Below are 72,089 nucleotides of genomic sequence, written 5' to 3' on the forward strand. Positions count from 1 at the left end.
GACTGCTAAAGCATCTCTTCTGCCAAGTGGGAGAAACTAGTTTTGAGTCTGCTGCATACAAGAGAGCTGTGCTAGTTGTCAGCATTGCATCCACTCTTGATGTAAGAGTAGGAAGTGCTTGTTTAAAACCCCAAAGCCTTATCATTTTTAACTCTTTGAAATCAAATACACAGTATTAGTCTGTAGGGTAAATCACAGCCCCAGCTAATTGGCTGCTTTGCTGCCCACCTGTTTTATCCATGTGTTCAAGAGATCAGCATATGCTCGTTGAATTTGACCTGAATTAACAGTTTTACAGCAGAAAACTGCCCTAGTCATATAATTTAGCAGGACCTGCATTAGCTGCTTGCAAAAATCAGTACTGATATCTGGGTTAGATTTTTTTACAAATCTCTTACCTCTACTGGAGACCAGCAAAACTGTGACATATATCTATATCTATCAACACCTTCAGTCTGAGAAATGTAATCAGTCAAATGTTTATCAACATGGGATTCCTGTTTTAGCCCACATTTAAAATACTGTTTCTCATGTTGCTTTTCTGTATGTTAACAAGCCCTTGTTCCTGGTAAGCCATCTGCTCCAGCAGTGACAGAACAGCAGGAAGAAGAGCCAAACAACATAATCCATCTGGGCTACTTTGACTCAGTGCTCCCTGTTTAGATAATTTGAGTCAGTCTAGGCTACTAGAGGGAGAGGGATTGTTATTCTGCTTTGCACCCTGGTCCCTTAACTTCGAGCATTGCATTTCATTCTGAGTTCTATTGTGAAGTTTTAAGAGATCAACATCTAGCTTCATCTTGTATTAATACTTTTTTTGCCATGATTTTTCACGGTTCTCATTGTATTTCAGCCTAGATGCAAACAGTGACTGAGAAATGGTCCGATGCATTTAGCTGGATGTAGGCCAGGAGCCCAGAACTGCTGAGGAGCCTGGACTGAAGCAACAACCTCCTGGAACAGGAACATGCAGAAACTTCTAGTCAGGTCACTACTCCGAAAAGAGAGACTGACCCCATATTCTGTCAGGAGCAATTTTTTCATCCCATCTCTTTCCAGGTGGAAGAATCTGATCAATTGAACTGAGGACTGGGAAACAGACTTCGAAACAAATAAGCAGATTTGCCATTACTGAGGGCTCACTTGCAGAGATGAACATTGACTAATGGTAAGGTTTAATAAAGGAAGGTCAGTTTTGCTTTTTCTGTATGAATGAATATCTGTATGTATCATAAATGTTTTTTGATTTTACCTGTTTTGAGTTTACACCAGTTGCCACATTATTAAAAGACAATTTTTTCATGTGAGTTTAATAGGAACAAGTCATGTCAGATCAAGACCATCCTAGGACAACCTTCTAAGAGACTGGTTAGCTCTCAGGGTCAATTACAAAATCAAAAAATAGAAACGGCTTCAGAAAATAGAAAGAGATTGCAGTCTTGAATTGCTGAAACTAACTACAAAATGTATTGGATAAATTAGCGGCCTTTTGCTGTGTCTGTATCTAGATGAGTTTTTGCTACTCTCATGCAGTTAAAAAGCCTGACTTACTGATGGCACTGTAGCAGTGAGGAGCAGGTCTGACATAATACAACTGCCTGGGAAATTAATTACTCTTCCTCTTGCTGGTTTTTCTGGCAGGAGTGATGAAAGGTGACTCTAGTAAAGCCAGAAAACATGGTATTTTTACCACAGGAAACCTAAACCATGAGCACAATCAGTCTTCTCCTGAGAAAATAACCTGAGAAACTAACAAATTATACTAATTTCAACCTTTCAAAGTTTTCCAAATTGTATTTACAAACAGTTCAAATTATCCTAGAAAGTCCCCTTTCCCAAAGTAAAATAAACAAGCAAACAAAGAAGTCCTTTGAATCTCTGTGATCTATTACTATTTCCTCATTTAAATTCTGTCTCATTTCTCCTTCCTCTTGGTGTTTAGTTGTTAGAGCAGAGACAAACAATTTCACAATTAACTGTGTTACATCCTCTTGTGTTCATGTTTTTACTAGATAAACAGATACTTCCTTTCATTAGAAATTGTTAAACCAAAGTGGTGCTGTATAACATAGGCAGCATCTTTGATTTAGCTATAATAAATGCATCTTTTCAATATCAGTTGATGCACAAATGGGTTATTCTCAGCTTCCTGTCTACATTTTACTGATGTTGCAGACTTCAGGGTTGCTGCCATAATGTATCCAGCTAAAGTTATCTCGTGCTATATTCTTTGATTTTGCTATTTTTAGAAAGGAGGAAAAAAGAACCTAGTATTGTGGAAGTAAAATAGTAATGTCTGTATCCGGGTGAATTTATGCTGATACTTATGGTCTGTGTTTGGCCCAGCCACCTGTAAAAGTTTTGTTCTTTCCCTGCCAAGTTATGAGAAAACAAGCACTGATAAAACCCGAAATTTGTCTTTGAAGAGAGGTCTTGTATAAACTATATTTAATTGGTGTTCTGTGATTGGCTAATTGTTCTCCAAGGTCGCTTGAAGGAGAAATTGAAGACTATAGTGATGAAGGAAACCCCTAGACTCATTTGGAAAAGACCCCCTTGAGTGCAGTACGCAGGCGCAGGGAAAACCATGTATGTGCAGAAGAGATGCACTTACATAACCAGGAGGTGGGACTGAAAACCTCTGGTGGGGCGGTGCTGACCACACCTGCTTAGACAGATGTAACCAATATAAAAGCAGTTAGTTCTTCTTTGGAGGGTAGTAAGCTTCACATCAAGGACAACGTTGACTTTTGGTGGGGATGCCTGCCAATTTGTGAACTTACTGACTTTCTAAGGATGCAGCTTCTACTATTGGTAGTTATAGGCATTCTAGGTCGGTAAGATTGTGTGACCAATATATCTGTTTTAGAACAAGCAGCAGCCACTAGCATTGAGGCCATGTTGCTGAGAATTCAGTGGTCAAACAAACCCAGACAAAGTAATTCCTAGTTATATTATGTTCCGAGACCAGACATTTACAGATGCTTTCTACCTTTCAGATCTAAAGTTCTAAGAACAGTAAAATTTCAAAATCTGGATCCTGTTTTTATATTTAGTGACCAAAACAGATCTAACTCCTAGTTAGAATGGAATCATCCTCCTCAAAGAGCTGAAGTTCCCAGGCTGAAAATAGGATAGCCTCATAGTTGAGATATATTTGAGAAAAATCCTGAAAACTGAGACTCACAAAAGACATAGTACTGCATTTTACTAAAACCACATTAAAAATCCAAGTGCCTGTGTACACATACATGAATCTACCTGTGTCAAAATTAACATTTCTGGGAAAAAGGTCTTTAACATCACTAATATTTGTATGTAGATTTAACTATCATGGAGATAAAATTCCTGAAGGTAAATAAGACGCTTGTACAGCTGACCTAAGGGATAGTATGTCACGTTAACATCAGATCTCAGTGACACATGGTAGTAGTTGTTATCAAAACAACAAGTATTATTAGTGATTTTTTATTATATATTGTATTCTGGTAGTAGTACTGGAAACAACTGTACCAATTTTTTATTATTTCTGGTAATACATGGTCTGCTGATAATATCTAGATCAAGCAAAAGATTTTTTTTTTTCTTGAAAAGAGCTTGTTTGCTTTCTCACTACTGTTACATTATAAAATATCCAGTTTCATGACACAACTTGAAAAATTTCACAAGTTGTTACCCATATTTTTTCAATAACTCTGAAGCATTCGATACAGTACTCGATACAATGTGGGACAGTAATGACTATAAATTCACAAACTGGACTAGAGAATCATCTGTTAAAATTGATTGAGGGTTAGGGCAACTCCTTTTTTAAGTGCAACAGTTTTGTTTGGTTGTTCTTTTGTTATAAAGCATGCATCATATTTGAGCAATGCCAGCTACTCTTCTGAAAGCTAATATGAGCTTTCATTCCACTTTCCACATTGAGAGTTCAAAACAATAAAGAGAATTTAATGTAAGAGGCAGAAATACAGCTATGAAGAAAACTATTTGTTTAAAAACATCTTCTTACATCTATTGAAGGATTAACAATAAAAGTATTTATAAGATGGAAATATATTTTAACCTCAGGAACAGACTGAGAAAAAAGCCAGTACCTATCATAGATATAGAATAATAAAAATTCATTTTTAAAAAGTATTCTGAGTCAATTCCAGTGAGGTCAGTGGAATTTTTGCCATTGTTCTAAATGGGACTTAAACAGTCAGCAATAAGCAGTGACACCCTGTAGGGATATGCTTCAGACTCCAGGGACTCTTTTATGTTTAGGGGCCTGGGCATGTTATGGCTTACAACGTGTGTTGTCACACCACCACAGTGCTGAGGGCAGTAGCAATCCTATTGTCCAGAAAACATAAAGCACAAGAGTTTAGGCACTATGTTTTGCCTCCATGTATTTTTTGACTACCGGTACTCTTTTCAAATGACCAATAAGTCATTCTTTCAACAGGTAAATGTTTTCTCATGCTAAGTGATGTACAACATATTCCAAAAATTTCTTCCCTCTTGTCCAAAACTTTGGAAGAGAAGGAAGAAAAATTATGTTTCCTTTTCCACTCATCTATTTCTTCTATTCAGGGAATAGCTAAGGAAATGTAGTAATAAGATGAAGAGAACAAATGTGACTTTCCAGAAGATTTTTAGTATAATTTATATTCTAAATAGCTCTCTGTATATATACGTTTTTGCATTCCCTTTTCATGGCCTGCTGGTCTTCTAGTTGTTCAAGTTAGTGATGATGCCCCATTTTCTGGATATGCTGGAAATAAAGAAGCCTCAGAGAAGAAACTCCTGAGTAATGTATTTGTGAAAGGAGATGTGTATCTTGACACAGGAGACCTCCTAGTGATGGATGAGAATGGTTTCCTCAATTTCACTGACCAGGTGGGTGACCCTTTCAGGTACAGCAGAGTTAGGAGTAAAACCAGTGAGACTTGGAAGAAATCATACATATGCAGGATTGAATGACACAGGTCAAACTCAAACCTGGAGAATGTCAATTTTGTTTAAACAGAAACATTAAGGATAGGAATCAAGTCCACCAAATTTCACACCAACACAATAGAATTTTTCAAATTTGGAACTTCTTTTAATGTTGGAGTCTCAAATGAGATGACACTAAATCAGAAAAGGATTTGTCTCTCTGTATTCTTCAGTTAAGAATAACGGTACTCCATATTAAAAGTAGTACTGCATCACATATAGAATAAAAATGTTTCAGTTAACATCTATGTTAACATAAGAAATATTTTCAACAGGTGGAAAGGAGAAAATGTTGCCACTTCAGAAGTTGCAGTGATCGCTGGTATGATGGACTTCATCCAAGAAGTTAGTATTTATGGTGTAACCATAAAAAGTAAGACATTCCCTATAGTTTGAGAATATAAAATGAAAATAGTAATTTCCTACTATAATTTTTCTGTTCCTGCAAAGAATGCAGATTTTTATGTAAAAGAAACATTCAGCGGTGAAATACAGTTCTAGTATTTAGTGGACATTACTTTTCACAACTTAAGCCAGAACTAATACAGATTAAATTATTTGCAAAAATTCATCCTCTGCTGGCACACAACCTCTTCTTTTACTTATCACTTGTCGTATTCCTGAAGCAGAGTTCTCACGCAAACAGGACAAAATTTACTATACCTTCTAGCTTTTGCTGGAAGCGAACACTTAGAACCTGTTAAAAGGTTCTATAGTTTCAAAGGCAGAATCAGATCAGCGAATAAAATATCAGCCCACCTGTTAGACGTACTTTCCTTGACTATACATATCTGATTACTTTTAAAAGTCAAACAAGTCTGCACTTATGTGAGGGAAAACCTCTCTACTATATAATTCCCTGAGTTCACGTGATCTCTTGACTGGATTAACAAAATAGTTATACTATAAAGCTAATGCTTGTCCCATTTAGAGCCCATTTTACAGACTTGCATGGTTAGCTTTTTCCCAAACACGAGATTTATTTTTCCTTGGTTTTAGTATATGCTATTACTACCATTACTAATACTGCTACTACTGCCATAGTGCATCAAAGCACGCTGACTGACCAAAACGCTGTTACAGTATTGTAGAGCACAGGACAGGAGCGGCCGCATCCCACAAATGCTCATCACCTAACACAAGAAACTGTTTGACTAACAAAGAAACTATATTATGATCATAAAGGTCTATAACCGTTGATGATACCACATATCTCTCAAGACCAGCTGCCATTCCAAGTTATGAGAAGTGTGTGTGACAAGACCAGACACAGCCACTGGAAACAGGCTGCTTGAGATCTAGAAGGTGGTAAATAAGTGTGCAGAAGTAGACAGCACACAACATACTACATACACCTGAGGCACACTGACCACCTCCCACGAGACACAAGGTTTCTAAGCTTGGAGTGAGAGAAGCAGAGCTGCATGGAAAGAAAAAAGACTCTCCCAAGTTCTTACTCATAAGAATTTTCTATTTGTAGACTAGAAAGTATACCAAACATAATATAGATTTGAGGAGGGCCCAAGGAATTCCAACAGTCTGAATACAATATGTGACTGAATAGCTCCCAAAAAATCTTCTTTGACTAAGTCAGTGAACTTCTTATGTCTCACTCAATTTCTGGCCATCCTGGTGTGAAGAAAGGAAGGGATCAGTTACTCATGACTCTTGAATATAATGGTTCCTCCAACTATTTCCACTGTGGTCTTCTAACACACAAAACACTAGTGTTAACTAGAGCTCATTTTATAAGCTGGTAGTTTATTTCCAAAATCTCAACAATTTTCAGGTCATGACATGGTGTTGAGACAGCTCTGAACTGGCTACTGTAAACAAAATATTTGTATTTTTTCTACCATTTCAAAGTTTATATAAATACACACACATATATGCAACCCTTAAACATGTATACCATTAAACTTTTGAGGACTATTTCTATATAACTGCAGTTACCAACACAGTTAATTAAGTTTGCAACATTTATAAAGTTCCCAAAACCTCAGAGAAAAGTCCCATCTCCTATCTTTATTTTTATTAAGGAAATTGACATAGACCCATAGTGTCTATGTGTCTGTTATTTCCTCCTTTCTCCTTCACCCTTTTACTCTCTACATTTAATTCCTTCCCAACATTCATTCTTCAGAAAAGGTTAAAATAGAGCACAAGACAACAATCATGTTTACCAGGATCTAAGTAGAAGATGCTTGAGGAATGAGTCTCTTATACCACAAAATTACTGTGGTTTCAGGATTCAGAAGAAATGTCCCAAACATGTGCAGGGAAGTAAAAGTACCTGTAACTCTTTTCTCCCTTACCTGTTGTTGTAAATTGCTTCTCGGACTCTCAAGAGAGCAATTTTCCCCTCTCCATTTCCATACAAAAAAAAATTAGGTCATGAGGAGAAAACTAAGAAAATGAACAAATGTTTCTGCTCCACAACTTAAGTCAATATGCTAGCATATAGCCCAGTTGTATATATATATATATACCAGATAAAAAAGAGGTGTTCCATATAGAAGACACTTTTGGGGAAATCAATGAAAGGGAAGACGAAGAGCAATAACATTAAGTGAAATTTGTCTTTAATTCTGATCAGGTACTTAAAAGGCTCTCCAAGTCTACAGCTCAGTACTATGAATAGGATAGCTAGTCCTTTATGGAAGGTCAAACTTTTTTATGTAGAAATCCTGATCAAAAGCTCCGTGAAGCAGAATGTGGATTAAGCCTGCTAGACTCCTATGTTATCCCATTCCAAATAAGACATACATATTTTATTTCACTTGAAAAATTAATTGGGATACTATACTCTGCATAGTATTTTAAGAATTATAATATTATATAATTACCATACACTATATACTGTATATATACATGTATAGATGCTATATAATACTAAATTGAAATGCATAGCTGACACTTTAGAATTTATTATTAAATTAAAAATTTGAAATATTTCACTTTGTTGGTGCTTATGCCACTAAAATAGCATTTTAATGCCCTTAGATATATTAGCCAGGTTCAGAGTTAATGCAAATATACATACATATATGTATTGTATTATCTTGACATTAAAAGACATAATATCTCAAAATTACACTACTTTTAAATTTTTTCATATATAGTAAAGAAGTATTTTAGTAATTGGTGTATATTTTCTTGCTACAGTAATATGTTACTTTTCTGTAGGGAAATTTTTTAGTTTTTTCACATTTTTTTTAAAAAAACTTCCCCCATCTTAGTTTCACCAAAAGAAAATTAAACTCCTTTATATTTCATCACACTCTAAGGAATTAAAATGTTTTGAAGGGAAAATAACCATAATAATTACAGCATACTAAATAATTCAGGGCTCAGTGGTTTATCTGTGGTATGAGTTTATGAGTTCTACATATGTCAAGAGTAAAACAGATTCCAGCTCATGACATGTAACAAGAAGCTGATCAATGGATAAGTTTCTTGTTATACTTTTGAGGTGTTATTTACTTAAAAACAAATATCACTACATTTTAAAATATAAGAGCTTTTAGTGGCATTTTAGAGTTAACCTTTAGAATTGCCTTAATCGAGGTTTCTTCAAAATATGTATTTGCCACTTGCAATTATGTGTTATGTTAGTAATTTTAATCTCGTGCTAACATATAATTTTTCCTAGACTTATAGTTTTATTCATTATTCATGAATTTGCTTAACAGTTCAGTAGCCTGTCTTACACTCATTGACCCATATATACAGTTAATTTTATCTTTACTGATGATATTAACTACTTAACACAAAATGAAATTATTAATTTTTTTGTGAGTCTTTCAAATCCTATGCTATTTACTTTAAAAATACTAATAAATGTGCATACATCTCCATTGGCTAAAAAACCTGAAACCATAGAGAGCAAAACCACTGAAGGTGAATTTCACCTAACTGCTAAACCATCTCCTGACTTTAGAGGCTAAACCAGCTACCTAAACTGAGGCATCTAAGTATCACTTGGGATGCATGAGTTGGGCAACTATGACTTGAAAGTCCAGCACCTTCTGCATAGGCACCTAAGGCTGGGGAGGCATTTATGGGTAAGGAATCTAGAGTAGCACTAGATCCCAGTCATGGGCAATTGATTCAAGCCCAAGGTATAGACACTAAGTTTGGTGGATATCCTCCTCTTCCAAGGACTCCAACATTGAGCAGCATGCGAATTTTCTTATATATTTTCCTGATGCATTCTTCAGATTTCTGTTACCATCTGACACATTATCAAGAGACAGTTCTTTAAACAAACTAAATAAAATCCTTAGTAGGTTCAGCCTTCAAGGAAAAACAAACAAAAAAATGCATGACTTTCTATGTGCCACATTTGAAAAGAGTTATAAAATATCCACATAGAGACACCTGTTTTCTTGGGTGCTGAGGTCTGGTTTTATCATACAGGAATTCTAATTCTAACTGCTCAGAGTCATTGTACTGCATTTACAGTGCCAGTGACTCATATGGTGATATAAGGCCACAGGATTTATTTCCGTGTTGTTTTTCTTTGTTTTGTACTTGTGGGTGGGATAAGTCCTACCAACAAGGAAAACAGTGGCATCTATCAAGTGTTTTTATAACCAGAAAATACAGAAAAAAAATCAAACCAAAACTTGCCTTGCTACCCTCATAGGTTGCGTTGTGCTTTTTCATGTGTGGGTGAAGTGTGCTGCTCACATTCATCCACTCATGAACTTAGCCTTTAGGAAGAAGAAATGTTGAGTCCACTGACATTATTCTTCTTTTAACTCCCACTGCACAGTTCAGTTTCACTTATTTCAGTGTGAGCACTTCAAAACAAATGGAGATCAAGGGAAGGACTGTTGTAGGAGCGTCACAGAAGTGGGTACTTTTATTTGCTGGTTATGGGACATGAGTATAGAACTGCCTTTGTGTTTCCTGAAAATTTCAGCCTTGAGACACATATTGAAAGAGATCTATATACAGACAAAAATAGCACTGTTTATGTATAGACACTGAATTTAGATTAAAACATAGTTGTTAGAGAGTTGAGCACCATTAAACACTGGAAATTATCAGTTACGCAAAATTAACTCTTAATCTTGATACTTTATTGAATAGTACGTCAGAAAGAAACAATATTACATCAGAAGTGACAAATGTAGTAAACTACTACTTTCTGACATTTAAAAATGAATTATAAGAGTTCTGCTATGAAATGTTTTGGACTGCCATAACATTGCTATCTAATTATTAATTTATAATTTGGTAAACTACAAGGTATATTGCACTTCAGGCACCTAAATAACCTCACAAATCAGGACGTTTTTATGATTTTCTAAAAATTAGTTCTGAATTTTAAGACTTAGATATTTACTTCAAATAAGGTATTTGAAGCAATAAAAGTATACTTCCTGTATACTTTTATTAACAGTATATTAACTGTAGCAGATATTAACAGTAGCAGATTTTTAAGAATGCTTAGAATGTCAGGATGTGTAGGTTATTGAATATCATTAAAACTATTTGAGTGACCCTCCAAAATATAATAAGTACTTCTATTGTTTCTGCTACATGAAAAGGAAACACATAAAGAAACATCAGCTAAAATGATCACTGAAGTGCTAAAGGTGTGACAGGATATGTGCATGTAGTTGATCATTCATTTCAGCTCTCTTGGTGCACTTACTTTCAAGTCTACTTTGTCCCATTATAATTTGCCACCCTATGTGGAGATGTTCTTCACAGAGTGGAAAATTTTTCTTCCTTTTTTTCATTGGAATTAATGCTATGTGCAAACTGCCTGTTGAAGGCAAATGGGCCTCTCTCAGAGTAATTAGTTTTATTTTCACTACAATTTGGAGAAAGACAAAGCACACTACAAATTGTCATGTCTGTGCATAGAGGTGCGCAGTGATCCTATCTCCTTCCTATACCAAGATGTATACAGGTCAAATGCAACTGAGTTTCTACAGTTTTGAACAAAGCTAAACCTTCTCATTTCAAAATTATGACAAAATGGAATGCTGCTTTGATGATTTTTCTATTCTATAAATCCAAATCACAGTCTTATATTGTATGGCCAGTCTTCACGAATGAAGATTTGGGAAAGGTCTTTACCCTTCGAGCCTGCACAGTGGATTTTTTAGGTGAGACACAGTGTGTGCTGAACTGAGCCCACCCTTTAATCCTAAGGTTCATCTGCCGGGGCCGAGCAAGCTTGGACAGTGGCAGTGAGGTCCTCAGGATGTAGGTTTGTTTAGAGTGACCTTCTCTTAGATGGATGGCCTTACAGGGCTGACGAGCTCCATCTGCCTGGGGGAGTTCCCTGACCGGGAATCGAACCTGGGCCACAGAGGTGAGAGTGCTGCATCCTAACCACTAGACCACCAGGGGTCCCCACAGTCTTATATAACTGCTGTGAAAACTGATGAAATCAACTGGAAGAAGAGTTTTAGTCCTTTAGTTCCACTCTTCATTGTCTTTGTTTCATTCTTTTTCATGCAGTAGGTGGCCAGACAAAGTGAGTGAGTGAGTGAGCGAGTTAGTGAGTTTTGGCTGTAGTTTCTCATACTATTTTTGGCTAACAGTGGATTTTTAGGAGACCTTTCATTTCCAGGAAAATAGACATATGGAAAGCTAACTTCTGGGTTTTTTTGACCTATAGTATTGTAGTCAAGATTATTTTAGAAGCACAACTGATTAACTGTATTAGTCCTCCTAGGGTCCTGTAATAGTCAGGAAGTATTTTCTTACATTTATTATGTCTCTTCATACATCCAGTCATTCACTCATGTCATATAAATCATTCTGAATTCTAGCTCAACATATTGCACACAGAGTCTAAAAAAGAGAATATGTTTCTTATTGATAGAAATAACATTCATTCTTAAAACTGATGGGTAAAACCCATAAAGCAGCAGTACACACCTGAAGCTCCTTTATAAGTGAATTAATAACCATGTGATCCTAGCAGAAAAGGTAAAAAATCTCATAAAATTGGTAAAGGACTGATTGTTGGCTTTTTGCCACAACCCCCCCCAACCTCAGTATTCAGTATATGTAGGGATCCTTCTTTCAGAATACAGGTATTCCATGGATATCTTAACAATTAGCTTCTAATTTCTGTCAAAGTGGATTTTCAGGCAGTAATAGCTACATGTTTTTTGATTCCTGGACATAGATTTGGAACAACTCAAGACTGTACCTCCTGTTGAAACTGACAGTGGTGTCAAGCACATGTGGATTCAATCTGTAAAACAGGGCTAACACCCACCATGAGTGGTACTCCCTAGAATAGAAGAGCGTTGTAAGGCAATCAGCTAAACTGGGTGAAAGCCAAGATTCTGCAGAAGATAACAAATGTGGCAGTCCTAGCTTAAAAGGAGCGCTCCTGTAGGCACATGAAAACATAAATGTTTACCCAAAAACACAGAAACCTGACTATGCTATTCTTTTTCTCCCGGTGTCTCACTCTTCTGTGTTCTGTCTCAAAAGTGCCTGCAGGCAAAATACCTTAGCTGTAACCTCGGCAAATCTGTGCAGCCACTCAAAACTGGCATTCAAGTTGGAGGTTTCAAAGGAAACTGCTGTTGCATAAAGAGGTGGTGATTTCCTCTGCTAGGAATCTATTCTTAGCCTGTGCTGTAACACAGTATCAGGAGGTGCTGCTGGTCTGTCAAGATAAGGCAGACCAGCAGCATCCTTTTCTGATATGAAATTGGAATCATCCTGTAAGACATATTCCTGCACAGAAAGAAAACCCGCAAAAATAAAGCAGCAACGCAAAAAAATTCTACCATTTACAATGCAAGTATCTGAGATCAGACTGTGCTATACCCCAGCAGAGTCCAGAAAAAATTCATAGCTGAGGAAACGGCACTGATTAAAGGTATGTTTCGTCTGATAGGAGATTAGCACAGGAAGTTTGGGCAGAATTTGGGATGGAGAACTTAATTTTTCCAGTTCAGAACAGCATTAAATTACACTATCTGTGTTTCCATGTCATCCATTTTGTGTTTTCACAGAGATGTCTGCAAAAAAAAAGAAGGTAAAAAAAAAAAGTTACAATGCCATCAGACCAAACCACCTAGATTTTGCAGTAATGAAATCTCTGTGACCTTCTGGAAGGGTGCTGCTGTCTTCCCATTAACAAATTCTCTAATAGTTTTCAGGATTTGTACCTAAGGTTTCCAAGGACTATGAAATCTTTTAGTGTTGGAATAGACTCAATGGGCAGAGCACTACAGTAGCTTCAGAAATTAATTAAACTTTAGCTCAAGAAGCGGCACGGTGTGATCAGTTTCTGTTTCCAGAAAGGGATACAGGAGACTGAGCTTCACGTTATGTCAAAGCTCCTGTTGTTCTGATAAAGATGCAAGAATCGATGTGACATTGAAACAGTGTCTGGCCTGAATAGGAGTTTTAAATAGAAAGTGTTTTAGTTCAGGTGAGAGAAAACCAAATAAAAAAGCCCAAAGAAACACCGTCAACCAACAAGAAAGTACATATATTGATAAAGCTCAGTAGGTCTGAAAAGACACATTTTTGTCTTTAAAAATCCAGAAGAGTATAACAACACTAAAATAAAGTGGTTTTTCTGGAGTGAATGCCTCATTTATGCATATGGCTTGTTTACGCTAACCTGTGATCAATGGTTTCATAATTACTTCAGATTCACATATCATAAGTGACTTTTACATTTAAATGTTTCCCTTGCAACAGAAGATCTACAAACTGAACATTTTAAATAGACGCTTATGGATCTCTGCATGGTAGACACTGGCGTAGAAACAAATACAACAAAAACAGTTCAAATAGAAGACACAAACATTTGTCCATATTTGGGATTTCTTTTTACACAACGAACAATGAATAATAGGTTGGAATAGAAGAGATGAAATCTCCAAACTGGCAATCTTCCCATAAAGGCAAGCAACTTTTTTACTAACTAAATAGTTCTCCTGCAGCATTATGCAACATTACCTGTCATACTATCCTGAGTAAAATTTTAACTGAGAAGTTAAAGATCTTTCTAGATCTTTAACCGAGTCATTTGCTGTTTTCATTTAGTATTGGTTCAAAGGCCAAGGACAAATATTTTACCTTTTCATGACTGGTTTTCCTGGCAACTTTGCAAGGCTGTTCTTGAGAAACCTCTGATTACATTACTGGAAGTAATACCCTTCACAGGTTTCAGTAGGAAAATCTTTTTTATCATAACTGTCCATTCTGCGAACTTTCAGACACCAAAAATTAACTTTTTTCTTAATATAAGAAAGTCTTATCCCTCTGCTGCTGGCAAGAGAAGCACACAAGTTAAAGCATTTAAACATTTATATCTGACTGTAAAATTAAAGGCTGCCACTCATGATGAGTATGAACAGAATCTCCAGATTTTGATAAATTTTCCATCAGGAGAAGTTGAGTTAGGTTAAACTGTTGTCAGGTTTCACATTTGTTTTCTTGCTAGTATCTGGTTCTCTTTTCTACTGAGGCCCATGTTTGCTTTTGGTGATGAAGCAGTGGCATTGGGATATTGTTTCAAAGGTGATGGAATATTCTGTGTATTCTTACAGATGACACCAAGGAGACTCTCTAAGGATTTGCTCAATAATAGAATCATGAAAAAGTACAAAGCAAGGGAATAGTCTCTCCAAGTCTGGTGACCATGAATTTCTGCATCTCAGAAGAATGGTCACCATCAGATTAAAGATCACCGTCAAGTTACTTTGAGTGTTACTTGTACAAGCAGGCTAAAAATGTTTGTGTGCTAGCATGGTTAGGTACATGTAAACTTTGAGTAAGACTTGGACTGCCCTCTACTCCTAGGGGCATTTAGACAGACTGTATGTTATAACCTGACCTGTAGAAAAATTAATCTTTTTCTGTAAGAATAAAAAGCAAGTGTAGACAATATGTCAGTGACAGAATGAACTCTATCTAAACTCTTATGGCCTTGCCACTGCAGGAAGCCTTGCAAAAGCCTTACACTGGAAAGTACTAAGGAAAGCAGAACAAAATGCTCATTCTCCCCAAGAAAGACAACATTTACAGGAAAACGAATTTTAAAAAATCTTTCTGTCTCTAGTTCTTCACCCTACTAGCAAAGCTAGTGGAGTATGCAGTGCTATCACCAATCTGGACCAAAATATATAACTAATACATAGATAGGGCAAAGTAGAAAGAATCATTGTGGGAACAAGTTGAGCCAGCAGCACCTGCATTCAGTTAATTAGGATCAAAAAGGAGTGCTGTGTTCTCAAAGGGGACACCACTTAAAGGTCTCTGTGGTCTGCATGTTTTTCCCGTGGCTGAAAACAGTCAAACATGATGCGAGTGTGGATGTGTGTGTCATGGGTTTACTTGTTCTAAAAAACCAAAAGGGAATTTTTCTTTCCCCTGTTGCGTGTGGGGGAGGGATGCTGAATGGAGAGGATAGTTTTCTGCCTTGGGTGATTACCTACACAAAGGAGCCAGCTGGCAGAACTACATTCCAGCCTGATAGCCCTCCCTGGGGCTGGGTAAGGGGATGGGGAGTTCTTCTCCCCTCTTCTCCTTGGGAAGTGGCTTTCTGCCTTAATGGAAGCAAGGGGTGTGTGTGTGTTGGAAAAGCTTTGAGCCTGTTTCTGCTCTCAACCTGGTCATCCGGCTGCTCTCCGGCCTTGGCTTGCCTGTGCACTGCCCTGTCTCCAGCCCAAATCTGTTCAGATTTCATCATAGAGTTTGTGCTCACTGACGAACAAGGGGGGGTCCCGTCTACAGCCAGCCGCAGACAGTGCGAGTTTACTGGGAAAGAAACCGCCTTTCTTTCCCCTTTTTTCCACTTCCCCTCCTCAGTATGCGGGGGGGAAAAAATCTCCATTTTTCGGCTTCTCCTGCAATCCAGGGCCCCCACGCAGTGACCAGAGCCCAACAGTGCCCCCTGCTGACCAACACTGCTCTGCTCCTCCAGTGATCCAATAGTGCCCCCTGCCAACCTGTGATTAGAATCGCGCTAGAGGACAGAGAAGTATAAAACTGTTTCCTTTTTGAAGGGGACTTTTGGGTACAGGATTATTGTTTAGTTGTTTTTTGTGTTCTGTTGCTGTTTTTGCCAATATACATATATCCTTTACTAAAGGGTTATTATTTCTTCCTTTTTCCATACTTCCTCAATTGGAGCCTCTTAATTTTGGATTTATGATTGCTGAGAGATTGGAGTTTGGTCTACCCCATAGCTCATCCTCCTTAGCAAAACACTCCAGTCTCTTTAAACTGAGACAGTGTGGAATCAAAACACTGGTTTAGGATGATCCTGGGAATTTCTGTTAACTAAAAGACAAACACCAGGTGCTGTTTACAAAGGAACCCTAATAAAAGGGGAATGCCGGAAAGATCGGCAGAAAAATCCCAAAACCGAACTCCGTGTGGTGGCAGCCTCCTTTCTTTCAGCCCATATTTGCCATAGGTCATCAAAGCTTTCTTCAAGAAATCACAGAAGTGTGGTCCCTGTCATCCCTGAAGGGTGGTGATGGGAGGTAGACTCCCTGCATCTGCACTCGGCTTGAGTTCAGGTGGCAGGATAAATTAATGGGATAGACCATACTGAATAGTACTGGCTTTTTTTTCCTTTTCCTATCGTAGCAGCAATAATTTTACTAATAACCTAATTATGATGATTCACTAATCTTGTATTTGCACTATTATCTCCGAAAATATAGATCTTGAAATTGGTCAGATTACTGTCCTTCTGTAGCCACTGATTTTCCTCCCCCCCACTTGACTTGGCTGAAAAGAGTTTCACCCTCCCCAGAGACAAAAAATAGAAAAAATAGCATGGCAGAGCGGGGATAAGGGTGCTAAACTTGTGTGTGCTAGACATACTCCCTCAACCTCAGCCATTTCTAGAGATCCTGATTTCCAACTCTTAAAGAAATTTGCCACCAGCTCATCTTCACACAGCCCTGAAAATATGCTGCACCTGAACCCAATGACCCGGATTACTGTTTCCAGTCTCAAGGACATGAATCGCTGGCCTTCCTTCCTCCCCTACCACACCTGCCTCCTCAAGCCAGCATCTTCTGGCTCTTGCTGCTCCACTACTTCTGCATGGAGGTGACTCCACTATTGGGTGACCCCTCAGCAGTGCCAGTCTCGCTCCTGGATGCTCTTGTTGCTCACTGAAAATGACTTCAAGTTTTAAGTGTCCCAATCTACTCTTCTTCTGCCTCTGATTTCACTGGGAAAGGCAGACAGCTGGTTTGCTTGCCCTAAAGCTCACACCTCCACCACAATTAGCTGTGGGTGCCAGGGGAAACTGGAGCTGGAGAGAAAACAAAAAAGTGAGGTGGTCAGCCTAGGGAGCTTCTATGGACATAACTGGTTAATTTATTGGTTAATTGGTTGATTTATTGTCTTTTCACTTTATTTCCTTTAACAGAAGACCAAGAGCTGAATGAGGCATATCAAAGACAAGTACTGAATGTCTTGTATAGCTTATAGACCAAGAGAGCTTTACTCCTCTTAAACTCATTTGCCATTGCTCACTCTTCCTTTTGGACCCTCAATTACCAATTGGGCTGTGCACCACATGCTGCAACAGCTGACACTTGGTACATTTACTGGTGTCCACAGAGGCTCAGCGCTTCAGCTTGGGTTTCATGTCCCACATTTGCTGTGACACTGTGCAGCATTCTTCTGTTATGTGCACTATACCAAGGACCCTGTGATCTGTGCCCGGACCCTGCAAACAGTCTGGGACTCCTCTTCAGGGCAAATGACAGAATGACAATAAGGAGGATTTAAAAAAAAAAAAAAAAAAAAAGGCAAAAGTCCAGTCCTTGCAGTTCTTTAAGAGCTTTTGACAGATTTCAAAACACATAAGAAATATGCTTTGTAGGCACACAAAGTTTCAAGACCAGACTCAGGATTTTTTTTTTTTTTTTAATATACTGACTGCCTCCTGCTGGACTCCTTGTGTCTGATTCATTGCGAAGACAAAGGTACTCAGTATATATTTGAATGGAAGTTAAATGACATTTTTTGCTGTTGTGATATTGCCTTATTTGCTTTTCTAGGGAAGAGAGCATTTGAGTGCTTATCTTGTGCATAGAGCTAAAGTTTATTGGGGGGGAATGTGCAACTCAGACTGTTTTAGAATGAATACAAAGTCCAGGAGACACCAGAATAGAAGGTGCTATTTGGACACATTTTCTCCTGTGATTTGCATACCAAACTTTTAACTACTGAACACAATTTGAATAATCCAGAATGTTCTTGTTAAGAGTTGAAGATGGCTTATCTTGCAACATTGTTATTTTTGCTCCTCCCTTGTGTCCAGTTAACATGCCACTGTACAGTGAAGAAGGTTGCTGCCCCCTCGACCGTAACTCTGACTGGGCAAACAGCCCAGATTGCTCTGACTGCAGCAAAAAACTCAAGGTAGGCTGTTCCAATGCCTGATAACCCTCTCTGTAAAGAATTGCTTCCTAACATCTAACCTAAACCTCCCCTGGCAGAGCTTTGGCCCCTTGCTGCAAAACAACAATGACATTGCACAAAACCATCAAAAAAGTGCTGTTATTTACTGTCAGTATGGTCAGATGGCTCAGACAGTAGAAGGAGCCTTACAATAGTTCCTTCAGATTTCCAATAATAAACAGCTCTAGAGCTGTTAATCATTTATCTCTACAAAGGAATTCAATGCAAGAAAGACTAATTTTTATGCCAAAAATCCTTAGCGCATTTTTTTTGTGTCAGATACTCCTAAAGACCTCATGGTTCCCCTGTAAATTTTAAAGAATTCTGTGGAATCCACTTAAGACTTAATCACTGCACCTTCAGTAACAAAGAAATACAAAATCATGTGATAGATTAAAAAGATCAAAATAAGGGTTTATATTTATCAAAAGCAACATCATAATAAGGTTACTTGGAAAGGCACATCTGATCTGTCACTTCAACTTAAGCTCTTATCAGGAAGAGCTCTCAAGGGAAAACAAAAGATGAAACAAAGAGAATGAAAAATAAATTCAAATGGTGATGTTGAAAAAGACTATTTGTGATATCCTGCTATCCTACCCTTGTCTGGTTTAACATTATGCTTTATTACTGTTAGTAGTTTATATAACCTGACTCTTACCAAATCTCAAAGACTTAATCCAAGGTACAGCTAAGCAGTCTTAAATCCCTACAAGAAATGGATGTGGTTTTTTTGTTTGTTTGTTTATGAGTGCTCAGACTAACATCATCATTTTACTAAAACTTCCATATATATAGAGATATACTAACTCTCAATATTTAAAATCCCCCCCCCCCCACACACACAAGAAACCCCAAACAAAAACCCAGAAAACAAACAAACAACAGAAAATAAATCAACCCCCCCAATATAATAAAAAAGCATTCAAAAATAAAATCTGTTTCATAATATAATTTGGCCTGCCTTAGTGCAAGTAAGACTGGAATAAAATTACATTTCTGAGTATGCACTCAAAAATGAAGAGCTCTGAATTCTTTTCAAATGTCAGTTCTTTCCAGAGGTCTTCCTTTGGTTTGGGCATAACATTACAAACATGTTTCTTATTTATCAGCTGCAAGAGAGAAGCTGTACTAGTATCTTCTTTTCTTCCAGAAAAGCAGTGCTTTAGGTAGGATTGCAATGACAGCTCAGATGAGAAGCTTGCTCCTGAGATGCAGCAGGAAGACTGAATGACTTTGTGCCATATGGGTAGGATGAAAATATCCATGTTTTACAAGATGGCAGAAAATTGCCTTGAAGGAGTCTTCTTGAGAGAGCAACAACTAACTGACAGATGATATTAGAAGGACCCAGTATGAGGAACAGAATTGTGAGAAAGACTTTTTTTAAGTGGCATTTTAAAAATAGTGGTTAGGAACGCCCAAACTAGATACCTACAGAGTCCTATCAGTTTTATGGTGTTGCCAATTACAGCTGCCTGCTGAGAGCGCACAGAGAGACCAAGAAGGTTCTATATTTTATAAAAGGCTATTTTTCCAAGAGCTACTGACTCAGAGGGAATCGTTCATTAGTCACGAACACCTCTGGAGAAAGTTCACAGAAAACAGTACAGTGAAGGAAACCAGTAGTAAATACACACAAAACTCAGCACAAATGAATTTGAGATACTGCTTTCTACTTTATGGACTTATTGTGTCTCTGCTTTTTACACTGTCCTGAAAAAATATCTAAAGAAATTCAAATCCACAAATCCTTTATCACAACGCTTCTCTCTATCCTCTCACATTCTTCCAGCCACCATCCCAAGAAAGATGTGATGAAGAAAATAAATACATTTAGAAACCCAAAGACAGGCACTTGAGCCTTTTTCTGTTTTCTCCTTTCCACACCCTGTAACCCTTTCTTTGCTATTCTCATTTATTCTTGGAGTTTCCCAAGCCCCAAGCTCTTATTTAACTAGTTGCGTTTTTTTTCCTCCTAGACAACTACCTCTTATTAATAATGCTCTTTCAAAATGGCCAGGCAAATTCAAATCTCCTGCACAGTTTTACCATCCAGTCACCTCTCACATAATCCAGTAGTTTGATTTCAAAAGGAAGTGTAAGCTATCAGAGTTCTTCATACTTTCTCCTTCCAATGGAGTGTATGCATATAGGAAAAAAGTTTCCTCTTCCATAACACTATTCTTAGGTTTTCCTAGAAAGGAAGTGAAGTACATTGTAAGTGGTTTTAATATTGATTTTGTTCCAGAAGAAAACTAAAAGAAAAACCTAGACACTTGAAAGTTACAGTATTGAGTGCTACAGAAAAGTCCTGAACAATACAGGTGCTTGGGGATTTCTCACTCTTAAATCCGTATCTCCAGTATGGACAGTCTGTTGTCAAAAGCATGTTTTCTGACAGATACCAGTCTACACTGAAAAATCCACATGTGACACAATAAAAGCAATCCTTATCACATATACCATCCCAAAGTGTTACACTCTTTCTTGATGTAACTTCAGCGATGCTACAAAGAGGTTATATAAAGGTTTACATATAAACAGTTGCCAAGTGTGGAAGTATGAGATTTTTTTTTCCAAAAGTGGCCAGAGCCATCCTAATGTGTTTTAAGATACAAGTTTGACTCTCCTTCAGAAGCAGCAGATAAATCTTTGATGAATGTTTGACAGTTGAAGCAGAACATAGAGGAATGCAGCTCCTTCCATCTGAATCCTAAAAGGAACAAGCAGCTTTTGAAAAAGCTCTGAAAGAGAGTGTATAGACAAACCAATTCAGGGGTTTCAGGCTGTGAATTCTAAGGCTCTAGCTCCTGCAAGCTCAGATTGAGGTACTGAAGTCCCCAGAGTGGGGCCAGTTTTCAAAAACAATAAGAAGGCTGAACAATATCCCATTACTCTTGCATCAGTTCAGCATTTTAGGCAGTCACCTCTACAAAGCTTTGCACAAAACCCAGATCACTAACATTGCAAAGAACAGCAAAGGAAAGGAAATCCAAGATAAGAAGGATAATTTTGTCAATTACAGTTCCTTTAGTAATTGGTACAGTGTAGTAACATCAACCAAAATAAATACAATTATTTGTACATAATACAAAAATATAACCCTTCATAAATTTTATACTGTGCTAGGAATTATGCATTGAGCTTAAGCAGTGATATGTAACATTTTCTCTTAAATAATATGGACAGGTATACTTAGCCAAATGAATGTAATAACATTTTCTCGAATTTGAAGACAAACACATAAAGAGCAGTTTATTAGTTCAGTGTATCCATATATGACATCTTAGCTAGGATTTGAGAGCAACCCAAGTCTTTCAAGTTTTCCCTTCGCCACTGTTCTCTATCCATAGCACAGTAGTTCTATAACCAAACAGTGAATTCAATTTTTGATAGTAGCATTTATTAGCAGATACAGAAGAGTATTATTCAGACAACTAGCTTAAGGCATCATGGTTTCCACAACTGACACATGACATTACTGGAAAAAAGAATTTTAAAGGCAGCTATGAGTGTTTACCTATAGTACTACAATGAACAACAATCTATTCTTGACAACACACTTCGTTGACTAGTGTGGCTTTTGTTCTCTAAAAAGAGTAGTAAAATATATGATTTTCACATTAATACAATCTGAAGAATGCATAAACTCTTTGCACAAAAAAAAATAATTCTCCCTTCATCCCTCCATTTTAAAATGTAAAAAATTCCAACCATCACCCTTGTAAGACAATTCTTTTACAGACTTTTTGGAAATACAGTTTCCAACAAAGTATATAGCAGAAGTCCACTAAATCATCTCTATTATCCTTTAAAAGAAAGTATATCTAACTGCTGATAACTGTTGTCCCATGTCCCTCTCCCCCAATTCTGTACTGAATCTATCAACTCTGCAATCACCAGCACTGGTGGACAATTTATTTGAATGAAATCAAGTTTCTCCTGGAGTCCTAAAGAATAAACACAAGTCCTTGACTTCCTTAAGACCTCTTGATCTCTTCCCTAGCAATAGCCCATGACACTGGCTAAAATTTAAAACAATATGAAGTGAAACTATCATCCTGACAGCACCTGCCACAAAGACCCAAACAGCTACCTTGTCAAAACTCTCTTAAACCTCAAGAGTAAAAAGTAGGATTCAAATAGAATCATAGAATCAACTGGGTTGGAAAAGACCTCCTTTGAGATATCAGATCCAACCCTTGATCCAGCACTGCTGTGGTTACTAGACCATGGCACTAAGTGCCACATCCAGTTTCATTTTAAAAATCTCCAGGGACAGTGAATCCACCACCTCCCTGGGCAGCCCATTCCAATGTCTGATTACCCTCTCTGTAAAAAATTTCTTCCTAATTTTGAACTTAAATTTTCCCTGGCAGAGCTTAAGATCATACTAGGATAGGACCGTAATAGGATAGAATAGGATAGGACAAGGAATAAATTAATTAAATTTCACTACAGAAATTGTGCATTCCATACTGCACACGGTAGTTCAAAAAACCACAGCCGAGACACATTCACAGAATCATTTAGAATTTCAGAATATGTTTCAGACACATCACAGGCAGATGTCAAAGACTATCGTCATGACAAAGTCACTGCAGCTTACTCGCTTCCATTCCATTTATCAGAGAAAAACAAGAGTAGATTTGGCATCACACATTACATACTTGGAGAAATATTTTCCAAATTACTATCAATTCTGATAGTACTCCCTCCACTTACCTATCACAGAATCACAGAATAGTCAGGGTTGGAAGGAAGCTTCCGAGATCTAGTCAAATCCCCATTTGTATTCCTGCATTTCAGAGTAGGACTGTCTGCAACTACTTGTAATAAATAACGAATATCCACTACAGTGTTGACATATTATGCAATGAATCCCCAATGGCTTTCATTTGCGTACTTGCCTACTTGGTCAGCCAAAACTTTGGCTCTTACCTGCACTTAGTGCAGAGCATTGATGAGATTTTTCTGTGCCTTACAATAATGCCAGCCTTGAAGTCAGACATTTTATTGACAGTGCAGAGAAAGACCTCAAGATTTTCCCCATTTTCTCATGACAAATACCAGCAGCATATAAAATGCAAATTTGCCTCTCACTACCTATTTTCCCTTCAGGCTCAATGAGCAGAAATCTTGTTACATTGTTTCTGCATCTTTTGCCCTTGAACTTTTACAGTTTATCGACTTTCACATTCATTTCCTGAAATTAAGTGAAACCCCCCCCCACAGGTCATGTGCTGTCATATGTACAAGCAACTATGAAAAAGTATAGCTCAGATTCCAGTAACATAATGAGCAATAGTGATTTCCTCCATTTCAAATAAACTTAAAATAAATAATTTCAATTAAAGCAAGAGCTTAAACCATGACAGCAATGTAGTATATAAAAAATAAGACCTATAGAGAATTAATCTTGCTATTGTTACCTGATCATATCTAACCACAGGAAATTTCTGACTCAATCAACAGCAAAATTTCCTAAGCTAAAATCCAGATCTAAGAATGACATAAAACAGAAGAGAAGCTGGAATAACATTCTCTATGTTAAAACCAGACATTCTTCATTAACTGAGCTATCCATACCCTAGGTTTACAATTAACTTTGGTCATGTTCTGAATATACTCAAATTTCTGAACAACTGGCAACTTTAGGATACAGAATTTATCTGTAAGGACCTAGTACAGCCTTCTAGTCCTTTTGCATGACTGGGTTAATGTTGAATTAACCAAAGAAAACTGAAATCATCTTGTATGATTGGTTCCAATCTCAGTTACCTAACAGATATATGACAAAAAAGCACCTATGAAAGCAGTGCAAATGTAAAGGCTCCATGACAGGGAAAGAAAATAAGAAAAAGAAGTTCAAACAAACAAACAAATAAAAAACTGTATTGGTTTTCTCAGTGGTTGTTTACTAGTTTGCCTTCTGGCAGATGAAAGAAGTTATCTTCTTTGAGTTTAAGATGTTCTGATGAATCTAGCTGCCTTTTTGCTTCTTCAATGTCTTCCTGAATTGCTGAAATGAGTGCCTCTGAAAAAGATAAGAATATGGGTATTTAAAAGTTGGTCTGAATTTTGAACACAGTATCAAGTGAAAACATGGGGTACCACAAAATATCAAAAAACAATCACAGAAGTAGAATATAATTATGAGGTCTAAAGGCAGAGTTCTTTGGGTTTTCAAACATGACAGAGTTGCATTTTTACTTGTTACAAGCACTACTCTCTTGCTTTTCCAAAAGACTTTAGCAGTTCTGTTTTAATACTAATAGTATTGAAATACGATCAGTATTGAAATACTACTGTATTTAAAAGAGAAATTAACACATTCAACTGATGCTTCTACAACAAGTCCTTGATTTTAAATTACTCCACTGACAAGTGACTGAAAAACAGTTTTCTAGTGGAAGATGTGGGGGTATGGTTTTGGGTTTTTAGATAATGAAAACGTTTTACTGAAATTTCAAAGGTTAATAGATAAAACATCTCATAATAGAAGGAAAGACAGGGAAGACATAGAACTTGCATGAGTAAGACATAAAAGAGATTAGTTTGAGGGAGACCTCCAATACTGACCTAAGGAATCAAAGTTTTTTTCCGGTCGAATATATCCAACTATGACTATACTAAGAATTTCTCCATAAAAGTCTTCCTTGAAGGTGTGGATAATATGTGTTTCCTAAAGGAAGAGAAATAAGTGGGCATTTATTATGAACTTAAGAGTTTCTTTCCCTCTCTGTAAGCATATAGACCTAATATCCATCATTCCAATTTTCCTCAACAGAGAACAATAAAAGGGACATTTAGTTTAGAATGTACAATGGAAGATTAAAACACTAGGGCTTTAGTTTATATCATGAAGAAGAATTACATTTTGCATGAAATTAAAAAAAACTACTCACTTAAAGAGTATTCTGATAGCCAAAAGGGAAAAAACCCCCACACCAGAGAGACGTTACTCAGGAGAAATGCTTCACCACTTCTCAGAGGTAATATTTCCAAGGCAGGAAACCCCAAACAAAGCTTAATGTTTCATCATCAAGTTGATGCATCCAAATAACTATGAAGATTTTGATTGAAGCAGTTGGCTTAATGTGAGCTTTTACAACTAGCTCACATTGGCATTTAATGATAAAATTCAAGAACAAGTGCAGGCTGAGACGCAGTTCCACCTTACACTCAAAAACATTTTATTCACATCTGCCTCTTCAAAATAGGCTGACCCATAGCATATACCAGCAGAGCTATCATATAGGAAGCTTTGAACTACTTGCTCAGGAAACTTATCTGCAAAAATTTTTAAAAGTATACATTTGCCTAAGACAAACACTTAATAGCAGAGATTCACGCCCAAACAAAATTGTTTTCAGTAAATAAAACAGAGCTCTGCAAGACTCAGGGAAAGCACCAGCACCTGATAGCAAGAAAATCACAGCTTGAGATTTTAACTTCTCCATCCTATTATTACACACCTTCAAATATTTATTCTGTATATAAAGCCACACCACCTCATGTTTGGATTCCATAATTTAAGAGAAGTATTAATAAAAAAATCATTAAAAATTAAGATGCTCCAACATCTCTTATCTGAAAAGCAGATACACTGCCGAAAACTATAGATTATTAGTATGTTGCAGCTCATGCTAGGGCTCTCATAAGCGGTAAATTCAATGCATTTATCAACTTATGCTTAACTTGCTATCAGCAATTCGAGCAACCATCATTTCAAGTAGTGTTATACTTTTATTTTAGAAGTAATTAAGAAATGGTGGAATAGAAAGAAGAAAATAAATTTTAATCACCTACATGTCTATACTTGGGGGATAGAGAGAGTATATTCTTTACAGAATATAAATATGATACAGATACCAAATGCATTTCTAAGAGCAAATTCCTAGATCTCACTCATGAATTAAATTCTGCTTATCTTATTAAAATTCAACATCTGGCTCCTGTTACAATAAAAATCCCACACAAAGCAAAATTCTTACCACTGATTTCTTAGTATTCCTATAGAAAGGGTTCCATCCTATGCTCAAAACCATTTTATGTACATCTCCATTTCCAACACAGGCCCATCCATAGTATATACCAGTAGAGATATCAGGTGGAAAGCTTTCAACCACTTGCTCAGAAAAGTTAGCTGCAAAAATTTTAGAAAGCGTAAAATGGGAGTGAACGTGTAAGTCAAGGACATAACAGGATCTTCAAATACTGAAAAGCCAAACTCTGCCTATGTACTACTTATAAATGTAACACTGGCATTCATGAGAATAATGCAACATGCCATTTGGTAAAGTATAAAACAGCTTCATAAAATTCAGCCCCTGTGGTAATACCAGAGGTATTACATCTATCTCACATTGGCCTCTTTAGCCACCAGTGCACTTGTAGCAAATGTGGGTAGAGTCCTTCCCAAATCTTCATTCGCGAAGCCTGGCCATGATGATGACATCTTTTACACATGCTGTATTTTACAGTTCACTTTCTCTTCTTCAATAATAATTAATAAACATGCCATATATCCAGTCAGGATGCATTTCACCCTTAGGATAACTATCATAGCTTTAATATGGTGAAAGATGAATTAAAAAAATTAAGTTTTTTCTGCACTATAAAATAGCATCCTAGAACTATTTACTTGTTAGTAAAATACTTACCTATGAAATAAAATATGCAGGAATAAATACAATTATTATTTAACCACTTGTCAATTTTGTACAAGTTGCCTTTTGGAGACACCTGTGGATTTCTATGATTTTCTTTGAAAACTACAAAATTATAGCAAAATGAAATTCCCCTCTGATTGAATTTAACATTCTCTCAAAATTAATATCCTACTTCTATTTACCAGGTGGGTAAATGTCTTCATGCAAGACATGAAGTTGATTTAAAATAATACATTTACTGTACTTTTATCAAAGCTAAAAAACAATGACCCCCCTTCCCTGTTCCACAGTACCAACACAGCATTTATAAGCAATCAAGGGAAAAACGTGAAATCTTGTCAGAAATTCAGCACCACGAGAGTGGTCTCGTAGAGTTTCACATCTGTTACAATTAGTGCAACATGACTGCTGACTTCAGTGGTTGTTTAAGGCATTCAGACAACTGAGAAAGATAAGGAACAGGCAAATACATTAACTGTAAGCAAAGCCCACCTACTCGGTTTTAACCTCTGCTTTATTCCCCCTGAACTTTTCTCCTTAAAGCGATTCCCAACACCTACTCCCTTTCTTGTTCTGAGATTTATCAGAACGGTGCCATAGCACCGTGCATGTGATCACTTATCTACATGCTGCAGACCATCATGACTAGACAGAGATCGCTCAGAGAAACCTCTTAACAGACCGAGGGGCGGGGAATAACACAAAAGGAGAATGCAAGACTCTAAGCAATGCAAGAGAGAAAAAAAGCCTCAGGAAAAGGCTGACACGGCACAAGGCAGGGCTGTTTTCGGGAAGCCAAGTCACGACAACAGGGCAGCAGTGCAGGGCAGCCGGGCAGCTCCTGGGCTGAGGCGAGCTTAGTCACGGCGCTCCCGCACCCTGACGGGCAGGAGCACGGTGAGGATGCGGGTCTGGCTGCACTCGGGGCCCGAGAGGGACCGGCTGCCGAACCCCCGGCCTGGGCTCTCGCCGGCGGGAGCGCTCCCGGGGCTCCGTGCGGACCCCCCGCCGGGCCCAGCCGAGCCAAGCGGACACCCCGGCCGTGCCCTTCCCGGGAGGTGCCGCCCCCGCCCCGCTCACCGGTGGGGATGCCCAACTCCTTGGAGCCTCTGCCGAAGCCCTTCACGACCTCCCCGCGGCAGAAGTACGGCAGGTGCCTCATGGCGCAGGGCAGAGCCGCCAGCACCGCCAGCCCTGCGCCGCCGCCCCGCTCCGCCGCTACCCCTTCGCACAGGGCGCTCCCAACCACAGGGGAGGATGGGGCGGGGCGCTCCTGCTTTCTATCCATACGGCTCTCCGGCGGGGCCTGCCCGCCCTCCGGAATGGGCCCGTCCGCCCCGCATGCCCAGTGCGCTGTATCCGGCGCCCGGAAGGCGGTGTCGGGCGGAGCGCCAGGGCCGGCGCTGTGGAGGGCGGCGGGCGCGGCCCCGTGTTACGGTAACAGCCGCGGCCTTCGCTCCTGCCCGCGGGACTCTCACGCTCCGCGCCCCGGGGACAGCAGGGCCCGGTCCCTCCTGCGGCTTCGTGCCATGGAAACTGAGCAGTGGCAGCTGTGACTGTGCTGCACCAGCTGCCGCATCCTGACCCTCTCATCTGAAAGGCTGCGCGTCGCACCCAGGGCCCACGCGATAAGGATCGCCGCTCCCTTGGTAACTCTGGGTTTGCCTTTTCGTTTAGAAAAGGCCAAATGCTTCAGTGCACAGCAGACATTTGTGAAAACTCTGAGAGCAGAACTTTTTGTTATGTGGTAGTAACCAACTGTAGTTGCTTGTTTAAGAAAAAAAAGGGTCAAACTGAAACAAAACCAAAACCTCCAAACATTTTTACTCACCTCTGATTTACCGTCATGCTCACATTCCTTTTCTGTCATTATCACCGGTAGTGCAGGGATCTCCTTTGGACAAAAAAGCACCAGGAAGTGCTCTTCCTGTGTTCACTCTATATAACTTAATGAAAAATGAAGGGTAACAGAGCATTTCCCTTCAATTCCTGTCTCCAGTTGTTCTTTATCTTTTTATGTTGATAAAGCTCTTTAATGTATTTAGGTGATTAAAACTCTTTTCTATGGCCCTCATCTGGCTCAAATAAATTTGAGTTTCTCTAAGTTCAAAATAGTATTAAGTGTGAAAAATGTCTATAATCTTTGTAAATTACAGAGCAGCTAGCCTGCCAGCAGACAGTCTGTATCAGTGATACATAAGGCCATTGGAGTTCTAGTGTCTCATTCAGCACTGCTATTCTGCACATAAGCATATTTGTGTTTAAACACATAAATATCTAGAAACACCATCAAAATCCCTGAAGTGAATTTGCAGTCTTTTCCCCCTTGTAGAACACAGTTGCTGATTTCACCAGTTTGATACAGGTTTCGTTCACGAAGCCTAGCCATGATGACAAGAATATTTCAGGACTTCCTTCTAATTTGGTTAGCTATTTTTTAATGGGGAAAAGCTTGTAAACACCTATGACTTATGCTAATATTTAATTGCATTCCAAGTAAATAACTTTTGAAAAACGGGACCTGTTCTGAGAAACTGACTTATATGTCATACTTATAAAACACTGTTACCACTTCATGGAAGCTGAGGTCACAAGCTATTTTAGATAAGAAGGCAAAAACAAATTTTAAAAGTGGTTGTACCTTAAACTTAACTTCTTCAGTTTATCTCAATTCCCCACCATCCTTTTTAGGCAAATGTTTAAATTCATTACTTCAGTAGCTTTTGAGTAGCTTTGACTGACTTAGAGAATCACCATATATGTAGCTGTTACTGAGTAACAGAGTGGTGGTAGTATATATGAAAGGAGGAAAAGTGGAAGAGAAAGATATCCTGAGTATGTACTACCAGATCTATTCTGTTCTGCTGTCTCTGAGCATGTAGAAAATAATGTTACAAAAAATGTTTTAAGTGGTATTTCGTAATGGAAGTGTCTTGAATATTAAGTCCAAATCTTGAAGTCATTGCGTAGTTGCTTAACTAATGACAGACCATTAACAGTTGACAGTGTGACCCCATGGCCACTAGTTTATTTCAGCCGAAGCAGAAGAAACAAAAGCAAAAAAACCTTATTTTCCAAAACTTGTTTTTTCCTGATAGTAACGAATAATGCAGCAGGTTCGTATTTAAGGACATACATATTTGTATTCTTTCCTCTCCTCCCCACGCCTTTTTTTTTTTTTTTTTTTTGTAACGAATCCATCTTTTCAGAACAAATGTTGATGTTCTTCTGACATCCACAAGATGGCATGCTTGGAATTCTTTTTCAGCGTCTATAGGTTTGGGCAAAAGGTTTACAACCTCTGTCGCCAAGAAGACCTTGAAAAATACTAAGTCGAGGAACTATTTATTTAAGAACTACATGGTTAATTAATTTCACAGAAGTCTAAACGACGATTTCTCTCTCATTCTGTCAAATAGTTGAAACATTTTTAATTTTTATCAGTTTTCATTATGGGTAGCTGTGATCCAGCTACATTAGCCCCCCTTGATACTACGTCCTTGTTTTTCTTTTGTTATTAATTATATCTAGTTCATATTGGAGAGGGGGGATCTTGAATGAGTAGAATTTAGATAACTAAAATTTAGAGTACTTAATTCTGCTAAAATTTAGTAGAGTTAGTAGACATGTTTCCTCCAAAAGCGTCATCAAATTTTAGTGATGAGCATGTCTGCTGGCATTGTCAGTCAACAGAAGAACAGTTTGATAGTTCCTACTTGCAGTGAGAAAACTCGTGCTATTTCAGGCAGCTAGGGAGGAACTTCTGTTCCCTGCTTATACTACTGTACCTACAGTTATTGTTGTTAGTGGAAGGCATTTATATTTTTTTCCTAGGATGTATATACAGCCATAGAAACCAGAATAAAGAAAACAGAGCGTGTGTTATGTGTAGGGCCCATGTCAGGGTACCTGATTGAATATAAGCTTTGTGGACTCATCATACCAATATTTATTGCACTGCAGAACTTACTCTGTTCCTGTTGGTTTGCAGTAAAACGTAAGACTTGTATTGCATTTCAACCCTGTGCCAGAGTCCTGTCTCCTGCTCGTGTGCTGCAAAAACCTGCATTTTTATGCAGGGCTTAAGGTGAGAGCAGGAATATCCTGTTTCCTCCATGTGATATGGAAAACCAGCAAAACCATATCTGTTGGATACTGGAATATTCTAGCCAGACTGGAAATTCTGGTTACACTAGGCTCAGTGAAATATTCAGGAGCTGACTCAGAGAAAAAAATGCCATGTAGTAAAACTAGTAGCGTTTTATCGAACTCCTTGGAAGTTTCCATTCCCAGAGTGACAAAACTCTCATTGATTCAGGAGTTCAATTCAAGGACACTCTGGCAATCCTTAATATTAGTGTGCTGAAACCAGGTGATGAAATAAAGATATGTACTAAACAGTCATGTAAGCATGTCTAACAAATACCTGCTTTGAAAGTATTTTTTCTGTATTTTAGTCTGGAATAAGAAACCAGAGAAGTTAATTTTTTCTTCTTTTTTTTTCTTTTTTTTTTTTCTTTTTCTTTATTAAACAGTCTGAAGTTTTGTTCTAGTTAAATAGACCTATTTAAAGAGACCTATTTCTCCGAGGAGAAATACCTGAACTTTAATGTAATGGCTACCAAGACTGCATTAGATTACAGTGAAGCAACAGGTATGATTAATGTCTGCATAATAAGGCGTAGGTGATATTATCTACTGAACATCTTCTGGTAATGACCAATCATTCTAGCAACTACCATTTGTATGGTACTAAACTATGTATGAGAGACAAAACTGGTTTGTTTACTACTGGTTCAGTTCAGATATTGCAGAAATATAACATAAAGGCATAAAGCTTCATGCTTTTTGAAAGTTTATATCCATGTGTTCGAAAATTCCTTCAGTCTTTGAATCACTATTTCTCTCTCTACTGCCTTTTCTCCACACCAAACCTTCAACTAGCTTCTTAAAAATGCGTAGCATTGCTTTCAACTAGCTTCCCCTTTTCTCTGCACAGCCGTTGTATTGTGCCATGTGGACCTGCTTCATGTTTAGTGCTCAAAATTCTCGAAATTTTAATCCTGCTGAAGAACCCAAGCTTTACTTTTTTTTTTTTTAACAAGTCTTTAAATGCATTTTAAATCCCTCCCTAATTTTCCATTTTCCAAAAATAGTTTTATAGGTGTCTTAGATTAAATAACTGTGACCTAACTAGCTCTAATTAAGTTGGATCATAATGATGGTCCTTTGAATGTCAGGTGTGTATCACACGTATTTTTTTTCCAGCCACAGCTGGCCCAGATCAAAATGTTTGTAACCAGTCAATCCCATATTATAAAAGCAATTAAAACCTTTGACTTAAATTATAAGTTGCTACAAAAGGAAACATACAACATAGCCTGATTAATGGTTTGGCACAATCTTCAGGAGAATCCTACCAACAGAGGCTTTGGTAGCACAAGAAAAGTAATACAGGGCAAGGCATCTCAGGCAATTTATTACCTTGAAGATAACTAAATGAGATTCTCATATGTTTGAGAGTCTCTGTTCCAAAATACCTTGAATTTCTCAACAATCAACACAGATTTCTACCAGGAATCCCACAATGAAATGTAGAAGAACAAGACTAGGGATCTCAGTGACGTACTTTAGGAGATGTTTACTGTATTGTCATGACGTGTGCAATGCCTTGCAGGTAGAAAGATGTTAGACAACTTGGAGGTTCCTGTCAAGCTATTTCTGAACAGTATTCCTGCAGAAATAAGTGTTTTCAGCTCATTAAATTGAAGAAATATCAGAAATAACTTCATTTCAGATTTTGGTGAGTATGCATAGTTTCTGTTTCTGGTAAGTTGGAAAGCAAACAAAAATTATATACCAAAATATTTTCTGACCTAGAACTTAATACTACCGGGCTCTTAATTTCTGCTCTTCATTGGGAAGAATAGAAGGCAGAGATGCTAAAGGCTTACAGAAAAGGTAAGAAATCTGTCAAAAGGAAGAGCCTCTTAGATGTGCATAAGCTTAAATGGGAATGAGTACAGAGATAAAAGGAGCAGATATTTGATGTTTATCAAACTTCATGAGTTTGGGAAGACTTTACAAGAGAAAGTAAACCAGTTTGTCAAAACAGTTGTCTTTACTGCAAGATGACAGGAAGAATAAAAAATTGAACCAGTGACCACTGAATTAATTCATGGAAATGCTGTGAATAACAGTACCCTCTCAAAACCACAAGAGATGTATTGCCCCAGTGGGGGCAATAAATCTGCTTTTTTATGTCCAGAAATAACCTGGATAGGCCTTCACCTTATTCTCTTTGCAGAAAGCTGAAAAGGTTTTATTAGTGTTCAACCTACATAGGACAAAGCTTTTTTACACATACAGTAACATCAGAAAGAGTAGAAGATGAAAGTTATTGTCCTAGTGACTGACATTGAAGAGAAGAGGCAATGAAGGAAATAGCTGTAATGTTTTTCCCTACATGCTGATTACCAGTTTTTAAGATAATTTTCTTTTTCCTTCCTTGAGCTTGCTTTTCCAACATTGATCACACAGTAAGCAATGGCTGAGCAAATAAGAAAGATTCTGCTGAAAATATCTCATTGCTAAAAGGAACCTGTAGTTTATAATATTCCTGCTGTCACCAATATATGATGCTGGTTCCGAAGCATGCCTGTGTTTGTGACAGCACTGCCATCTATATAAGGCAACTACTCTTACATTTAGCGATCTTCTTTCTGTTGCCTACTGAAGAAATAGGAGGTGATTGTCCCGCTCTGCTCTGCACAGGTGAGGCCTCACCTTGAACATTGTGTGCAGTTTTGGTCACCCCGATATGAGAAAGATATTAAGCTCTTAGAGAGTGTCCAAAGGAGGGCAATAAAGATGGTGAAGGGCCTTAAGGGGAAGCTGTATGAGCAGCTGAAGTCACTTGGTCTGTTCAGCCTGGAGAGGAGGAGACTGAGCGGAGATCTCATTGCAGTCACAACTTCCTTGTGTGGGGAAGAGGAGAGGCAGGCACTGATCTCTTCTCTGTGGTGACCAGTGACAGGACACGAGGGAATGGCCTGAAGCTGTGTCAAGAGAGGTTTAGGTTGGATATTAGAAAAACCTTTCTTCACCCAGAGGGTGGTTGGGCACTGGAACAGACTCCACAGGGAAATGGTCACGGCACCAAGCCTGACAGAGTTCAAGGAGCATTTGGATGATACTCTTGGGCACATGCTGTGACTCTTCGTGATTGTCCTGTGCAGGGCTAAGGGTTGGACTTGATGATCCTTGTGGGTCCCTTCCAACTCAGCATATTCTGTCGTTCTGTGAAATAGCCCTAACCATCACCTAACCACTGTAAAGAGATCCTTCTCCATACATGCTATTTGACCACAACCGTGTGTTTTCTGAACAGAGGAAATATTTGCACAACCATGAGGGTAAGTGTTAGCCATAATTTCCACAGTTGATTTTCAGACTACAGTCCATATGCTGTGCACACATCCTGGTAATCCTGCAAGTAGCCTGTGCGAGACACATCAGTGCTGTGAGTAGAATGGTTGCTCTGCGTCAGCTTCCCAAAAATTGCCTCACTATGGACAGACTGCAGTCACTTGCCCTTGCCAGTAAGCATGGCTGGGTGCTGCCCTAACCATTTGCTTAGTCAAACTAAAGCTATGAATACAAAGGACATGTAAGAGAAGAATCCCAGAAGCAATACAAGACTTGCTCTGAATAATGCAGCTGGTATGTTTGTTGCTAAATTAATTACATCGTGGAAGCACCGTGTGCTACTTCTTCAATTCTCCCAGTTAAGCTGCACCCATCAGAAATGAAAAACTTGTTTTTCTCATTGGGAATTATAATTGAAAATGACTCCTCACCCCCACTCTCCCAAAAAAACCCCAATAAAAAAAGCCCCAAACCAAATAAAACTAAACAAAACCCCAAACCTCAGGACTGTTTTAGGGCATCTCCTGTTCCACTTACTTTTTGAGGGGTATCCTGAGCTGCAGAGGTTCAAAATAGCTCATCTAACTCCCTGCTGGGTTCATGTGGAGATGTTCTAACCAGTTTTTCTACATTATTAATATCCCTACCTCCTGCACTTGGATTGCGCATTTTGCCCCACACTATTTACCTTGGCAAAGAAATAGCAGTGGGAACCCATAATTTATGCTACAAAACAGGTTGAGCAGAAGATTCAGTAGAGCCTACTTTACCTTACAGAACTAACTATCTCCCAAACTCAGCATTTTTCACAGCCATCATCACTGTATTATCAGACAGGTTTAATAAAAAGAATCATATATCCCTTTGTTGCCTAAAAAAACAAACCAGAGATTCATGACTGTTGTCAGCCCTGTACTTGCACTTGTACTTCGCAACCAGAATGTACTAATGTGGAATAAATATTTTGAGATATTGCAAAATATTGTGAGTGAAAAAGAGCATCATATTCTGGGTGGTTTGAATGATCTTCCACTTCCTTCTTTGGCAGAAGAGAAGAAAGTCTTTTTAGTTTTCAGATTGATATTTTCTCACATCAGACTAGTGAGTTCAACTGTAACTAACTGTCTCTAGAGATAAGAAGGTGACACAAAAGCATTCAGACTGTTTTGTCTGATATAAAGAGTATAAAAAACCCTAAGTAAACAAAGATTTTCTTCTTTTAAGGAGAAATCAAGTCATGGAAGAGAATCTGTACAAACATCTGTTTTGAACTGCATATTGTTTTTTATGCCAAATATTTAATAAATTTTTACAGCCCATAGTAGGCCTGTAAAACAGAATATAGGTTTCTAAACCTGTTGCCTTTTGGAAGAACATAGAATCATATAATAATTTGGGTTGAAAGGGATCTTAAAGATCCTCTAGTTCCAACACCCCCATTATGGGCAGAGACACCTTCCACTAGACCAGGTTACTCAGAGCCCCATCCAACCTGGCATTGAACACTTCCACAGATGGAGCACCCACAACTTCTCTGGGCTACCTGTTCCAGCACCTCACCAGCCTCACAGTAAAGAATTTCTTTCTTAGTTTGAATATATATTAACAACTTAAAGCCATTACGCCCTGTCCTGTCCCTACATATCCATGTTAGAAGTCACCCTCCCCCTTTTTTATAAGCCCCCTTTAGGAACTGGAAGGTTGCTATAAGGTCTCCGCAGAGCCTGTCTGATCCAATCTGATCAACACCAACTCTCTCAGCTTCTTATTCATAGGAAAGGTGCTGCAGCCCTTTGATCATCTTAGTGGCTCTCCCCTGGATTTGCTCCAACAAGTCCATGTCTTTATGTCGGGGACCCCAGAGCTGGACACAGCACTCCAGGTGGAGTCTCATAACGGCAGAGTAGAGGGGCAGAATCACCTCCCTCAATCTGCTGACCTCACTGCTTTTGATGTAGCCCAGGATAGAGCTGGAATTTCTCATGAGCAAACACACCCAAGTCCTCCTCAAGGCTGCTCTCATTCCATTCTCCTCCCAGCCTGTATTTGTGCTTGGGATTGCCCTGACCCAGATGCAGCACCTTGGACTTGGCCTGGTTGAACTTCATGAGGTTTGTGCAGGCCCACCTCTCAAGCCTCTTTAAGTCCCTCTGGATGGCAGCCCCTCCAGTGTGGTGACCACACCACAAGCTTTGTGTTGTCAGGAAACTTGCTAACCTAATACCAAATGACCTGGCTGTTTGATATACTTGGAAAAATCTTTGAGAAGAGGCTGTGAAATAACATAACATTAGCAAATAGTTATGCTTTTTCTAGCCTTCCGGTTCACCACACTGCCCTGTTCCTGGCAGCTCACGCTCCACATCACTCCTCAGTAGACAACTCATAATCCTCCAAAATGTCAAATTTAGAAACAAAGGAACAAACAAGAAAACTCCATCAAGCTTGGTGCTGTGACCGTTTCCCTGGCGAGCATGTTCCAGTATGCAACCACCACATCGGGCAAAGAACCTTTTTCATAATATCTAACCTAAACCTCCCCTGACACAGACTCATTCTGTTTTCTGTGGTTCTATCACTGTTCACCACAGAGAAGAGATCAGTGCCTGCCCCTCTGCTTTACCTTGTGAGGAGGCCATAGACTGCTATGAGGTTTCCTCCTCTTCTCTAGGCTGAACACACCAAGTGACCTCAGCTGCTCCTCATACAGCTTCTCCTCTTCACCATCTTCATTGCCCTCCTGCGGATGCTCTCTAAAAGCTTAATATCTTTCCTACCTTGTGGTGCCCAAAATGGCACACAATGTTCAAGGTGAGGCCTCACCTGTGCAGAGCAGAGCGGGACAATCCCCTCCCTTGACCAGCTGGTGATGCTTTGCCTGATGCCCCCCAGGACATGGTTGGCCCTCCTGGCTGCCAGGGTACTGCTGACTCATATTCCTTGCCATCAGCCAGGACCAGGTCCCTTTCTGTGGGGCTAGTCTGCAGGCTCTCATTCTCCAGTGTGTCCACCCATCCAGGGTTGCTCCATTCCAGGTGCAGAATCTGGCATTTGCCCTTGTTAAAATTCATATGATTGGTGATTGCCCAGTCCTCTGATTTGTCAAGTTGTCCATGTATATGTTTGCCAGGAATACGGATTATATTAAGTTCTAACTCATAAAAAAAACTAAGTGATTTTTATTCAGAAATCCCAAAGTTAAGGTAAATATTTCCTGTGCATTGTTTGGTATTATATCTAGTGGTTTTTATTCAATCAACTCTTGGTCCTGAACCAATTTCTGAAGAATCATGTCTGATACAGAAAAGGTCCTTTAATGTGTACTTGCTTTATTAGCAAATCCTGAGTATGTTCAGCAATAACCGATGTGATTAACATCTGCTACTTCATTTTATGCCCCTTCACAATTAGAATATGCAATATTTTGCTGTGGTGGGAATGACTATTTTTTTTTATCTTTTTGACTTCTAACATAGGAGAGAGTTTGTTTCTTCTTGTGAGAACACCAGAGTAGTTTCCCAGAATAGTCTAGCAATACATTACACTTCTTCATACAGAAGGCTGCAGCACTATGACAGAGAAGCATAATTGTCAACTCTGGACTTCACTCTAAGCTTTAAGTGAATATGTTTTGGGCCCAGACCATAAATTGTCTTGAACATATCTTGAAATATTAGTCAGAAGGTAGCTGCAAGAAGCAAAGGCTGCAAAAGATTTGGACAGTCATGTCAATGACGGCAGCAATGCAATCTCTACATCTATGCAGAATATTTAATCAGTAAACATAAAAACACTTAACAGAAGAAATAGTTGTCCTAGCTATTTAATTCAGAAACCATATATACCAGAAAATCTGTTCATCAAATCCTCTTTCTTCTCAGTTTGTATTAGAAACACATTTTTGCAAAGGCACATTTTCAAGTTACAATATTAGAAAAACTTCATATTTACTTAAGTGCAGCTTTTCAGATTGAGATAACCTCTGTTTATTTGCCATCCTTTTCTGACTTAGCACTAGAAAATAACAGACTACAGGTCTTCTCACACAACAGCTTTTTTACATCAGATTATTGAGAGAATGGTGATTTGCTTCAATGATTTTCTCTGCTGTATCCATTTATATCACTACAGCTTGCTGGTGTCTGCTTGAATAGAGATTTTTAGCATAGCACTTGCTTATAATCTTCATTTTCCTTACTTTAGACAACATGGGGAAGAACGTGCTGTCTCAGAGTACAGGATGGTTTCTTTGATGGTAAATCAAAACTAAGTTCATTGATTTCCAGGCTGTTTTAAACCCTTCTGGTGAACACCATGCTAAGATACAGCTAGCAGCCAATCAACAGATTAAACAAATTTAAGAGTAAATAGAATGTCAAATAAATTGATTAAATGAAGATATTCAAGTCACAAGGCTTTTGTACTGGACAGCAGTCTCTTCAAGGATGCAGTTCAAATCCTCATCTGTAGATCTTGAAGGAAAAATGGTTTTCTTCAGGGTGGCAACAATCTGACTTCCTAGCTGAGCTACAGAGATGATTTTTAAGTATGTGCCAGCAAACAAAGAATATTTGGTTATAATATTTTTCCCTACTAAACCTTTTTACATTATAGTGCAAAATTCTGAATTTTGCTTGCAAGTCAGGTTTGTTTGTTTCTTTGTGTGTTTGTTCATTTTACATAAATAAACCCCTTTTTATATAGACTTGTTTTGCAGTTTCAATAGGTTGCCAGCAGCAAAAGATCCCTCTGAACTTCTTACAAGGAAAATGGTGTGCTATTTTTCAACAGTTCCATTCTTTCATTCTTTTGAGGACTATTGTGGACTTAGTACTGATAACAAGAAATTAAACCCTTTCTTTCTCACAAGCTTCTTACCTGTAACTCATCATCAAGAGAAAAATACTTCCTCCTTTTTTGATTGTTTCATTTTTTAAAATCTGCCATAAAACATCACCACCTATGAACACTACATGATAAGACAAGGCTTAGAAATAGAAGGACTAACGGAAAAAAAATCAAAGAGATCCAGCAGAAATTTTGTCCCTCAGGAAGGTATAATGGAGCTGCTGGGAAAAAAAACTATAAGAAATGTGCTTTTTCTTTTTCATATTGGCTTGTATGGGGCTGTGCTTTGGATTTGTGCCGAAGACAGTGTTGATAAGTCAGGGATGTTTTCATTACTGCTGAGCAGCACTTACACAGTGTCAAGACCTTTTCTGCTCCTCACCACACAAGTGATTGGGCTAGGGATGCACAATGATTGTTTAGTTGAGGGGATTGAGTACACCATCAGCAAATTTGCAGATGACACTAAGCTGGGGGGGAGTGTCGATCAGCTGGAAGGCAGGAGGGCTCTGCAGAGGGACCTGGACAGGCTGGAGAGTTGGGCTGATTCCAACGAGATGAGGTTCAACAAGGCCAAGTGCCGGGTCCTGCACTTTGGCCACAACAACCCCCTGCAGCACTACAGGCTGGGGACAGAGTGGCTGGAGAGCAGCCAGGCAGAGAGGGACCTGGGAGTTTGGGTTGACAGGAAGCTGAACATGAGCCAGCAGTGGGCCCAGGTGGCCAAGAAGGCCAGTGGCATCCTGGCCTGGATCAGGAACAGTGTGACCAGCAGATCCAAAGAAGTGATTCTTCTCCTGTACTCAGTGCTGGTGAGGCCACACCTCGAGTACTGTGTCCAGTTCTGGGCCTCTCAGTTCAAAAAGAATATTGAGGGGCTGGAGCAGGTCCAGAGAAGAGCAACGAGGCTGGTGAAGGGACTGGAGCACAAGTCCTGTGAGGAGAGGCTGAGGGAGCTGGGGTTGTTTAGTCTGGAGAAGAGGAGGCTCAGGGGAGACCTCATCGCTCTCTACAACTCTCTGAAAAGAGGTTGTAGGCAGGTGGGCATCGGTCTCTTCTCCCAGGCAACCAGCAGTAGGACAAGAGGCCATGGTCTTAAGCTCTGCCAGGGGAGATTTAGGTTAGATATTAGGAAGAAATTCTTTACAGAGAGGGTAATCAGGTGTTAGAACGGGCTACCCAGGGAGGTGGTGGATTCTCCGTCCCTGGAGGTTTTTGAGATGAAACTGGATGCGGCACTTAGTGCCATGGTCTAGTAACCACGGCAGTGTTGGATCAAGGGTTGGACTTGATCTCAGAGGTCCCTTCCAAGCTGGCTGATTCTATGATTCTATGAGTTGGAAGGGGACACAGCTGAGATAGATGAATGCAATTGACCCAAGGGATATCCCAGATCATATGGCATCATGCCTAGCCTAGAAGCAAGGAAAAGAGAATGAATGTTTGGAGTGATGGCATTTGATTTGCTCAAGTCACCATTAGGCATGATGGGGACCTGCTTTCCTGGGCATGCCTGCCCATGGGAAGGAGGGAATGAATTCCTAGTTTTGTTTTGCTTGTATGCACAGTTTTTGCTTTACCTATTAAACTGTCCTTATCTCAACCCACAAGTTTTCTCACTTTTACCCTTCTGATCCTCTCACCCATCTTGCTGTGAGGAAGTAAGCAAGCAGCTGGATGGGAGCTGATTCCCAGCTGGGGTAAAACCATGAAAAGAAGAAACTTGGTTTATCCTGCATATTTGAGATTACTTTATTAATTGATATGTAAGTGAAACTACATGTTTATCAGACTGTACTATGGAAATATACTAAGTATTCTTGACCTAGAAAGTATGAAACTGTTTAAAGGTATCATGTATGAAGAAGAAACTTAAGAAATTCTCCCAAGAGACCGCAATTTTATAGGCAGTCTTAAAATCTTAGGGAACCTCTTGTTCAGCATCTATCTGTGACAGACATGAGACACTCAAACCTGAATGAAATGTTTACATAAGACCCAGATTTAAACTTAGAGGGGGGGGGAAAGGTGTGGTGAATTGCAGAATGTAAATTGACTAGTCTTAATTAGGACCCCACATGTACCCTCCAGGGCAGAAAAATAATGGACTATGTGACCAAACCACTAAATCTTGGAAGCATAAAGAAACAAGACAGATTTGGAAACTTAAGTCTGCAAAATCAACAGGACGAGTTTGGAAAGAGCGCTGTGAAAGACTGTATAAGGTACAGTAGAATACATAACCCAGCAATATCCATCTTTTTGATAAAATTGCTCCATTTCCATAGTAGAAAAGAACTCCTACAGAAGTACTGGAAAATTCATGTGTTCACATTTCATACTATTGTGCAGTTTCTCAGGAATCACATATATGGTGTATATGTGTATGGAGACTGACTGCCCAGAGGTTCAGAGACAGACATTCTGTTGCCAGCAGAGCAAATTTTGTTAAAAAAAAAAATCCTTAAAGTTGAAATCCTTTTGAAAAATTTTCAGCTTGTGCCAGCAGAGCGACCCTGCTATAAAACAGGAACCCACAATAACAGATAAGATATAGGGAAAGTCTAACTGAAAGAAAATCCAGAAATAATAAAAGTACTGTCTATTTCAAAGAAATTAGGCAAAATGTCATGAAGAAAGCAATATGAGGAAATTATAAGTAGGTGTTGAGAGCCTGATGATAAAGAAAGAACAAAGTAAGGCAAGAGGTTAATGCTGTACATATAAATAACATCCAAAGGCACTTTATATTCATGGTCCTAAGCTGGCATTAATGTTTGCATATGCCCAAAAAAAGTGTTGATACAGAATTCGTTTTTAATCCTGTCTACAAGTAGCAACACTGGACAGTATAACATGAAATCGTATTAGCTATATATCCTATACTAACAACCCTGAAGTCTGCGATGTCAGCAAAATGCATATAGGAAGCTTAGCACCAGACTAGCAGTTGTATAAAAACTAGCAACAAAATAGTGTCATTATAAAAATATTATAACTTAATCAAAGGTGCTGCTCATGTGATATAGGATCACATGAGTTTACCGTTCATAGTGGAAAGAAATTAGATGTTTAACTAGCAAAACATGAGCACAAGAGAATATAAACCAGTTTATTGTGGAATTGTTCTCACAGCTTGTATTGACTTTGCATGGCAAGGTTCTGGTAGCAGGGCGGCTGCAGGAGTGTTTTTTGTGAGAAACTGCTAGAACCTTCCCCCATGTCTGACAGAGCCAGTGCCAGCAGCTCCAAGATGGACCCATTGCTGGCCAAGGCTGAGTCCATCGTTGACGGAGATAGTGCCTCTGGGATAGCATATTTGAGAAGAGGAAAAGTTGCTGTGCAGGAGCAATTGCAGTCAGAGAGAGGAGTAAGAGTATGTGAGAGAAACAGCCCTGCAGACACCAAGGTCAGTGGAGAAGGAGGGAGAGGAGGTGTTCCAGGCCCCAGAGCAGAGGTTCCCCTGCAGCCCTGGTACAGACCATGGTGAGGCAGCTGTGCCCTTGTAGCCCATGGAGGGCTGTGGTGCAGTCTATGGAGGACCCAGTGTCAGAGCAGGTGGATACCTGAAGAAGGCTGTGGCCCCATGGAAAGGCGCCCACTCTGGAGCAGGTTTGCTGGCAGAACTTGTGACCCCACAGTGACCCATGCTGGAGCAGTCTTTTCCTGGACTGCATCCTGTGGAAGGGACGCATACTGGAGCAGTTTGTGAAGGACTGCTGACTGTGGGAAGGACCCAAATTGGAGAAGTTCATGGCAGGGACCATGGCAGGGACCCCCACTGGAGCAGAGAAGAGTGTGAGGAGTCCTCCCCTTGAGAAGGAAGGAATGGCAGAAACGACACATGATGAACTGAACACAGCCCACATTACCCATCCCCATGTGGCACTTGTGGAGAGGAGGTAGAGAAAATCAGGATTGAAGCTGATCCTGGGAAAAAGGGAGAGGTGGGACTAAAGGTGTTTTTATGATTTAGTTTTATTTTTCCTTAACTTGATATTGGTAATAAACTTGTTTCCCCAAGTTGGGTCTGTTTTGCCTGTGACAGTAATTGCTAAGTGACATCCCCCTGCCCTTACCTTGACCCACAAGCTTTTTGTTATATTTTTTTTCTCTCCCCTGTCCAACTGAGGAAGGGACTGATGGAGCAGCTCTGGTGGGCACCTGGCATCCAGCCAGGATCAACACACCAGCAGCTGTAATAACAGACCACCTTCAACAAAGAGAAGGAGAAATGAAACAAATTTTACTGGGAAAGCTGAGTTATGAAACAGTTAACAGACAATCATAGGAAGGGCTTGAGCAGAGCATTGCAGATACACAGTCTGCAGTCCTTTCAGCAGTTTGATCACCTTTTAAGCAATTAGGAGATGAAGCTCTGAAATTCATGAAATGTCTCAGAAGTGTAGAGGACAAATGAAACTGACTCAAACATTAGTTCAGAATTCCTGGTGTATACATAGACATACGTCTCCATGTATGTATGTGTACATGTATGTATGTATGTATGTATTTATTTATATTTGTATACATAATATTGGTATTGATTTATTATTACTTTGGGAAAGGGGAATTTCTAAGACAATTGATACTTTTCATAAATAAAATTTGAAATAGTTAGAAAGCTTCAAGTTTGTGTCTTTTTTAGTATCTTGGGAGGACTTCAACAGATTCTCCTTATGGTCAAAGTACTGGCTTTGCCAGGCTACACCAGGCTGATTTTTCACCACTTTTGCCAAAGCAGCCAGCAGGAGGGAACATTCATTCCTCCAGCAGAAATGTTAACGCCAGGCTTGCTTCTCACATTTTCAGTGCAATCAGCAAGTCACACTTTTTAGCTGGATCAGAGTAACAAAAAATAACATAAGTGGTTTGATTCAGTTTACTTGGCAAAGTCGGTGGGTGAGGTGGTGGCTGCAGGGGGAAGCCTTATACAGGACACAGCTGGTTCCAGACAGCTCCAAGATGGACCCACTGCTGGCCAAAGCTGAGTCTGTCAGTGATACTGGTGGGACCTCTGTGATAATGTGTTTTAAAAAGTGTAACAACCACTGTATAGCAGCTGTGAGAGAGAAGAGTGAGAAAAATGGAAGAAATAGTCCTGCAGACACCAATGTCAGTGGAGAAAGAAGGGGAGGAGGTGCTCCAGATGCTGGAGCAGAGATTCCCTGCAGCCCTGTGGAGAAGAACACAGTGGAGCAGGTTGTCCCGCTGCACCCCATGGATGACCACTGTTGAACAGATATCCACACGCAGCCAATGGAAGATACCATTCTGGAGCAGGTGGATGCATTTTGAAGGAAGTGGATAGGCCATGCAAGCTCCTGGCAGGAGCAGCTGCCCAGGGCAGGAAGCCATGCTGGAGCAGTCTGTCCTGAAGGACAGAACCCTGTGGAAACGACCCACAGTGTGGCAGTTTGTGAAGGACTATATCCCTTACAGGGACACGGAAAGGAACAGCATAAGGATGAAGGAGTGGCAGAGAGGAGCAGTTGCGGACTGATCACAATGCTCTTGCCTCATGCCCCTGCACCACTCAGGGAAGAAGAAGTAGGAGAAGTCAGAAAAGAAGGGGTGAAGTTGAGCCTGAGAAGAAACCAGAAGAGCTAAGGGGAAGGTGGTTATAGTTTTTGTCTGGTTTTTTTCTCACTATTCCACTCTATTTTTAATTGACAGTGCATCTTTCCCAAGTTGAGTCTGTTTTGACCATGATGGTAATTGCTAAGTAATGTCCTTGTCTTTATTCCAACCCATAAGCTTTTCCCTCTAATTTTCTCACCCTGTTCCATGAAGGAAGCAAAGCAAGAGAGCTGGGTAGGCATCTGGCAGCAAGTCAAGGTCAAACCCACCACAATGGTACAATGAGAGGCCCCTACTTTACTCAGTATATGTTTTACAGTTAATTTTGTCAACTCAAGGCTCCTATCCACTCCACACAGTTTTCAATTCTGTAATTAGCACTAACTGCCAGCCAGTGTCCAGGAAAGAATTTGTCCCAGGATGTCCTTGATCATACAGTACTGACATAGTTCATTCATACTAAACTTATTTAAACTTACCTGAAAAAAATTGTCTTTCAAAAAGTATGACAATTCTGTGTAAACACACAACAGCTAAAATAAAAGAATATCTGTAATATATATTATGGTCTGAGCAATAACATATGACCTTCCCTTATTAACTTTAGGCATGAGCCATGCTGATCCCTACAAATTAATACTCACTCATACCAGAAGAGACTTTGTTCCAAAGAGAAAAATGCTACAATGTGCTTCAGATGTATTTTTCTTTATTTTCTTAAATGGGTTGAGGTGTCTTCCTTCTGTCAGACAATGTTTTGTGTTAAAGTGGTTTTGGCAGCTGTGATCATCTTCTTAGGACCTTTTATATGGTGTTTGCATTTCTCTGGTCCCACCCTTGACTTATGTAGAGGCTCAGCTTTCAGCAGTTCATCTGCAAACTGAAGATCACTTTTTTCCCCTATTCAGGTAAAAAGCCAGAAGTATGGGGAATCTAGGGCAAGAGCATCTCTTAAAATTTGCAGCAAAAGGAAATGTTACAAGGTATGTTTCCAGAAAAGATAGTACAAATTTCTGGATTGTAGCAAATCTTTCCTTAGAGAAGGCTAATGTAGTAAGATCACAGTCTCTTTATTTGAGAAACCTTGAAGCCCTAGCAGGATTCAAATCTGAGGTTAAGATCCTCTGTCTATATGAGGTTATATATATATTAGGATCTTGCATATTCCTAAAGCTAGGTCTGAACTACCACAAGAAACAGATATTTACAGATATTTATAACAGGTATTTATAAGACACAAAAACTCAGTTAACATTACAACATGCTAGACCATGCTACTTTCAGGAAAAGAAAACTTTTACTTCCTTAAAACTGGTAAAATTGAGAAGATACAAGAATTAGCAGTAAACATTAGGCTTAAAAAATTCTTTGCAGCTTAAACTTTTTGACATAGCATTAAAAAAATCTAAGGTATTTAGAAATGTTTTGTATTCTTTACGTTTTCCAAGAAAAGCCTAAAAGCCTGAAGGCAGCTGTCAAATTACAAATGAGATCAACTTGGAGAAAGCATAAAGACAGCTGTCCCCTTAGTGGAGATATATTTAAGCTGTATTCCCCTGCACTGTAACTATGTAAGTTTAGCCATACACAAAAAACTATTCTTGAAACTTTCTCAGTGTTGTTTGTGTGCCCTGTTCACACTGGATTCTTGGTCTTACCACATCTATGAAATACTCTTCTACAAGCTGATTTCATTCCAACCAAAAAAAATTCACAGCAAAATCATTTATGTGTTTTAAATTTCTTATATTTGTGACTTGCTTTTTGTTCACTTTTGTCTGTATTTTGTCCCTAAGTTCCACTTTTTCTACTGTTTTAATTTCTCTGTCAGTACTTCCAAAATTGTAAGTGACGTAACCTTTTCACTGTTGCTTTACAGCTGCCATACAGTCACATCTGTCAGTGGTCTGCCCCATAGCAGGAAGGGCAGCTTGTGGACTCTGTCATCTTCATATTCCGGACTCAAGGTTAGAAGAGTAAAAACCAGGTGCAAACCCACTTCATCCATTTTATTTCAGGATCAGTTGACAAAAACTATCCATGAAAGGAACCATAAGTCAAACACTTATGGTCCTTGAAATGTTACAAAGCTGCAATAAACAAATGAGTCTTTGCCAGCATGGTCAGCCAAGGATCAGCACCTCTGTAATCATGTCAGTCTATGGAGAACTTCACTTTCTATTTGTGCAAGAGTTAGAGAATAAAAGACTTCTTAATTTCAGCTACCTGAAATAACTACATTCAGTAATAACTTTAATGCTTTTTTTTTCTTTCTCTCACAGGAAGTACTTGTTAGAGGTACTTTCTGTTTCTGCACAAATATTCATCAACTCTGGTTGATGACTTTGCATCACACACTTCTTTGCATCTTTAGCTGTGTAAGTAATTAGCACAGGGGGGATGGAAAACCATGAGAGTAAACATCTGCCCCCAAAGCTTACCCAGTTCACTCTCTTAAGAATACTCAGTGTTCAGCTCTGCTGTTACTTACTTGTACTGCAATTGGAATTCTGCGATGCATTGCAGGTGGTTTAGCAAGAGAACAAATACTTAAATTTATGCTTTTATTTTTCTAATTTGCAAGACCAACAGGATACAGTCAGTGCTTGTAATCATAGATCATTACTGATGATAAAACATTACTCTTCATGGGAGAGTAATGTTAGTAATTTTCTAACAGGAAATCTTGCCCCCTCCCCACAGATTTCTCTCTCCTGTTACCAGCCTCTGCTGGGTTTAGAGACAAAAAGCTTTTTTGGCATGGTGCTCCACAAAGAACCAGAAGTTCAGCCCTATAAATAACAGACACACTAGAGGACTCCCTTTCCTCCACCCGATCTGTTAGGAAAAAGGGATGACTGCCAAAACAGCACGCAGTTATACACTACTTCTCTACACACAGGGTATACATACAATGAAAATTTTCTTGACAACTATGAAGATTTGAGGTTATGCAGTCCATTCCTAAAATAAGCTGTCTGATCCAGGTGGTGACACATGGAGGCAATTCCCCCTTCTTCTGGCAGCTATTTCCTAGTGAAAGCCTTGAAGCCCAATCTTCTCATTTTCTTGTCAGTTTCCAGCCTCTTGATCCGTGCAGATGTAGGACCTTTCAGTAGGAGCTCACAGCTGGAATGAAGTAAGGACAGGAGAGTCTATTAGATGTGCCTTCAGCTGCCAAATCATGGTGCACTCCAGATAATGCTGGTGTGCCGGGATTTTAGGGGAATCAACAACCACTGTTCAAGCTGCTGCAGGCTGTAGCACTCGGGATTTTTTAATGAGGTACACACTTTTATTGAACTTCCTATTTCCTTGAAATTAATTTTCTGTTTTCTTTCTAAGTATTTTGGTAAAATAATAAGAAGCTGGTTGTCTGTAAGCTCCACCTTTATGTTTCACAGCTCTCCAGCTCCCGTGGAGTATGTAGCATTGGACAGATATCTGACGGGAAAAAGAAACAAGAAATCGGAGTCTTCTTCAGACTTTGTCCAGGCATGTTTTTACTCTTCACTGCTGTTAAGTTTCGCGCACGGCTTCCCAGCCAGGCCGGGTGCCTTCCCACCCCATCCTCTCTTCCATCTCTTGATTCTCCCCCACTGACCCACTTCAAACCCACATTGTGTGCAGAAGGCCAGCTCCGGGTAGGCTGGGGAGCACTAGCCCTGCTGGGTCCCCCCGGTCACGAACGCCGAGCCCGCTCAGCGCCTAAATGGTTGGACTGTTGGGATTCATGGCTAGGCTTCGCGAATGAAGATTTGGGAAGGGCTCTACCCACATTTGTTGCAAGCACGTTGGTGGCTGAAAAGGCCAAAAAGGCAATACGAGATAGGCATGTCCGGTTGCATGTTGGGATTAGAGAGCAGTGATAAGTAGCATTGAGCTCTTGGGGACTTCAGGCTGGATATCAGGAGGAATTTCTTCGCTGAAAGGGTAGTCAGGCATTGGAATGGGCTGCCCAAGAAGGTGGTGGAGTGACCATCCCTGGAGGTGTTCAAGGAACTACTGGATGTGGCACTCAGTGCTCTGGTTTAGTTGACATGATGGTGTTTGGTCAAAGGTTGGACTCAATGATCTTGGAGGTCTTTTCCAGCCTCAGTGATTCTGTGAACCTGTGATTCTTCGTGGTGTCTTTCCTCCTTGCCCCGAGGTGGCACCCGGCCACCAGCTCCGGTGGGTGCGTGGCCGTCTGGGGCTATGCCCTGCGGGTGTTCTCTCCTCCTTGAACGGGGAACCGCGAAAAAGCCCTTTGTTGCTTTGAGTCGCACAGGAGTTGTCCCCATCCTACGTGGGTTTCAACGCTACGGGCTTTACCAGGGGAAGCGTTAAAAAAAAGTTAAAAAAGGACAAATAAGGGCCATTGCCAAAACTACTGGCGGCGTCTCGATCCAGGTAAAGACGGGGGCAGGGATGGGGCGGAGAGGCGGGGGCGGGACACGCCGGCGGCCCGTGGAGGGTCGGGTCGGACTAGGAGGTGGGTGGGTGGGTGGTGTCGTGAGAGGCGCGGGGCCGCCCGGGGGTGGACAGGCCAATGCAGGGGCCGCAGTCCGGCGCCGGCCGCAGGCGGGACGTGCCGTGTCGCCGGGCTCCCTGCGGGTCCCGAGGCTGCCCCGCCCTGCACCGAGCGCGGCCCCGCAGGTGGGCAGTGCCGCCGGACCGGGAACGGCGTGGCCCCGGAGCGGGCGGCGGCTTTGCCGGGCTGGCGCATCGCCCTTCCCGGGCGCCCTACCCTTCGGAGCGGAGCAGCGCAACTCCAGGAGCGGCAGGACCATCGGGCAGGTGCGGCACTGGAGCCCAGGGAGGCGCATTTTTGTGCCTCTCTCCTTATTTTTCTCCTCTCTCCTCCCTCTTCCCTCCCCAAACCTTCCCTCCCCTTCTCTCTTTTTTCCCCTTTTTTTCTTTCCTTACCCCCTTCCCCCCTCTTCCCTCTTTCCCCGCTTTCCCCCTCCTTTTCTCTCCCTTTATCCCCCTCTCCCCTCTCTCCTTTTCTCTTTGGTTGTAATTATTTTGTTTTCCCAGTCTTTTCCCTTTTCTCCCCGTTTTCCTTCTGCCTTTTTGCTCTGCTTTTACTTCTCCACGCTTCCTTTTTTTGTTTGTTTGTTTTGTTTCCCCCCTTTCTGTCTATCTCTCTGTCTTCCCTCCTCCCTTTGCCTCTCCCCGCGGCAGTGCGTGCAGGGGAGCCTGGGGCAGGCCGTTGCCCTCGGGGGGTGGTGGTTGGGTGTGAAATCTGTTAGCGAGCACAGAATTGGGGGCCATCTGATGCTCGAGGTGTTGCAGTCCTGGCGTGTGGCTTCCCCTCCACCCCCCTCAACTCACTGGAACTACCTTTTTCTTTCCTTTTTTTTTTTTTCTTCAGAATTGAGAAACTGTTTAGAAGGTTGTAAATAGTTTTCTGTGGCCCAGGTTGGGTGCGAGGACTGTGAAAGAAGCCTGACAGGAGTTTCAGTTATGTTCTGGCACTTTGCCTCCTTTCAGTGTTGCTCAAAAAAGTAGACTTCTTTGTGGGAAAGGGGAGGAGTGGCAGCAGGAGGGACTTGCCATTTTGGAGTCCGCTATTTTAAATTTCATTTTTAATGGAATATGAGGTGGGTGACCACAGAGCTGGCAAGAATGACAGTCAGAAATGGTAGTGAGACAAGAGGGGACAAATATAGCTTTCATGTCTATTTCAACTTGAAAATCCTTGTGAAAAATAATGCAGTATTTGTAGCTCCAGTTGGAGTTCAGTTACGATGGTACATTGCTTTTGAAAGTATCTGTATACAAAAGAAAATACTACTTATATTTTGTCTCCTCATTGATTTTCTACTCTGCCTATAATAAATGTTAGTTATCAGCATAATGTCTTTCCTATGAAATCTGAATTGTCTGGGGTAATACTTAATTCCTGGGGCCAGAAGAGCCAAAAGTTGCTTAATATAACCCTAATACCTTTGCCAACTCTACCTTTTTTCTAGCATAAACCAAATGCAGAGGCAAACATACAAGCTAAAGGTTTACAGTCTATCTGCTGAGAATATGGTGTTCATGGAACAAAATCCTGCTCTTCAAATTTGTTGCCATTGTTACTACGCTGGAAAGCCCACTGCTAGTCTTATGAAAAGATTTAATTTTGCTTTTTTTTAATAATCTCCTCTCTGTTTTCCTTTGGCTTTCAGCATAATTCAGAAGTTCTCCACTTGCTTTGGTTTATAAGCTCCTGAAACTTGCTCTTGAGAACACCTAACTGTCAACCTAGAATTCTGTCTTAGGAATGGTGAAAAAAGGTAGTTCCACAGAAATGCAGCATGCCCAACAATACAAGTAACTTGTACTATTAAGTTTACTTCATAGCTCCAAGGACACCATTTCTTGCACTGTAAAGCATTATTATATGCAGGTTAATTGTGGTGCTGTTAGAGGAACTTGATAAAACAAACAGAAACCTCATCTGTGATAGGTTATCCCAGAAAGCTCACTGAGGAACTCTTAAGTGTAGGCATGGCTTTAAAATGATGGCTTCTACATAGGGCTAAAGAATATCTCCTCAGAATATTTTATATGTTGTGCTTGAAGAGGGATCCAAGTAAATTTGACAGCCTCTTCCTTCCACCATGAGATTTAGTTCTGTTTTTAGATTACCTTTCCTACCAGTGTGTCCCATTCTGAAATACAGCATTGTCCCAAGGCAGCAATCAGCAAAATTTTGTAGGTGACTGTGAGAAGTGCAGTGACTGCTCTTGTTTCTGGTGAAATTATAGTTCCTACTTTAGAATTACGTGAAAAAAATAGATACATATTTTACTTTGAAGTAGCCAAATTACCTTGATAAACACCGGGCAGTTTTACTGGGTGTTAAATAGGATGACATTATTTTAAAGATTTTGTGATTTTTTTTTTTGGGGGATTTCTGTGTAATTCTAGTGTTAGTTGCCTTAAGGTAAAACATATCTTTTTGTCCACGCTAAGAGTCACAGAATTCTTGAGGTAGGAACTGGGCACTGAATGACTTTGCCTTTACTCTACTTAGTGGAAATTTCTTACCATTAGCTCTGTTGGTGGGGCATCTAAAGATAGACAGGAATGCAAATAGTCATCAGGCTTTGAACTGTTCTGCATAAGATTTACTTGATACAGTAGTACAAGAGTATACTCGAAAGGCTAGTAACTTTTTTCAGTTTACACTTCACACAGAGTGTATGTTCATGTGGGTTTTACTCATTTTTTTAAACACAAATATTTTAGTGTGTCAGATTCCTAACATTTGAACACAAGCTCTCCAAAAATAACCCAAGGGTTTGAATTTATTTTCATCCTTTTTTTAATCTCTGAAAAAAACAGCTATCTACTTTTATCTACTCTCACTATTAAATTTCCATGTAGTGGTGAATGTAGCAGTACTAACCATTTGTGGAGTTTTGTTTAAAAGGGACTAGAAATGTGTGGATTTTTTCCTATAAAAAGGGATTGCATTTTTCTCTTTTATTATTTTCTTAGGCAGCTCTGAAAGAAAAGCCCTGCTCCTGCAGAGTGTTGTCAATTGCAGACAACTGTACGCACATGAAACCCTGCTGCTGTCTCTGCATGATTTCAAAGTTAAGAGTCCCATAAAGCCTAATGGTAAGCCAACTACTCAGCTTATGGCCAGTTCTCATTTGCACTAAGACTGAAAACTATCTAATGGAACAAACATGAGTTCTTTGATCCAGTTACAGGCGTATCTACTTTCAAGATTGTGCTGCTTGATATCATGGAGAGGCTGAGTAAATGTGACTTTGGTCTGTCTGGCAGATCTCTGCCAATAGCACTGTATCTGTTCTGTCTGTCTGTGCTTAGGCATGTTTGTGTTCATGCAAGGTGCTTATAGCTTTAAAAATCACTTCCTCATCAGAATTAATGTTTTGCATAACTGAATCTGAATGGAAGCAGGCTAATTATAATAACTGGGATCTGTGGCTTGGAAGCATCCCGGATATGCCTTGGTAAAATTCAGGGGCTTTCCAGCAAATCTACCCTCAGTAGAGGGACTTATTCTGTAGTTTTGAGGAAAAGGTTTGTATCTCAGGTGGAATTTCTGAATGGGGAAAGAGAACAGCAAGGTCAACACCACTTACTGTTCTCAGGGGTAGCTGAAGTTTCCTTATATCTTCCCTTCCTCCAAAGTGAGAACAGAGAAAAATAAGTAATTTCTGACTCTCACTCCCCACCCATCAAGATGATTACTTGTCTCCTGGCCCATCCCAACTACTGCTTTGGACGTGGATGTACTCAGTACTGTATTTTCCACTTGGCTTTTCTTCAATACATTTCTGTAAATATAAAAGTCTCATGTTGTCATGCATGGATGTAGGATGTTAGTGCAACTGCCAGGAAGTTTTCAAGTAACTGTTGTAAAGCTTTGATTAAAAGCTCATGTGTCTGTGGACATAAAATAGAGGCCTATGCATAATGTTCATGTTGCTGGGTGCTCTCCACAGTACCTTTATGCCAAAAATCACTGAAGCAACTACAACACAGCAAACATCACTGTCTGCTTCCTCTGATATTTGTTAGAGGAAGCAGAATAGGAAGAAAAATGAAGGAAACTTTAGTTCAGCAGCCCACAAGGCTGAGAGAGTCATGACACCAGGACATTGCAGCTAGGTCTGCAAGACCTATCAGATCTTCCCTGCTCTTGTTAGAACTCGTTTTGACTTCCTACCAGGCTCTGTGATGCTTCCTAACTCTAAGGTCTTTCCTGCCTTTTTGCCAGCTTTTAACAAAATGTACAGGCTGCTGAAGTACCCCAGAATACTTTCTTACCGAGTACCTGCCGCCTTCTGAATTTCTGGTGCTAATACTGGCCCAAGATGTATTTTGGAGGCTGCAATGCTTCTGCTAAATCAGTGTTTGAAGTGTTGCATCAACCGTTTTTCCACTGATACAAGAGAAGAATGAAGTACCAAAATTGAAAGATAACTGCTTTTTCTCTTTTATTCCTATGCCACCAGCCCCTAATGATTTTCATCTTATTGTGACATGGATCTGTGCACCATTTCACTGCAAGCCCTAACTGCTTTTTTGGAGGAAAAATTATACTTTGAGTGAAAATGTGTTGGTAATTGATTAAATACAAAAAATATTTACCTAATTTACTATTTCTCTCTGCTTTCTAAATTGCTTCAGGCAGGACAGAGGAGGACAATGTGTTTTAGGTGAGCTGGCATGAGGGAGGCCCTGGAGTGCCAGGAGTCCCCTTTTCCCAATACTGGTGCTGTAACTCAGGCAGAGTGAATAGCCACCCTAGCATAAGGCTGGTTAGAGGTTGCTGTTGCTTTTCACCTCATTTAGGAAAAGCTGAATCTCTCACTCCCAGCTATATCAGTCCAAGCGAGAGCCTACAGCCCAGAGCCTGTGTTTGCTGGACTGTGGCATGGCGAGGGGAGATATCTGTGGCACCGCAGGGCTGGTGGCTCCCCATGTCAGGTCTATCAGGGCCTGGTTAGGAGCTGGGCAGTTGGTGGGCACAGACATGCCCTGACATCAGGCACCTCCCTGGCTGAGGTTGGACTGGATCAGCTTGTCACTGTCTGTGGCCAGATTGTGGGGCTGGAGACTGGCCCTGCAGTGGTGTCACTGGTATGCGATGGGGTCACAGGGGAGCACAGAGGGGGCTGGTTGGAGCTGTCAGGGGCTCTTATGGCCCTGCCAGCAGCCAGGAGAGCTGATGTTGGAGAGCTGCCTAGAGCCCAGATGGTTCAATCTGTTGTTGTACCCCTCCTGGCCTGGTGTGTGGTTGGCAGAGATGTGGGGTCATTCCTTTCACCACCAGCACATCATGGTGTCAGACCAGTTGCATTGTGAAACTTCAGCTGAAGAGGTCTGCTGTGCTGGCAGCCAAAGGCTGGTGTCCACGATGCTGGACTGAGGCTCACACCCTTTGTCAGGGCTGGTGTAGCACTGCTCTGCTGGCTCTGTGCCCTCACAAGCATCCTTGTTCTTAGGACTGGCAGCTCCAGTCCAGCCTGTCTGCATAAAACCTTCATGTGAACTTTGGTCTCCCTCCAAGTTGTGGTATGATCTTGTAAAAGTTTTTCGTTTAGTTTTTTTTTTGGGCTTTTATTTGAAACCTAGGTTTCTTGTGGGATTTTGTATTTGCTTTTAAGGGTGGGTGAAGCCAAACTTATCTAAAATCATATACTGAGCTGGACTCGGAGGGTGCTGCTCCCTCCTGTCTGTGGCTCCTTTATCATAAATATCCATGTAGTCTACTGCTGACTCATTTCAGTCAGTTCCATGGGCAGATTAGTAATTTAGCATGTAGAGTTAACTCAAATTTATATAGTGACCAGCTAAAGACATTGTTACTGAAATCGGCTGTTTTATAGTTGCACCTTTACAGTTAAATAGTATAAAAGTTAAATCAGAACCTAGTTTTTACCAAGACTGCTCCCAAACTGCCAGGTGCTTAATACTTGTTCACAAAACAAACTTAAGATGCAAATGAGCCAAGTGATATGTTCTCTGACACCAAAGAGGTGTCAGAAATGGAGATTTAAATTAGGTATAATAATCCTTCTTTCCATAAGGTCTGTTTAAATGGTGATCACGATTTTCTAGTAGAAATCAAGTTGAAATTATCTTGGATTTGTTTAATCATGCTGTACAGTTTGTATACAGCAGTGAAGAATAATTTTGGCAGGAAAGAGGGAAGCGGGCAGCTAACTCAGCCTTTGTACTAACTACCCCAACTACCAGCAACTGCTCTAAGTTTCCCCTTTTAATAACTACTGCATCAGAAATACAGACTCTGACTTGAGTAGGAGGCAGTAGAAAAGGAAGTGGGTCAGGTATGTAACTTCTGCAACTGAACTTCAGTTGAGAGCAAGATGAAAGTTGCCAAATAAAGCTGTTTCTCTGTGGCGGCACAAACGTCTCTTGGCTCTCCCACAGTGCAAAGTGCTGCCTCTGACAGGGTATTCTCGAGTATGCACACTAAAACTACGCAGAGCTAAAGAAAAAGATGTTAAAAGCTTTACTGAATGTAGTCAAAAGCTATGTTAATGAGTATTCTAGGCTTGTTAAGAATATTAGATGCATTATTAGATGGAAGGTACCAAATCTTACCCTGTAAAGGTCAGCTTCTGTGAATGGGATATGATCAAGTTTTAGGACTTAGAAATTGCAGGTGTAAACAAATAGTAACTTACTGTTAAAACTGGTCAGAGAAGGCAGTGTGTCAGTGAAAAAAATTTGACTGCAGGGGAAAAATCTCCATGTAAAGATAAGAGCCACGTTAATGTGTAAATGTTTGCAGATCTCTCATTTTGGTATAATGAAAATGCAGGGTCTTATTACAATAGAGGAATTGCACCCAGCTGGGTATACAAGGCCTTTCTGAAAGAGATTCTTTATCCTGCTTTCAATTAAGTTTTATTCTGAAACTGGAGTGGGAAAGACTTCTTAGCAAGCTTTATTCTCCGAAAATTTTAGAAGGTGAAGACCACGATGGTCACTTTCAATTAAGACTTTTTCCCTGCAGTGTAAAAACAGCGAGGGGGTAGTAATCTTCTTGAGTGTGTGTTACTCTTCAGTGATAGTGGTCCTCTGAAAACTAAGAATAGGATAAAATGGTAGTGCTAACAGCTTAAAGAAAGTATTCCGACATACACTATGTAAGTGTATTTGAAGTACACTTTAAGTTCTAAAAAAGTTTTAAGTTGTTAGGCAGAAAACAGTAATAGACAGTGTCACATACATAGCTTGTATCCTTCCTTTGTTAATTTAATATGTGATGAATGTTATTTTTATTGCATCAGATCTACCAGTCAAAACTAGCAGGACATCAAGTAAGCAAGTGTGTGATAAAGTTATAAAACATTTTAAAACTTGTTCTGACTTATGTAATTGTGTTCGATGTCACATTGCAAACTGAAAGCTGGAATTGTGGAATTTTTCTTTTAAAATTTTATTTTAATTCAAAGTGTGAATGTACCTCTCTATGTTTTCAGCTGTAATTGCATGCTAGCTCACCTGGCTACTTGTCTTAAGGGTTAAAATTTAAATTTTCTTCCAAACAAATGTCTACCTTCCCTAAGATAAATAAGAAATGCAGGATATAATAATTAGAATTGCAACTCTGAAAACGAAGTACACTTTACAGTAGTTAAGATGTTTATATAATGCTGTTAGTCACAAATTCATGTCTAGTTTGTGGTCTCTGCTTGCTCTTGGCTTGAGTTACAAAATGCTTGATTATAGTACTTACAATACTGCTGATCCTCATGGCTGTGTCAGACATTTGTGCAGTGATCCGCACCTGCCCCCCATCTCCTACACATGTGTCAGCTCCCTCAGTTTGCAGTGCTGTGGGCAAAGTGATGGACCCAATGTGTAGTGCATCCCAGTGGCAGCATTACTAACAAAAAATTCTGATGCCAGGCCTCAGTTTGTACCTCAGAATGTACCTATTCTGAGATGTGCAAGTAGCAGGTTAAAGAGCCACAGTGGATGAAGTAAAAGCTAAAATGACACTGGGGTAGCTTCAATAAAAGAGGCCCAAAAAAAGGAAATTCTTATGCTAAACAGCCTATAGCAAAACCCAGAAGTGGATGCAGTACCGCTTCTTTTCCTTAAAGTTTCTTACCGGTTTTTCTGAGTAGCTGTTATTCTTAGAGCTGTTCAGAAAGTTATTCAGAGGTGCTCTTTTTTTCTTGAAAGTAGCAAAAATGTAAGGAGCTTTATATCTCTCAAATACTGGATATTTCGTTAACTTACAGATTCAAATTGTGGAAGACATTCTCTGAAAACTGTATAGGCTTTTGCAGTTAGAGGCTGAAATTCAAACCTGCACTAAGTTATTAGGCAGTGAATTTGTGAGTAGAAATGGCACTTGAGTAGCAATGTAAGTTTTTTAAGGATATCATGTTCTTGATATTCAGGTAAATATTAATTTACCTGCTTAAGGTAGTACTTAAAAAAAAAAAAAAGATACCCAGTTCTGTAATACACTTTAGTTTTCTCAACAGCTACAGCTGTAGCAGCTGCATTACTGTGCAGTGATCCCTTCACAGAATATCTGAAACAGAAAAAAAGTGCTTAAGAGGAAGCAAAGCTAACAAACAAAAATGATGTAGTACCTGTGAAGTAAAGATGAAAATAAAATTGTCATATTAGAAATCTTACTGCTACTCAACCTTGCAGCATATTTCCACATAAAACCAAGTGTGTTTAAAAAATGGTAATACAATGCTGCTGTGCTCTTAGATTTGTGCATTTGCAGTGACTTCACACAAGTCAGCTTGAGATATAGGTGATAAGTATTATCTTTTACCTTAAAAAGGTATTTCAGCAATTCAGTAACAGTTGTTCTCACAACTCTCTCAAAACTGAGGTGCTCTGCTATACTAATTTCCCCCCCTCTTCTCATCAGCTGTTTACTGCTGGTATTTCTAAGCTCATACACAAGACATTGAAGAGACTGTACCTCACATAAAAATGTTGAAAGGCTTCAGGATCTTCTTTGCCTTTATTGCCTTCTTTTACTGTGAGAAATAAAGCATGACTACCATCCAAGAAGTGTAAGTTTTAATGATTATGTCAATGTCAAATGTCTGTCAGCACTGAAATGGGTATAAAACATTCTTGTCAAACTCTGAAGCATGAATTAACAAGAAATACTTGCTTCTCAGTAATGTATCTGACTTAAATTTTGTTAGATGCAGCTGAATCAGCTCTGTTTTCTTACTGAACTTTGGTTTGTAGTCTTAGTACTGTGGAAATAGGGTTTCACAAAAAACTATCTGCTTCTCCCAGTCTTTTTCTCAAAAAATAAACTAATTTTATTCATTAATTTATGATTTTCAAGAGAATATTTTTGGCTGAACTATTCATCTTTTTACTGTCACTAAATAACAATGTGATTATTAATTAATAATTTTTTAAGAAATGTTTTAGTCTTTGAATGACATCATATTTCATTTCTTTTTAGGATTTTTCCTTCCATTTTCCTGACAAACTCGCCAAATTCCTGAGAAACACAAACTTTTTTCTGAAGTTGTTGATGCTGATATGAGCAGAAGGGAGGACATTTTCTTTTTTAGCTGTGCGAAGCTACCTAGTATTTGAAATGCTGAAGAGGAAATTACGGTTTTGCCATAATTTGCGCTTCAGGCTTTTCTTGGGTCTAACTCTTATTTTAGTAATCATTTCAGTTTTGAAAGTTAACCAGAAAGAAGACTTCTTAAATCAGAGACATCTAGAGCTAACAAAAGAAGATCCTATCAGCAATGTTAACTGCACCAAGATTATTGAGGGGGATATAGAAGAAATACAAAAGGTAAAGCTTGAGACATTGTCAGTGTCATTTAAGAAACGCCCCAGGCTAACAACAAATGATTATATTAACATGACGGCAGACTGTGCCTCCTTCACCAAGACTAGGAAATACATTATGGAACCTCTCAGCAATGAAGAAGCAGAATTTCCGATTGCTTACTCAATAGTGGTTTATCACAAAATTGAGATGCTTGATAGACTTCTAAGATCAATCTATGCTCCACAGAATTTTTACTGCATTCATGTAGACAAAAAATCTCCAGAATCTTTTTTCACTGCTGTGAAGGGAATAGTCTCATGTTTTGATAATGTCTTTATTTCAAGCCAGTTAGAGAGTGTGGTATATGCTTCATGGAGCAGGGTGCAGGCAGACATTAACTGCATGAAAGATCTCTACAGTAGAAGTTCAAACTGGAAATACCTAATAAATCTATGTGGTATGGACTTTCCTATAAAAACCAACCAGGAAATAGTAGAGAAATTAAAAGCCCTGAAAGGTGAAAACAGCTTGGAAACAGAAAAAATGCCTGTTTATAAAGAAGTAAGGTGGAAAAAACACCATGAGATTATTGATGGTAAAATAAAGAACACAGGCACAGACAAACAACTACCACCTCTGAGTACTCCAATTTTTAGTGGTAGTGCCTATTTTATAGTTAGCAGAAGATTTGTAGAATATGTATTAGAAAGCAGCAAAATACTTAAGTTCATTGAGTGGGCAAAAGATACTTACAGCCCAGATGAGTACCTGTGGGCAACAATTCAGAGAATCCCTGATGTCCCAGGTGCAGTTTCTTCTAGTGACAAGTACGATGTTTCTGACATGAATGCACTGGCCAGGTTTGTCAAGTGGCAGTACTTTGAAGGTGACGTGTCCAAAGGTGCACCATACCCACCATGCAGCGGAATTCACATTCGCTCTGTCTGTGTTTTTGGGGCAGGAGACTTGAACTGGATGCTACGAAACCACCACTTCTTTGCTAATAAGTTTGACACTGATGTTGACCCTTTTGCAGTGAAATGTTTGGAAGAGTATTTGCGACACAAGGCTTTGCATATGCAAAAGAAGTGAAATACTGTATGCTCCTGTTACAAAACATAGGTACAAATACTATACTGCTAAGTACTTTGACAAGTAACAGCAATGGTGGTGATGCTGATGATGGGTATAATAAACCATGCTGATGTAGTGGTGCTGATGCTGTCCCTGCCTTGTCCATGGACAAGGGGAAGAAAAGACACGTCTCAAGTGAATATGGGGATCCCTGGTATTGCACACTGAGGCTCAGAGCTTTAGGTACAAAATCACAACAGCAACTTTTGGAAGGCCAACTATTTGGAATATTTATTTTCTAGAAGGTGTAATTAATGGATTTCCTTTGGCTAAACTGTTTGTTTTAAGGCTTGGAAAATGCGTGTTATTCATGGTTATTCATTATTTTTTTCCCATGAATGCAATGCTAGCTGGAAGAGAAAGATGAAGGGTTGGGGGGAAATGCAGCTGGACTGCACAGACTTTGTTCTGAGTACTGAAAGACTCAGGAATATAACATTAGAAATTATCTGAAAACTATGCAAAAGGGGATATGCAAAGTCAGCTGTCATAATTCAAGTTAAGTCTGCTTGCTGCAGTTCTGTTACATGTAATTCTTAGTCCTCTTGAAAATTTTGTCTTTAGCATGGAGTATTAAGGAATTGCATTTAAATTTTTGTAGCCAAATCTTGCTTTTGTACTCTCAAAGCCCCCTGATATTGTGATATAAAGTGTATACACTAGTTTATAATTACATCTTCTCAGGGAAATTTCAGTTTTATGCCTGATGAGATTTAGACTTGTAATTTTACACTTTTTAGTGTACTGGGAGTCTTGCTTTTGGATTCAAAATTACTCACATTTCTCAAAAACTTAACTGCAGTAGTGTGTAAATGTCACTGATGGAACTGCTGGTTTCTGCTTTGTGTCAAGCTCAACTTGCATTCCAGATTATTTTAACATTGAGTACAGAAAAATAAAGTTATTTTTCTAAATGATGTTGCCTCTTCCCACCATAGAAGAACCTCTAAAAGCACCACCAGGAAATCCTAATGATGAAGACCTAAAATGTTTTTACTGTAGGTTTCCATACAATTGAAGCTGCAGCTGAGGTAAGTCCTACCTTACCTCCATATTACCATTCATTCATGTGTCTGTGCTTGTTTAGGTTTAGCCGGTGTATTTATTTGCATCTTGTGGTGAAAGGGAAAGGAAGACATCAGGATGATTTTTGTTCCAGTTAGGTCCCTGCTTAGTTTAGCTGCTGGCTGCAGTGTGGCACAGAAGTGAAATAACAGGATATTGTGAGGGATGATATTATTTCTTTCTATATCAATTCTGGTTTGTCATGCATAGTTACTGCCAAGTGTCTCATCTTACTCCTGAGATGACGGTGGAATTCATTTGAGGCAAAATAGACTAAAATTTTTGTTTTGTGAACTGTTGCTGTAATGGTATCATGTGTTTCTTACAAAGGTGGTTTGTCGTGTTTTTCCTAAGGTGTGCCTCAATACTTAGACATTAACATAATGAACTGCTTATTGTTCATCATGCAAACAGCTAGGGAGGCAAGCAATTTAATCTGAAGTAGAGCCTATTCTTGCCAACCCCTGCCTTCAAAACCACCTGAAAGCTGTTTAGGGAGACTTCAGAGAGTTTCATGTTAAGAGGTAATTAAAGCCTCTTAGAGCTAAGAAATGAGCTAAGGCAGTTGAGGAAAATTCCCTGTCTTCCCCACCCTTTGGCTTTTCTGCAAGAATGCTCTTGTAGACAGTTATGCTCTACCACCTTTGCACAAGCTACAAAAAGGCTTAACTTCACTGCATATAGTATTGGGAAGTTGCAGGAAGTCATGCTGTATTTTTAGCAGAAAGGAAGTCATTTGTTGTTAAGAATTTGCACCTGAAGACAAGCTACATGAATAGCTTCTATGAGACCAGAACTGCTGGTTCAAGTAGACTGAAAAAACTGATGATCAGTAATAAAATGTTCTGTGCACAGGATGGACTGCTGACTCAATTGCTCGAAATCTGCTAGACAGTTAGAGCATCAGCCCCTTTACCTACCCATTTCAGCCTGCTTTTACTCATACAATGAATACTTGTCTGTATCTGTGTCGTTAATGATACAGCTACTATAAATAGTGAACACTTGATGTGAAGACTAGTGAAGTGCTTGACTACCTGCTTCAATTGTTACTGTTTAGATAGTCAAGTTACAGTGAGTCAAGCTCACTGTATCTTCTGTACAGAAGGAAAAATAGGAGAATATTGCTGTTTAGTGTACATTTTCCATAAGATGAGGAATTTCTTTTTCTTCTGGGGAAAGTGAACTACAAAAATCCCACCTTGTGAAAACTTTGAAAAGAGACACCTTGATCTGTAGAATTTAAATGGTCTAGGAAGATATTTTCTCAAAAGAACTCTTAATTTCTTCAGAAAGTACCAAATGTGCCAAAGGAAATTACTGGATAAATTAAGGGTATTGCAACTACACAAGCAGGAAAACCACCATCATAATGGGTAAAGAAAGCAATTCAACTTACATTAGTGCTGTCCACACAATCAGATTCATTACCCAGTGTGCAACAAGCTAATAATTACACACCTGAGAGAGACACGGATTGTTTATTCCAGATGTCTGCAAGCCTGGGTGCTCAGCGGTGGTCCACAAATCAAGCATGACCCTCCAGACTTTTCATGCCATTATTTATACGCAGAAGTTCAGAGTCAGTAACTTTCCAAGTACAGTTCCTCTATTATGATCGGTTAGTAATTTCTTTACAAGTTACATAACCCCTATACATGCTTAGGAGAGGGGGTCTTCATGGGGCAGGGGTCTTTTTGACCTGTAGGCACGAGTTTTAGTATTATAATGAACATAGTTCAGCTATAGGATACATGGACCTTGAGTATTTTGCCAAGTTTGCAATGTATACATAGACATACATCAACATCTTGATTTACTACATTCTTAAAGTTTGTTAGTTCCTGGATGTCCTTGAGTAAGGGTTGCTAACTGCTGCCTGTTCCATTTCACAGAATATTCTGAGTTGGAAGGGACCTACAAGGATCATCAAGCCCAGCTCTTAAATGAATGGCCAGTACAAGGATCACACCCACAACCTTGGTGTTATTAGCATTCTCTAACCAACTGAGCTAATCTCAGGGTCCACATTGATTAGGTCTCCTTTCTTGCTGATTAGGCGTGAAAGTTTATGAGTATCTTATGTCAAAGAACATCCTGACTTAAGATAATCTTGACATATTCCACATTTTGCAACATTAGTTTTCACTGAATCTACCAAGAAACTTAGCCAAAATAATCATAATAGAATCAGGCAGCAATAAAACTTGAAATCTAGATTATATCCCTTACTGATATCTGCAGTTTGTTTTGGTTTTTTTTATATCTTATCTGAGTTTTCTACTAGATGCTTAGAAGACTGAAGTAAAAGTCTAATACTGACGTGAGTGAACATGAAAGAAAAATGCTTCACTGATACTGCAGCAAGAAGCTGATCTTGATGCTGTGCTGAAGACATTGGTTTCCTGTCAGGAATAGCCAAAAATTAAAAACTTAATAATTACATCAACCCTTCAACCATTAATTCTGAATACAGTAATGCTCTAATTCAAGAAAGCTGCTGGTTTACTCTGATCACCTTCAGGTTCCAAATCGGGAAAGAAGTGAACGCATAGACTTGTGGCAAAATGGATTGAACTTGGAAGCTCACTCGACAGAGGATGGAGCACTAAAAATTAAAACTCTTATGATGGGTTCAGCTATGGTGCTGCCCAGGGCACTCTGGAGTACTTGCTTTTTCCAGTTCCTGCTGCATGTACCCAGCTTACACCAGCTTTCACACAGTGATCCTGTCATCCTTTGGGCAGCCAGGAAGCAAACTGTTTTGCATTCTGCCTACTGCATAACCCTTTCTTTTCCTCCCCCCCCCCCCCCCCACCGCTTTACTTTTTCTCTGTTTCTGTGTTTTCTGTTTCTGTGTTTTAAAGCTGGTTCAGTTTCTCAGTCCAGTTCACACCATTGCTGGGAAGCAGTGATTAGCCACTGAAATTGTTGAGGTACTATGTATGCTATTCAAAATCCCCTAACTTTTCATTTAATTTTCAATACTAGATTTTCTGAAAAGAGCTCAGTGCTTTGAAGACACTGCCCTAGTTCAGTCCCCACTTAACACATAAGCATTTTGAGTGGCATTAATAACAAAAATTTGTTTGGTTTACTGAAATTACTTGTAGTAACATAGTATCCTCTGTCACTAAGGGTGATGGGGCTGAAAGCCTTTTGGAGTCAAAGGCTAATTTGATCCCAGAACTTAATACTTGTGCTTTCATCTCCTTCCTGCCTGAGGTTTGGTTTGACAGGGAGCATGTGTTTGGCTCTCACTCCTTGCTATCTAGCACAAGAGAAAATGACAGAAAAGCTACAAGATGAACACTGCAGTTATAACTAAGGTCACTAGACAGATCAGCATTACTTGGTGCATTTTCAAGTGGCCTGGGTTATAACATGAGTGCATTACAAGACAAAAATGAAAGAAGAGGCCATTTGCTTCAACATACTTGTACTGTGCTGATCAGAATGATATAGTTACTATTGCTAGCTCTGAATGGCTGTGACAGTCTTTAAAAATGTTAGTGGTGGATTTTTTTTTAGTCACAGAATAAATAAAATATTGTAGTGAGTACCTCTTCAATCAATTAAAATGTGGAAAATTGTATTACATAAAATGGCTTCCCATTTCCAGTTCCTGTTCATCCTTAGCTTAACACTTCAATAATCTAGATAAGTTTCTGTTTTCAAATTCTCTTCTTTCCAATAGATCATTTTAGGGCATTTTAATGCCCTAGACTACAGTGTGGTGAATTAATAGCAACCTGCTTTTGACAGACAAGGAGCCCTCCGTGTGCCTTAGCAGACATAACAAGCAATACCCTTTAGGTTAAGTTCTTTATTCCAAATCAAGCCACTCAACTTTTTCCAGACATACTTAGTTTTCAAGAACCTGCACTAAGTTATTTTCCTCATGTGTATCCCAAATACATAGCCTGAGTTCTTCTGTTTTGTTACTGAAATGATTCAGTTTCTTACTCTTTGCACACAGTTATCAGTTTAGGGGTTTTTATTCTTTTTTCCCCTTTATTTTTCCTTTTTTTTCCTTCCCTTTTTTTTCCCTTTTTTTTTTTTTTGTTTTCTTTTCTGGATCAGCCAGTAACCTCACACAGATCCTTTGTATTTGCATTGTCTCCCTTATTTGCCTTGCCTTATGTTTCAGTGTCTTCAGACAGGGGAATATGTTGCTCAGTGCCCTCATTTAAATACTGTGGCTTTCAAAGTGAGTTTTGCTCTTGGAGTCTTAAACATGGTTGCATTCTTCTAGCATCTGCCAGTATTTGTTTTAGTTTGTCTGTCTTCTGTGCCTGTAGTGGAGCTTGACAAGCAAACAATGCAACCAAGTCCTTGAAGTAAACCAGCATATTTAAAAATATATTCTTTTACTCAAAAAAACTTAACTTTTCTAAGATTCCTCAAAAAACCCCTAAGTTGTTCAAAAGATGACAACAAATTCCACTAAGCAGAACATGTCAGGATGGGCTTTAAGCAGATGGCACTTGTTAAAATCCATGTCACATACTGCAAAACAGGATGCTGGAACTTTTTGTGACAGATCTAGCTATATTTTTCAAAAATAATTTCCTTTGGATTTAGGAATCTAGGCCTACTGTGAGATCTAGTCACATACAGCTGATGATAATTTATCCTGTACCATGAAATCATACTAATCTTGCCTACCTTAATTTTTTTTTTTTTTTTTATTTTTCAGGGACTCTACCCCCTCATTATCTCATTTAAATAAGCAGTATTTAAGACATCTTTTAGCAGAAAATGTCTAGTTACTAAAATCTTCAGTATCTTTATTGAAATAGTTTGTCTACATCAAACACCTTTATTTCTCTTCCTTTCAGCCAACTTGTCTTTGCTACTCAAGGGAATGGGGAACAGAAATGGTCATAAGGCTTCAAAGTGTATTTTACCAACTGGTGTGTGATAAGGAAAGTGATAGTTGTGGCTTAGCATGAACAGTTAGGAGTGAGTCTTTAGTATATTTTGGCACCAGCCCTGTGAATTGCATTAGTGGTGCTGGAAACAGGGATTTCCCAGTGTTGATGTGAAATCAGTTTAAAGTAGAAAACATACTGGAAGAGTATGTTGATACACATCACGTATCTGTAGGTAATGCTCACAATCCCGTTTAACAACAGACTGTTGTTAATTAAACATGTTGCTTTCACCAGGCAATTAAACCTTAATTACCTTTTTGAACCACTACATTATTAGGATGATTTTGTAATACCTCATCTACAAGCAGGAGTTGAAATGCTGTTGACCTTAACTTTGATTTAGTCCCAGCCACCCTTTGTGCCTTTTCAAGTTCTGAAAAAATCAGCAAACCTGTTTTTAACAACATACCAAGCAGTGCTGTTGCAGGTACCTGCATGGCATGTCTTTGCCAAGCATACAGAGCAAGGAGGTGCTCTTATGAATTAACATACAACACACTTGTAAGCCTTGCATCTTGACACATACAATTTTTGTTGCTACAAGGGCCCCCAGGAGCAGAGGGGATTTGCTTTTCCATTAGAGGAAACCCAGGTGAACCTACACTGGGGCAGTGAGACTAGGAGCATTTATTCTTTCCTTAGTGCCTTAGTTGCACCATAGCACTGAGCAGCTGTTGCTTGTGAGATATATAAAGCCTTAACAACAATCAGACAGCAATGAAAAACTAAATATCCAGACTATACAACTATTTTATATCTTTAAGCGCTTATAATACAAGGTAAAATACAAGCACTACACATACTCTTCCCTTCCTGTCTTCCTCTTCCCTCTCCCCTAAATTTAATTTGAATAGCTGCCATGCCAGGAAACTCAGCAAACAAAATATTTAACTGAGATAATGTCCCTGCTCCCTAGGGCAACAGACCTCTGAAGAGCACTTATTCTTTTCAAATGACCAAAACCAGAAGGGCTGAAGAGAAAGTTAAGTATGTTTTCACAGCAACTAGTCAAACCTTTTTGCCTTTGCTGCTTTTTAACTTTTTCTGCCTGCTTACATAACTGAGCACACAGTGCAGGAGGTCTGTTCCTCAGTATCTCTATTTTCATAGGCTTTCTCCTTCCTTAGAATACAAGATTTCTCCCACCTTTGCTTCCTTGGTTCGTGGTCTTCTGCCTTCTTTTCTCTCCTCCTGCCATGAAGAGAGGGGACATGTGAAAGAAACACTAACAGACCTTGCCAAACATTACTTCAGGTGGCCAAGGTACAGGGAGAAGTGAAGTTTCAGTGAAACTACTTTCAGATGGGTTTACAGATCCTACTCATGGCAAGGGTACTTCACTGGTGTTGTCCTGAAGGCTGTCTTCCCCCCATTCCCAGCTTTCCACCCCAAGGTCCCAGCAATATCTAGACTGAAATTAAGGTGTAAGTCTCCTCTACTATGTACATAAGCAGAAGAATCCTTTGGTGGATTATCTGAAAATCTTTCTAAAATGATGCAATAATTATATATTCAGATACACTTGGGGAAAAAAAAGAAGGTTTTCTTCAGCAACTGAAATCTTTCTGGATACTTCCTAGGACCTAGAGAATGGATTAGATCTTGTATGTAATGGGTGACTTTGTTTCTCAACTTGGTAGCTATTTTTAGCTTATTATTTTACTAAATCCAGCATCTCAAATGCTTTTAAGAATAATTGCTTATGCATGTCTGCCTTTCATTTGTCAGAGAACAATTTTTAAAAGATCCAGGATTTTCTTTTAAATGAAAATTCCTTAGCTGCTGCTGTCAAGGTCAGTTGTCATCAGGATTCTTAAAATAAATACTCTGTGAAAGAGGAGTTGTTCCTAAATGTCCCTGATCTATCCCACATAATCTCAGTATTGTTCAGATCTAGCTAAACCAGTATAGAACTACATACTACTAGGGTTTGGAAGTCACATTGCTTTTACCTATGAATGTATCAAAATCTGCAGTCAATATAGAGGCCTTATGCCCTTCTTGACCTTTGAAGGTTGAATTTTTACTGAAGAGGTACTGAAAGCAGCCTGAAGAACACTCAGAAAGTATTAAATCTGCTAGACTGCGGCTCAGCTGTGTAATCTATGCACTTCAGTTGATTTGCATGAAACTATGACAACATGAAACTATTTTCACCAACTAAGCATCTTTCTAGCACTAAAAATGTTCACATGTAGAAATTTTTTAAATGAGGGGAAAAATCCTCCACAAAGCTACCTTTCAGTATCTTAAGATGAATAGACTGGAACAGTCTCTCAAGAAATTAAAACTATGTTAAGAGCAGAAAACACTGTAAAGTGACAATTGTAGTGGAACAGAATGACAATCAAGATATCAAAATACTTCACATAGCTCTGTCAAAGATGCTGTAGTCATGAATTGCTTTTTAGCCAGTGGAGGTTAAACAGCATATTTGGACCAGCTATTTGGTGGAGGGCAGTGATGTAGTGACTGAGTCTGAGGTGGCTTTCAGGTGAGCTGTCAACATTCCCATGGCCCTAAGACCAGTTGGTCTATAGCCAAGGGTGCTATGGGAGCTATCTGACATCCTCAAAAGGCTGTTCTCCTTCAGTTCTGACAGGTTGTGGCGACTGGAGAAGGTCCCAAATGACCAAGGCAAAGCAAATGTACCCGTCTTTAAGAAAGGGCAAATGGAACAATCGGAGGAACTACAGGCTGGTTGCCTCATTTTCAGTCCCTTGGAAAATCATGTGTGACACAAGAACTCTTGGGCATATATGGGCACACAAGGCAGAAGATGGAGATGGGCTAAATCATGCCTGATCCGATGGATGATCATCTGTGGTAAAATGACTGGCTTTGTGGATGAGGGGAGAGCAGTAGATGATGTTGGCCTGGATGTACATGACCAAGGCTTCAACAGACACTGTGAGGAAAGGCAGCAAGCTGGACTGGAGGAGGGCAGCTTTGAGGTGTCTGCTCTACCTACAAGGAGGTTACCAGGGGCCAGGCATTTTTGTCAGTGGTGGCTTAAGTAGAAAAAGGAGACTTTCCAGATAGAGAAAGCCGGCTTAGGGAATTTCCATAGCAGGGTAACTAAGTACTGGGATGGGCTGCCTGGAGAGGCTGTGCTTTCTTTGCCCTTTGTGGAATTCAAACCCTGGCTACATAAAGCCCTGAGCAACTGTGTCTGACCCTACAACTCAGCCTGCCTTGGGCAGGGGTTTGGACTGGAGACTGCTGCACTCCACACCAGTCCATATAACCGTTTTCCTATATTCTTCCAGCAGTTATACAGTTACAAAACCACTCCAAAGGAATGAGAGCTGAAGAAAAATATTTCCAGAGTCAGATAACCCATTTCTTATAAACCACATTTTAAATAATATGTAATACCTGAGGTTTGCTGTAACTCATTTTTCCTGTTGCACATACCCACTTTGACACCCCCTTTAAATATTAGTCCCCACAAAGTCCCAACATATTGCTCATTTTTCACCTGTTATTTTTAATTTAGTATCCCTTTCCCAAGAACACTGCCATATCTCTGTGGTGGGGGAAAAAAAGTTTTCCTCCTGAAGTTATAAAATGGTAAACCCCCAAGGAGTGGCTACCCTTGGGGTTGAGCCAATGAGCACTTCTGCAAAATATAAACATATCAGCCAGACTGGAAAAGAAGGGCTGTAGTAGTTGTTGTTGGAGAAGTGGCCATGTTTCTGAGGCCACGAGGAGAAGGGGCAGGAGCCCCCCTTGGGGGCTATGGCCCCCCCCAGCCCCTGGCTTGGGGGGCTACAGGGACTTACTTGGAACAGTGTTAAACTGGACTGAGGTTTGTAGCTGAGAAGCTGGGAGTTTTTATCCTCCACCAGAGCAGTGGCAGAGGCAGCAGCATACAGAGGACAGTGGCAGAGAGCCAAGAGATAAGAGAGAAGCAGGAGAGACAGCATGCAGCCAAGGAAGACACAGAGTTGTCTGAGAGAGAGAGAGCCAGCAGCAGAGAGAGAACTAAGCTCTACAGAGAGAGAGAGAGTTTGGGTAAGAACTGAAACAAACTCCCCAAACCCTTCTGAGACCTCCTAGAAAGGAGGAGGAGACAGACTCTTACTTGAGAAGAGTCTTGGAGTGCTACAGCACTGAAAAGAGAGAACTGAGAAGCTCGGGCATCCTGGAACTGGACCAGGACGGCCAAAGGAATGCAGAGGGGCCTTTGCCCCCCCACTGCTGTTAAGCAGAGCACAGGAGCTCTGTAAGGGAATTTGAATCCCCTGAAGATAGAGACCGTCACGAAGACCCCTGAGCTTCGTGATATGACGTAGTGAAGTGACCTTTGTCCCGGTGGACACAGCCTACGGAAGAGAAGACCCTTGCTTAGAGTCGAAGGGCTGAGAGGGACTTGGATACCCCCCTCGTGTGTACTGGCAGAGATCCAGCTACAGCTACTGCATGAGAGAAGAGAGCCTGCTGCTTTAGAGACACTGCTGCTCTGAAAGTAGAAAGGATCTCTTCCTTCTTCCCTCCTGGACTTTTATTTGGAGAGAGAAGAGATTTGATCCATTGTAAATACTGTTTTATCATAGTAGAGATAGTTGAGATTGTGTGTGTAATGTATTATAATATTCATTTGTACAGAGTACAGTCATTGTAATATAATCCTTTCCCCCCCATTTTGAGCCTCATGTGTTGTCTGGAAAACCCATCTCACACTGGGCTGAGATGAGGGAGGGGGGCTTGAACTCAAGAATTGGATGTTGGGGTTCACAAACCATGACAATCTCTCAGGGATGAAATTTTGTCAAATGTTTGCTTACATGAGTGGCAGTTTCACTCTGAGGTGGGCACGCTGCTTGCTACATGTAATGTAAAGGTATCTGCCCATTACTGGCAGTTGCATTTCAGAGAATCACTTAGCCCAGATGAAGCTGGGAATAATGATTATTTGAAAAAAATCTGGAAAATAATGAAAACACTTAGGACTTTCTGGTACTGTTGTGACCACTGTTTGGCTCTGCCTATCTCCTTAAATGAAGCTACAGACTAATCCATTTGTGAGATACAACAATGGGATGGTAGAAGATGGTTCCTCACTTCTTCTTGGAGTATAGTTAGAAGGAAAATGTACTCTTGTACAAGTTCCCCTTTGGACATAAAGAGGAATCTGCACAATCAAGTCAGTCTTCTCCTGTGTGCTGCTCTAAGAATGTATTTGGCTTTTAGCCATTTAAAGATTGGTTAGTAGCTATAATAATGATGTAGCTGCTTCATAAAAGTAGATATAATGATGGAGGAAAACAAATCTTTTTTGTGTGGTTATTTTCATGTGTGCTCTGTCTTGTCGAAGAAAATTTGTGTATCTGGACTTGTATGGTATTTTTAAAAACAACTGTAAAAAAGGCTAGCGGCATTTGTGTTGGTGCAGCTTATAGTCTCTTTGTACAGGAGCTGATACGTAAAATAGTTTAGACTGAGAAATTACATTATGGAGGCCCTTGATGGGAACTTAATACCTAATATATAATCTTAACAATCCCATGCAAAATCTTGTTTTAAAATTTGTACATTAGAATATACCAGTGGTAGTAGTATTCTTTATATAAAGGCATTGGGGTTAGAGTAGTATAGATTGTTTTTGACAGAAGAGAGTATCTGGTTAATATTTGTTAAGAGCTACTTTCCTTAAGTGATGGAAAAAAGGAAAAATAATTCCACCAAAATTATTTCACTTTCTCTGAGTGCTCCATGTCA

The 72,089-nt window shown here is 39.7% G+C and overlaps 2 protein-coding genes and 1 long non-coding RNA gene across 3 annotated transcripts; 2 read left to right on the plus strand and 1 right to left on the minus strand.

Annotated features, from left to right (window-relative positions):
• Nucleotides 1-24,290: 24,290 nt before the first annotated feature.
• On the minus strand, nucleotides 24,291-28,470 carry RFK (riboflavin kinase). The gene is given in 5 exon segments (XM_027634836.1): nucleotides 24,291-24,460; nucleotides 25,006-25,108; nucleotides 26,421-26,572; nucleotides 28,179-28,395; nucleotides 28,397-28,470. Coding segments are annotated over 5 exon segments (648 nt in total). The 5' UTR covers nucleotides 28,442-28,470; the 3' UTR covers nucleotides 24,291-24,329.
• A 161-nt stretch (nucleotides 28,471-28,631) lies between these two features.
• LOC113943275 lies at nucleotides 28,632-47,174 on the plus strand. The gene is made up of 3 exons (XR_003526271.1): nucleotides 28,632-28,747; nucleotides 46,403-46,525; nucleotides 46,834-47,174. It is a non-coding gene; the product is annotated as an uncharacterized LOC113943275 (long non-coding RNA).
• An 11,733-nt stretch (nucleotides 47,175-58,907) lies between these two features.
• Nucleotides 58,908-61,292, plus strand: GCNT1 (glucosaminyl (N-acetyl) transferase 1). The gene is given in 3 exon segments (XM_027635275.1): nucleotides 58,908-59,006; nucleotides 59,008-60,402; nucleotides 60,468-61,292. Coding segments are annotated over 2 exon segments (1,338 nt in total). The 5' UTR covers nucleotides 58,908-58,982; the 3' UTR covers nucleotides 60,322-60,402; nucleotides 60,468-61,292.
• Nucleotides 61,293-72,089: the final 10,797 nt, after the last annotated feature.

The sequence above is a fragment of the Corapipo altera genome, unplaced genomic scaffold (genome assembly GCF_003945725.1).
Source record: "Corapipo altera isolate COAL_440 unplaced genomic scaffold, ASM394572v1 61411, whole genome shotgun sequence".
Taxonomy (NCBI): Eukaryota; Metazoa; Chordata; class Aves; order Passeriformes; family Pipridae; genus Corapipo; species Corapipo altera.